The sequence below is a fragment of the Curcuma longa genome, chromosome 6, assembly GCF_044706935.1.
Source record: "Curcuma longa cultivar G26 ecotype Majalengka, Jawa Barat chromosome 6, ITB_CL_G26_1.1, whole genome shotgun sequence".
Taxonomy (NCBI): Eukaryota; Viridiplantae; Streptophyta; class Magnoliopsida; order Zingiberales; family Zingiberaceae; genus Curcuma; species Curcuma longa.
In genome coordinates, this window is record NC_133866.1 from 3,503,403 (window position 1) to 3,564,477 (window position 61,075).

At 35.7% G+C, this 61,075-nt stretch overlaps 2 protein-coding genes and 9 non-coding genes across 11 annotated transcripts; 5 read left to right on the plus strand and 6 right to left on the minus strand.

Annotated features, from left to right (window-relative positions):
* Positions 1-12,796: 12,796 nt before the first annotated feature.
* Positions 12,797-12,870, minus strand: TRNAT-AGU (transfer RNA threonine (anticodon AGU)). The gene has a single exon. It is a non-coding gene; the product is annotated as a tRNA-Thr (tRNA).
* Positions 12,871-12,957: 87 nt separating this feature from the next.
* TRNAT-AGU (transfer RNA threonine (anticodon AGU)) lies at positions 12,958-13,031 on the minus strand. The gene has a single exon. It is a non-coding gene; the product is annotated as a tRNA-Thr (tRNA).
* Positions 13,032-14,346: 1,315 nt separating this feature from the next.
* Positions 14,347-14,420, minus strand: TRNAT-AGU (transfer RNA threonine (anticodon AGU)). Its single transcript has one exon. It is a non-coding gene; the product is annotated as a tRNA-Thr (tRNA).
* A 3,998-nt stretch (positions 14,421-18,418) lies between these two features.
* Positions 18,419-18,491, plus strand: TRNAA-AGC (transfer RNA alanine (anticodon AGC)). The gene has a single exon. It is a non-coding gene; the product is annotated as a tRNA-Ala (tRNA).
* Positions 18,492-21,524: 3,033 nt separating this feature from the next.
* Positions 21,525-21,598, minus strand: TRNAT-AGU (transfer RNA threonine (anticodon AGU)). The gene has a single exon. It is a non-coding gene; the product is annotated as a tRNA-Thr (tRNA).
* Positions 21,599-26,229: 4,631 nt separating this feature from the next.
* Positions 26,230-26,302, plus strand: TRNAA-AGC (transfer RNA alanine (anticodon AGC)). Its single transcript has one exon. It is a non-coding gene; the product is annotated as a tRNA-Ala (tRNA).
* A 3,686-nt stretch (positions 26,303-29,988) lies between these two features.
* TRNAA-AGC (transfer RNA alanine (anticodon AGC)) lies at positions 29,989-30,061 on the plus strand. The gene has a single exon. It is a non-coding gene; the product is annotated as a tRNA-Ala (tRNA).
* A 2,619-nt stretch (positions 30,062-32,680) lies between these two features.
* Positions 32,681-32,753, plus strand: TRNAA-AGC (transfer RNA alanine (anticodon AGC)). Its single transcript has one exon. It is a non-coding gene; the product is annotated as a tRNA-Ala (tRNA).
* Positions 32,754-37,766: 5,013 nt separating this feature from the next.
* Positions 37,767-37,840, minus strand: TRNAT-AGU (transfer RNA threonine (anticodon AGU)). The gene has a single exon. It is a non-coding gene; the product is annotated as a tRNA-Thr (tRNA).
* A 4,072-nt stretch (positions 37,841-41,912) lies between these two features.
* Positions 41,913-49,291, plus strand: LOC141830747 (GPN-loop GTPase QQT1). Its single transcript, XM_074718171.1, has 10 exons — positions 41,913-42,404; positions 42,622-42,666; positions 42,757-42,836; positions 42,944-43,018; positions 45,558-45,661; positions 45,765-45,921; positions 46,011-46,098; positions 47,306-47,378; positions 47,457-47,587; positions 48,887-49,291. Exons 1-10 carry the CDS (start codon positions 42,313-42,315, stop codon positions 48,924-48,926), a joined length of 885 nt encoding a protein of 294 aa, XP_074574272.1. The 5' UTR covers positions 41,913-42,312; the 3' UTR covers positions 48,927-49,291.
* A 1,779-nt stretch (positions 49,292-51,070) lies between these two features.
* Positions 51,071-56,080, minus strand: LOC141830893 (mitogen-activated protein kinase kinase kinase 3-like). Its single transcript, XM_074718340.1, has 11 exons — positions 55,571-56,080; positions 54,786-55,223; positions 54,494-54,581; positions 54,315-54,377; positions 53,976-54,136; positions 53,809-53,884; positions 52,641-52,700; positions 52,411-52,518; positions 52,056-52,292; positions 51,684-51,799; positions 51,071-51,611 (listed from the first exon to the last, which is right to left on the minus strand). The coding sequence occupies exons 1-11, from the start codon at positions 55,981-55,983 to the stop codon at positions 51,437-51,439; spliced, it is 1,935 nt and encodes a 644-aa protein (XP_074574441.1). The 5' UTR covers positions 55,984-56,080; the 3' UTR covers positions 51,071-51,436.
* Between the last annotated feature and the right edge of the window lie 4,995 nt (positions 56,081-61,075).

Genomic DNA, 61,075 nt, shown 5'->3' on the forward strand with positions numbered 1-61,075 from the left:
ACTTGGACTGTACTCTTTGTGCTAAGTATCCGGTCGTCCATGATCAACTTGACTCTTCTTCATCGTCAAGTATCCGATTAACTTTAACATACTCGGCATCTAATTAATATATTGATCAAATATTAAAATTCAACTCGAGTCAAATCAAGTTCGATCAAATTGGTCAATCCTGATCTAAGATCGATTGCACTAACACTAGTCATTTTCTAAGTCTATTCAAAATTTTTTAATTACTTCTAAGTAAATGTGTTTGATGGCCTAGATTTATTGGACTTTTAGTGGTTCTCTAAATCCAATCAGGTGTTTTCCTTACATAACATCACTCAACTATTTAAATTCATTGGGGATGTAGCTCAGATGGTAGAGCGCTCACTTAGCATGCGAGAGGTATGGGGATCGATACCCCGCATCTCCATTTTTATTTATCATGATCTTTTGCCCTCGGGGCATAGTTAAGTTGGTTAGTGCGGAGCAGACTTGTTGAAGTGGACAAAGGTATAATCTCAACCAAGTTGAGGCAGCAGACTTGTTGAAGTGGACAAAGGTATAATCTCAACCAAGTTGAGGCAATGTCCTCTCCCGTATTATGGGGCTAACCTATTTCTCCTTTACCTTGGGTCAGTATCCTTTCTTCCTACACTCAAAGTATATTATATGATCTATATCTTTATGAATTGAATTTGTTATACCTTCTTTAATTATCGGGGTGGCACATGATCCTTCTCATTAGTTTCAGATGTTGATGGTTCTTTTTGTTCTGATGTCAATAAACCCCCCTCTCTCAAGGTAGACGTTTCTTCAATATCTTCTTTGGATATGGAACACCTCTTAACTTCCAAATCCTCTTGTTCCTTGGCTAATGCGTCTCCCTCATGGTACTCATAATCATCTTGTACCAGTAGAATTGGATCTTCATGGAGTTTGACCAATTTGCTCCATAACTCATTTGCATCCTTGTAATTTTCTAGTTCACACAAAATATTAATAGGATCTTCATGCAGCATTGGAGCTTGACCAATGCTCCAGTAGAATTGGATCTTCATGGAGCATTGGAGCTTGACCAATTTACTCCATAACTCATTTGCATCCTTGTAATTTTCTAATTCACACAAAATATTAATAGGAACCAAATTAGTTAAAATTTTAATTACTTTATCGTGAGTCTCAGATCTCTTGATTTCCTTCTCAGTCCATTTGCTACTTCGAAGAGATTTTTACTTTTTATCTTTTGGAGATTTAAATTCTTCCATTAGAACAAATCATTGCTCTATATCCATCATCAAGAAATTCTTCATTCTTGATTTCCAAATATCGAAGCCTTCTAATCCAAATGGTAGTGGAACTTAAATATCGTATCTAAGTCCGTCATTTGACCCCTTCAAACTCTGAGACTTTATCTTCTACCTCTAGCTTGTGCTCCAATAAAGGTTGTTCCGATGAAGAGCAGTCTCGCTCTGATATCACTTGTTAGGACACATGCAAGTTAGAAGGGGAAGATGAATAACTTCAATCGTTTCTCATTGTAATCTTGTGCTTGTCGTTTGAATGTGTAGTAAAAACTTGAATTAAAACTGACGCCACTTGCACAACACCTTGATTTTACTTGGTATCCGCCTTCTTGAAGTGACTAATGTCGTTTGAATGTGCAGTAAAAACTTGAATTAAAACTGACGCCACTTGCACAACACCTTGATTTTACTTGGTATCCGCCTTCTTGAAATGACTAATCTAAGACCCTACCCCTAACGATCTCTCTTCACTATGAACTTCTATTTTTTAGATACCTTCTAAAGGCGAAGAAACCTCTTTACAATAAACACAATAAAAAAAATAATACAAATGTAAATACAATCAAAGTAAACTACTTTATATGAATCTTGCTTTGAGTACTTTTTTGTTTCTTGGAATTGCCTCTTATTGGTTTAGAAATGCACTTGTATTTCATCCTCAAATCTCCAAAAAATGTTGCCTCCCCATTCCCCCGAAACCCCTTTTCTAGGGTTGACATCGGGCTGAAATTCGCTTACTAATTGATTTGTCTTACTCACCAATCGATTGTTATATTAGATCTGACTGTTTAAACATGTAGAATGACTAATTTTCTTAACCAATCAATTGTTTTAGATCAATTGATTGCCCTATTCAATTCCAAGGCATTTTGTTCGCTAGCCATCTTCTGCCAATCGATCGAGCAGATCAAATGATAGCTACAAAATTGATTGGTGAACTTCTTCAATCAATTGGTCACGTAGCAAACTCAGAATTTCATCGATTGTTATGTCTCATCAATCTATTGTTAACCATAATTTTAATATTTTCAAGACTGAATTCGCATCTTGCTTGGTATTCAATTGATCTCAACTTATCTGGAGTTTCTCTGCCCAATATTCAGTCATCCATGATCTGTTGGAACTTCGCGTTGCCCAACATTTGGTCAACCTTGACATGTCAAGACTTTCATCGTCATCAAATGCCCGGTCCTCCATGCTCCACTTGGACTTTTCATCTCTTTCTAAGTGTCAAATCCTCCATAACCCATTTGATCTTCTTTGATCTTCAAATGTCTAGTCAACCGTGACCCATTTAAATTTTTTATCTCATACTAAGTGTTCGGTCCTCTGTGACCCACTTAACTTTCTCTTACCAACTCTCTGTTGGACTTTCGATCATTAATATCCGATCAATCAAGACACACTTAGCTTTTTCTTACCAACTTCCTGTTGAACTTCCGATCACCATGTGTTTGGTAAATTATAATTTACTTGTACTTTACTCTTTGTGCCAAGTATCCGATCATCCATGACCCACTTAACTCTTCTTCACCGTCAAGTATCCGGTCAACCTTAACATACTTGACATTTAACTAATATATTGATCAAATATTAAAATTCAACTCGAGTCCAATCGAGTTCGATCAAATGGGCCAATCCTAATTTAAGGTGGATTGCACTAACACTATTGATTTTCTAAGTCTATTCAAAATTTTTTAATCACTTCTATGTAAAAGTGTTTGATGGCATAGATTTATTGGATTTTTAGTGGTTCTCTAAATCCAATAAGGTGTTTTTCTTATATTACAACACTCAATTATTTAAATATATTAGGGATGTAGCTCACAGATGGTAGAGCGTTTGCTTAGCATGCGAGAGGTATGGGGATCGATACCCTTTATCTCCATTTTTATTTATCATGATCTTTTTACCTTCAGGGCATGGTTAAGTTGGTTAGTGCGGGGCAGACTTGTTGAAGTGGGCAAAGGTCTAATCTAGACGAAGCCGAGACAATGCCCTCCCTCGTATTATGGGGCTAATCTCTTTTGATTTCTCCTTTATCTTGGGTGTCATTTTGACTTCTTCTTGACTAATTTTAGACACTTACTCTTATAATGTTCTTTCTATTGGTGAGGGAGCACCAGATGATCAAACTTTAATTTTGATGATGACACGAGATTCAAGTTAAGTGTATGGTTTGTATTGATGTATTTATCTAAATATGGAGGGAGCATAGAAAATTTCTAGTTGAGGCTAGGCAATGAAAGTTCTAGTGTAGAGTCTCTAGGCAATGAAAGTCCTAGTGTGGAGTCTAGACAAAGAAAAGTCCTAGTGTGGAGTCTAGGCAAAGAAAAGTCCTGGTCTAGAGGAATAGACAAAAGTCTTAGCAGGATCACGTGCACCAGGTGAAACTTCTGCAATGGAGTAGATGCATGGCGGGAAGTCTAGACAGGTCAGGTGAACCAGTTGTTTGGCGGAAAGTCTAGGCAGGTCAAATGGATCAGTTGTCTAACAGCAAATCTTGGGGGCAGAGGATCATGGCTAACGGAAAAGTCCAACAAGTCTGGGTAAATAGGTAAATTCTCCCAAGTGGAGTGTGTAAGGACGCGTTCTCGGTGTGAAATAGTAGGCATCGGTCTAACCCAGGATTTCACTGGAAATCCGAAGTTAAGACCATAAAATAGTTCAAAAACTATTTTTTTTCTTCCTGTTACTTTTCCTTTTTACTAACTTGTAATGCAGGAATAGAGGGGTGGGAACTTTGATTCCGAGCGCCCTTATTTGGAATCCAGACGACCGGAGTCCAGGCACGCAGATTTGATCCAGGTGATCGGACGTCAGCAAAACCAGGCCAGCGGATCAGTGAGGTGGCAATGTCCCAATGGTCGGGACACCTCAGCTTCCAGGTGCTTGGATTGGTTCCAGGTGCCCAGATTCGGATAAACGCAACGATGGTCAAAGTTCATCCGGAACCTTCACATCAGCATACAGGCACCCGGAAAGGGAATACAGGTGCCTGAAAGTGCCGAGTCAGCAGTGCTATGATGGATCGACAGACAACGTGGATGCACTTGGAAAGACTTCTAGGTGCCCTGAAAGCCCAACAAAAGAGCTTCGAGGTCGTCGTAACGCCGAAGTTCTGCACTGAAAAACTACGACTATACAACTTCGATAACTCGATTATAATTCTGTACTTATTTTCAAAGAACGATAATCTTTTTATCATTCCTGTTTTTCTATAATCGATAAAACTCCTCTTCATGAGAAAGGAGTTTCATAGTGGATTATTTAACGTAAACGAGCAAATGATCGTGGGCTTTGGAGTAGTAGCCTATGGCTATGAACCAAGTAAAAAATATTGTCTCTTTGTGTTTGTGTTTTGAGTTTGTGTGTTACAATTTCCGCTGCAACCTTTTCCTCTGTTTAACTCTGATCGATCAGACTTACGAATGAAAATGAACGGACTTTACGAAAATTGAGAAACGCTACATATAGCGCTATTCACCCCCCTCTAGCGCTCTCTTCGATCCTACACTTTCTCCCTACACTCAAAGCATATTATATGATCTTTATCTTTATTAATTGAATTTGTTATACCTACTTTAATTGTAGGGGTGGCACATGATCCTTCTCATTAGTTTCAGATGTTGATAGTTCTTCTTGTTCTGGTGTCAATAAACTCCCCTCCTCTTCAAGGTGAATGTTTCTTCAATATCTTCTTTGGATATAGAACACCTCTTAACTTCCAAAGCCTCTTGTTCCTTGGCTAATGAGTCTCCCTCATTATACTCATAATCATCTTGTACCGGTAGAATTGGATCTTCATGGAGCTTGACCAATTTTCTCCCTAACTCATTTGCATCCTTGTAATTTTCTAATTCATACAAAATATTAATAGGAACCAAATTAGTTGAAATTTTAATTACCTTATTGTGAGCCTCAAATCTCTTGATTTGCTCCTCGGTCCATTTGCTCCTTCGAAGAGATTTTTCCTTTTTATCTTTTAGATATTTAAATTCTTCCGTTAGAACAAACCATTACTCTATATCCATCATCAAGAAATTCTTCATTCTTGATTTCCAAAGATTGAAACCTCCTAATCCAAATGGTAGTGGAACTTAAATATTGTATCTAAGTTCGTCTTTAAACTCCATTTGACCCCTTCAAACTCTGAGACTTTATCTTCTACCTCTAGCTCGTGCTCCAGTAGAGGTTGTTCCGATGAAAAGCAGTATCACTCTTATACCACTTGTTAGGACAGGTGCAAGTTAGAAGGGGAAGGTGAATAGCTCCAATCACTTCTCATTGTAATCTTGTACTTGTTGTTTGAATGTGCAGCAGAAACTTGAATTAAAACTGACGCCACATGCACAACACCTTGATTTTACTTGGTATCCGTCTTCTTGAGGCAACTAATCTAAGACCCTCCCCCTTGCGATCTCTCTTCACTATGAACTTCTCTTTTTTAGATACCTTCTAAAGGATAAAAACCTCTTACAAACAGTTGTTACAACAAACACAATAAAAAAATTAATACAAATGCAAATACAATCAAAGTAAACTTCTTTATATGAATCTTGCTTTGAGTACTTTTTTGTTTCTTGGAATTGCCTCTTATTGATCTAGAAATGCACTTGTACTTCGTCCTGAAATCTCCAAAAAATGGTGCCTCCCCATTCCCACGAAACCCCTTTTCTAGGGTTGACATCGGGCTAAAATTCACTTACCAATTGATTCGTCTTACTCACCAATCGATTGTTATATTAGATCTGATTGTTTCAACCTGCAGAATGACTATTTTGCTTAACCAATCAATTGCTTTAGATTAATTGATTGCCCCAATCAATTCTAAGGCATTCTGTTCGCTATCCACCTTCTGCCAATCGATCGAGCTGATCAAATGATAGCCACAAATTGATTGGTGAATTTTTTCAATTGATTGGTCATGTAGCAAACTCAAAATTTCAGGTTTAGGGTTTGCTAATCGATTGCTATGTCTCGTCAATCTATTGTTAACCCTAATTTCAATATTTTCAAGACTAAATTCGTATCTTGCTCAGTATTCAATTGATCTCAACTTATCCGGAGTTCCTCTGCCCAATATGTTAGTGAGAGCCCTAGAGCCAATCATTTGATGATTGTTGTATGGACTCATTGTATCATATTTCTATTTATAAAGACATTATTTTGTGGTTATTATACTTACTTGTATTAGTGCCAAATAAACTAAGTATAATAGCGTCCTTGTGTAGTAGGTTCATATCTATGTCAATCGATTGGTTGAATCGATAGTGAGATGATATAGAGAACACTACACTAAACTATTCCTAGTCAAGTATTAACATTCAAGGACAATGTTAATGCATAGAGACTAGCATGTAGGTCAACATGATGACTTGATCTCACAAGTCATGGATATGAGATATCAAGTTGACACATGGGTATGCATTGGAGAATGTATATCGAATGACCCACCATGAGAAAGTATCATGGATCGTTATATGAGTGTCATATACTTTCTCATGTGGCTATTAGTATGACTATTAGTCCTTGGACCTGAAGTCACCATGGTTCCCAACATAAGGAGTTATATGCTTTGGTTTCGTCAAACGTCACCCGTAACTGGGTGGACTATAAAGGCGATTACTGGGTGTATAACGAATTATGTAGTGGGATGTGAGTGATGTAGATGGGATCTATCCCTCCTATATGACGGGAGCGATATCTTAGCTCTTGATAGAGTTAGACCACTAGAGTGCATGGCCATGCCCAAATGAGTCAACATGAGATGTTGAGCTCGTTTGATTAGAGTGAGTCTACTTGGTGTTCAAGACATAGATTGATTAGAGGATGACACGGTCTATGCCTCGGATTAATCAATCTAGATATCAAGGATAGAAGGACATGGTCACATATTGTGAGAGTCACAATTAGTAGTCACAAGGTGATGTTGGATCTCAACATTCTTGTAGCTTGGGTAGTAGTGATGTGTTGCTAGATACCGCTCACTACTTATGTACCTAAATGAGTTTAGGGCATTGCCAACGTTACAAGAACCTATAGGGTCACACTCAAAGGATAATTAGGTGGAAATTAGGTTCATATGATGAACCAAGAGGATTAGATTCATGTGATGAATCAAGTTGGGTTAGGTGTAATCCAAACTAGACTAGTGGAGTTGATTTGATCAACTTTGGGAGATTAGAAGTCAAGTTTGACTTGACTTGAGAAGAAGAAGAAATTGTGGTCAAGTTTGACTTGATTTTGTGCCATGTCATCATAAATGTTGACTTGACTTTTTGCCATGTCATCATTATGTTGACTTGACTCATGCCACCTCATGGTCAATTATTGACTTGACCATTTGACCTTTAGGTGAGGTGGCATAAGTGATGACCAATGGTGAGCCTCCACATTATCATGCCACCTCATGGAAGGTTACAAATGAGTTTGTAACTCATGGGTTTTAAAGCATATTAATGTGATTAATTGCATTTTGATGGTGGAGACTTAAAAGGAGAAAAATGTTGATTTTTCATTTCACTTTTTCCCTTAACGTGAAAGTTTTTCTTCCCCTCTCTCTCTTGTTTTTCTCTCCTTCTCCTCTCCTCTCTAGCCTTAGCCAAAACCTCTCTTGGTGCTAGCACACTTTTGGTTTTGGTTCTCCACCTATTGTCCGAGTGGATACGTGTAGAGGAGCGGCACTTGACGCTCTCGAGATCCGGCATCATTTCGGAAGAGCGGGATACGCGAAGGGCACGCATCAAGGGTAAATTTCTTATCTCGTAGATCTAGTGTAGATCTAGTTATTTTAAGCATGTACAAGTTATTTTGTAAATTTCGCACGGATCCGTTCGGAGGGTTTCGTGGTTTCCGCACGCAAAAAGCGGTTTTGCGGCATGAAAAACCCAACACAATATTCAGCCATCCGTGACCTACTGGGACTTCTCGTTGCCTAACATTTGGTCAACCTTGACATGTCATGACACACTTAACTTTTTTTTACCAATTTCCTATTGAACTTTCGATCACCAAGTGTCCGGTCAATTATGAGCTACTTGGGCTTTACTCTTTGTGTCAAGTATCCGATCCTCCATGACTCACTTGACTTTTCTTCACGGTCAAGTATCCGGTCAACCTTAATATACTTGACATCTAATTAATATACTGATCAAATATTAAAATTCAACTCGAGTCAAATCGAGTTCGATCAAATTGGTCAATTCTGATCTAAGGTGGATTGCACTAACACTAGTTATTTTCTAAGTCTATTCAAAATTTTTTAATCACTTCTAAGTAAAAGTGTTTGATGACATAGTTTTATTGGACTTTTAGTGGTTCTCTAAATCCAATCAGGTTTTTTCCTTACATCACATCACTCAATTATATTAATTTATTAGGGATGTAGCTTATATGGTAGAGTGCTCGCTTAGTATGCAAGAGGTATGGGGATTGATATCCTGCATCTCTATTTTTATTTATAATGATCTTTTGCCCTTGAGGCATAGTTAAGTTGGTTGGTACAGGGCAGACTTACTGAAGTGGACAATGGTCTAATCTCGGCGAAATTGAGGTAATGTTCTCCCCCGTATTATGGGGCTAACCTCTTTTGATTTCTCCTTTACCTTGGGTGTCATTTTGACATTTTTCTTGACTAATTTTAGACACTTACTCTTATAGTGTCCTTTCTCCCTACACTTAAAGCATATTATATGATCTTTATCTTTATGAATTGAATTTGCTATACCTTCTTTAATTGTAGGGGTGGCACATGATCCTAAGACCTTACTTGAGAAGAGGAGTGACACATGATCCTTCTTCATTTTTATTTACCATGATCTTTTGCCCTCGAGGCATAGTTAAGTTGGTTAGTATGGAGTAGATTTACTGAAGTGGGCAAGGGTCTAATGTCGGCGAGGCCGAGACAATGCCCTCTCCGTATTATGGGACTAACCTCTTTTGATTTCTCCTTTACCTTGGGTGTCATTTTGACATTTTTCTTAACTAATTTTAGACACTTACTTTTATGGTGTCCTTTCTCCCTACACTCAAAGTATATTATATGATCTTTATCTTTATGAATTGAATTTGCTATACCTTCTTTAATTATAGGGGTGGCACATGATCCTTCTCATTAGTTTTGGATGTTAATGGTTCTTCTTGTTCTGGTGTCAATAAACTCCCCCCCCCCCCCCCCATCCTCAATTTGAGGTGGATGCTTCTTTAATATCTTCTTTGGATATGGAACACCTCTTAACTTCCAAATCCTCTTGTTCCTATGCTAATGAGTCTCCTTTATTGTACTCATAATCATCTTGTACCAGTAGAATTGGATCTTCATGGTGCTTGACCAATTTGCTCCATAACTCATTTGTCCTTGTAAATTTCTAATTCACACAAAATATTAATAAGAACCAAATTAGTTAAAATTTTAATTATCTTATCGTGAGCCTCAGATCTCTTGATTTGCTCCTCGATCCATTTGCTCCTTCGAAGAGATTTTTCCTTTTTATCTTTTGGAGATTTAAATTCTTCCATTAGAACAAACTATTGCTCTATATCCATCATCAAAAAATTCTTTATTTTTTATTTCCAAAGATTGAAGCCTCCTAATCCAAATGGTAGTGGAACTTAAATATCGTATCTAAGTCTGTCTTTAAATTCCATTTGACCCCTTCAAACTCTAAGGTTTTATCTTCTACCTCTAGCTCGTGCTCCAATAGAGGTTGTTCCGATGAAGAACAGTCTCGCTCTTATACCACTTGTTAGGACACATACAAGTTAGAAGGGGAAGGTGAATAGCTCCAATCGCTTCTCATTGTAATCCTGTGCTTGTCGTTTGAATGTGCAGTAGAAACTTGAATTAAAATTAACGCCACATGCACAACACCTTGATTTTGCTAGTTATCCGCCTCCTTGAGACGACTACTCCAAGGCCCTACCCCTAGCGATCTCTCTTCACTATGAACTTCTCTTTTTTAGATACCTTCTAAAGGCTAAAAACCTCTTACAAACAGTTCTTACAACAAATACAAAAAAAATTAATACAAATGCAAATATAATCAAAGTAAACTACTTTACATGAATCTTGCTTTGAGTATTTTTTTTTGTTTTTTGGAATTGCTACTTATTGGTCTAAAAATGTACTTGTACTTCGTCCTCAAATCTCCAAAAAATGGTGCCTCCCCATCCCCATGAAACTCCTTTTCTAGGGTTGACATCGAGTTGAAATTCGCTTACCAATTAATTCGTCTTACTCACCAATCGATTGTCTAACTATTTAAACCTGCAGAATGACTATTTTGCTTAACCAATTGATTACTTTAGATCAATCGATTGCCCCAATCAATTCTAAGGCATTCTGTTCGCTAGCCACCTTCTGCCAATCAATTGAGCTGATCAAATGATAGCCACAAATTGGTTGGTGAACTTCTTCAATCGATTGGTCACGTAGCAAACTCAGAATTTTGAGTTTAGGATTTGTTAATCGATTGCTATGTCTCGTCAATCTATTGTTAACCCTAATTTTAATATTTTCAAAACTGAATTCGCATCTTGCTTGGTATTCAATTGATCTCAACTTATCTAGAGTTCCTCTGCCTAATATTCAGTCATTCGTGACTTGCTGGGTCTTCCCGTTCTCCAACATTCGATCAACCTTGACATGTCAGGACTTTCATCGTCATCAAATGTCCGGTCCTCCATACCCCATTTGAACTTTTCATCTCTTACTAAGTGTCCAATCCTCCATAACCCACTTGAACTTCTCTGATCATCAAATATTCAGTCAACCATGACTCATTTGAATTTTTCATCACATGCCAAGTGTTCGGTCCTCCGTGACCCACTTAACTTTCTCTTGCCAACTCCCTGTTGGACTTTTGGTCATTAAGTATCCGGTCGATCTTGACACACTTAGCTTTTTCTTACCTACTCCTTGTTGAACTTCCGGTCACAAAGTGTCCAATCAATTATGACCTACTTGAACTTTACTCTTTGTGCCAAGTATCTGGTCTTCCATGACCCACTTGACTCTTCTTCATCGTCAAGTATCTGGTCAACTTTAACATACTTGACATCTAATTAATATATTGATCAAATATTAAAATTTAACTCGAGTCAAATCGAGTTCGATCAAATTAGTCAATCCTAATCTAAGGTGAATTGCACTAATACTAGTGATTTTCTAAGTCTATTCAAAGTTTTTTAATCACTGCTAAGTAAAAGTGTTTGATGACATAGATTTATTGGACTTTTAGTGGTTCTCTAAATCCAATCAGGTTTTTTTCTTACATCACATCACTCAAATATATAAAATTATTGGGGATGTAGCTCAGATGGTAGAGCGCTCGCTTAGCATGCGAGAGGTACGGGGATTGATACCCGCATCTCCATTTTTATTTACCATTATCTTTTGTCCTCGGAGCATAGTTAAGTTGGTTGGTGCATGGCAGACTTGTTCAAGTAAGCAGGAGTTGAATCTCGACGAAATCGAGGCAATGCCCTCCCTCGTAGGGTAGTGGTCAACTAATTTGATTTACCTCTTCACAGATGATTGTGGAGCCATTGGGGTGACTGATTCTATATTTTGCTGAAGAGTTTTTAAAGATTATTAAACACTTTAAATAATGTCTCTAAATTTGAGGGTGCGGGGCAGACTTGATAAAGTATATAAGAGTTGAATCTCAACGAAGCTGAGACAATGCCCTCTCCCGTAGTAGTCAACTATAACCTTTCGATTTATCTCCTCACAAATGATCGTGAAGCCGTTGGGGTAGCAGATTCTATATTTTGCTCAAGAGTTTTTAAAGATTATTAAATACTTTAAATAATGACTCTAAATTTAAGGGTGCAGAATAGATGGATTTAGAAAATCAGAAGCACCGCAATGTTAATTTTGGAACAAATTTTTCATTAGGATGATCACAATGTTGATGGTCATAGAAGGCTGAAAATCTAAAAACAAGAATACGAAGAGACTCAAGCGAAGTAAATTCGGCTTCTCGCTTAACAATTAACGTTCTTGATTTTTCATCCTATTAAAGAAAAATATATTATAGTGCATCGTAGTTGAGATTCTATACTGAGTTAACTCTTTGAACACCTTGTCACTGCATATCAATCTATAAGCATTGATGAAGGTTTAGTACATGATGCAAAGGAGTTGACAGTTAAGATGGAGTTTTTGTTGGCCTTTGGCTTTCCCTTGTTTTTGCTTGAATACGAGCTTGCACTTAACTGCACCACCTCAAACTCTCAAAGGTTGTTATTTAAAGTTTGGTCAACCGCATTAGTTTACTTTACTTGATCATTTGCTCGAATTGATAACAACAATCTATAGCTTGAATTGTGACTAGGAGATCATTATATTCCCCCGAAGAAATGTCTAGGAAGCAATCATCAAGCTTGTGTTGTGGTTAATGGTATTATTTAATTAGTTAAGATTACATATTCGTTTAAAAATAAATTATTACAAATTTAATATTTTTTTTTAAAATTAACAATTGCTTCAAATAAAAATTAGATGCTTTCATTGAGAGTTGAACTCAAGACCTCTCGCTTACTAAACGGGTGCTCTAACCAACTGAGCTATGGAAGCATAAGGTTTCATGTTCCTTTAAAAAATAAATTATTACCAATTTAATATTTTTTTAAAATTAATAATTGCTTCAAATAAAAAGATAGATGCTTTCATTGAGAGTTGAACTCAAGACCTCCCGCTTACTAAACGGGTGCTCTAACCAACTGAGCTATGGAAGCTTAGTCCATCATCCATGGTAAGGTCAATCCTATATATATTGAGAATTGACATAATGTAGCAGAAACAATTCGTTTCCCTTTCCATGCCCCTAGGTTTGTTTCATCCGTCCATCATCCATTCATCTAGATAAATAGAGCTTTAGAGAAGAGATCATTTAAGACATGTCCCAAAATATGAGCAATCTTTTATAAAATTGTTAATGTATCCAATCTCCGAAACATCAGTATCCATTTAAGACATGTCCCAAAATATGTGCTACCGTTTATGATATACTCTGATATATGCATTCCAATTGTTCATGTATTCCAAGATATTTTTCTTGCCCGCTGAGAGAAACAATCTGAGAATTTCTTGATCTTTACGGATGAACAAGCTTTATGGGCCCCACATAGAAGTGGATGATAAAAGATCCGAGATCGGGATGAGGTCGGCACATGAATCCGAGGTGAGACCAAGCAGAGATCGAGATCAGGACCATAAGTTGAAATGAGGTCGATATATGAGATCAAAGTTAGGACCCAAGTAGAAATCGAGATCAAGACTCAAGTAGAGATCGGGACTATAAATTGAGATGAAATCAGTAGACCGAGGTTGGAACCCGAGATTGGGGTGAGATAAAGTCGGGACCCAAGATCAGGGAGGTCGATGTAAGAGATTGAGGTTGGGACCCGAGCAGAGATCGAGGTCAGAAGCATAAGTTGAAATAAAGTCGGCACATGAGACTGAGGTCGGGACCTAGCAAAGATCAAGGTCGAGACCATAAGTTGAGATGAGATCGACATATGAAACTGAGATGAGGTTGACGTAGAAGATCAAGATTGGGGCCCACGACCAAGATAAGATTAGTGTATGAGGTCGTGGCTGAGTTCCATGGATCCAAAATTGAGGTTGTCGATTGGCTACCCTGCGAGTTTTGTCTAATCCTCTTTTATCTTGCCTAATGACTCTATATCATTCCAAATCTAAGCCGGGGTCGGGTTCCATGGATCCAGGGTTGAGGTTGCGACTACATTTCAAATTTTATCTAATCCTTTTTTATCTTGTCTAATAACTCTGTATCATTCCAAATTTAGGACTACATTGCAGCTTTGGGCTTTTGCCCGGAGGAACATTATATATCAATTGTAGTAGTGCTGCACCAAGGCGAAGACGACCATCACTATCCCACCTAAACAGTCGTTTATTCTACAAGACGGAATTGATGATCTGTAATGGTATTTGTTAATTAGTTAAGATTACATATTCGTTTAAAAAATAAATTATTACAAGTTTAATATTTTTTAAAAACTAATAATTGCTTCAAATCAAAATAGATGCTTTCATTGAGAGTTGAACTCAAGACCTCCCGCTTACTAAACGGGTGCTCTAACCAACTGAGCTATGAAAGCTTGGATGGATGGAGCAAACCTATCAACATGGAGAATAGGTATGGAGTGGGTGGTAAAGGATTCCTCAATCAAGGTAAGCAAGCACAATAGATGGAACGGTTCATTTCCCTTTCCATGCCCCTAGGTTTGTTTCATTCATGTCCCAAGGACATTGTTGAGTTGGTTATTATGGGGCAAAGTTGTTGAAGTGGATAAGGGCCGTATCTCGATGAAGTCGAGGTAATATCCTCCCCCGTAGTGGCTAACTACAGTTTTCCGATTTACCTACTCACAGATGATTGTGGGAGTGACCGTGTAGAACCACTGGGGTGGCGAATTCCACCTTTACTAAAGTAGGTTTGTTTCATCCATCCATCATCCATTCTTCTAGATAAATAGAGCTTTAGAGAAGAGAAGTAAATTCAAAATGAAAGAATGTTACTAGAGTACTTTAGAATGAGTTGGATGAGATAAGAAGTAAATCTTTAACGCCTTATATTACATGTCTAATCTTTATGATGAACATCAATTGACTTATCTTTGGTGGGTCAACTAGGACAACAAATTTAGGAGCCAAATCTTTGGCTAGGAGATAGGTCGATCAAGACTTAGACTTAGACTTTTTGGTAATCAACTCAATCACTCCAAGTATTTCGATGAATTTTGTTAGGCATGTTCAACTCATTGCCCCATTTAGGGTGGCAACCCAAGTTGTCTCAACGATTGCCCTACCACAAGCAAATTGCCTAGGCCCAACCGACCTACTAATTGCCTAGTTCATCCACCACACCAACCTACTTGTCTCATCAAAATTATTAGGTCCACTCGATTATACTTGACCTAACCATGGTTTGAAACCGATAAGTTCTCGTGGAAGCCGAGCAATATCCTTCTCCGTCGTGACCAACTGTAATTTTTTGATTTACCTACTCATAGATGGTCATGGAGCTAACCGTATGGAACCGCTAGGATGGCAGATTTCAACTTTTTTACAGAAAAAGAAATCTGACAAATTCCTGATAGATCAACAAAAGTAATATAGGAGGAGACAACCAATTTCAATGTTAGGTTGTGCTAACTCAGATAGAAAGTCAAGAAGAGAAGAGGAGAGAAAGACTTGCAAAATCAGCTTTTGTGTCGTCTTCCTCCTCCCCTAATATCTTCCATGCAAATAAATTAACACTTAGCACAATGACTCGGCGACTAGTTGCATTCTCACTTGGCAAAAGGGAACCTGTGAAGAACTTCTCTTGTGTTTACAATTGGCCATTATAGAGAAGATATTGCTTTAGCTTCATCGAGATTCGATCCTTGCCTATTGCAATAAATCTGTCCTGTAATAATCAGCTCAATTATGCCCCAGGGGCCTTTGTCTTTCATCAATGAACATAACAAAGGAGACATTCCTCTTGCAGAGATGCATGATTTGCAAGGATTAAGTAACCTCACAATCAATATCAAAAATAAATAACTACTGAATCACTCACTCATTTACTAATAATGGACACTACCATTACATACAAATTAACCCAATAAATATGATATAGTAATGTAAAATTAACTCATTTTATAAGGTTTGAAGATATGATTTAGTAATACAAAAAAAAATCACTTTACAAAATTGTTTGAAGATATAGTTTAATGATACAAAAATAACTCACTTTCTAGGGATGTAATAGTGTGATTATTGTTTTTATAATGCAAATTTTTGGCATTTAGTTTAATAATAATATTTCAAAAAGTTACTGATAATTTTGTCTATTTGTTAACTTTATTTTACGCATTCAACAAAATTTTAGTTAAAAGTTAACTAAATGGTAAATTATGTTGTGCCTGATGTAGAGGATTTAAATTTTGAGAGATCATTATTTTTTATTTGCATTGAATCATGAGATTTTTAATATGTCAAATCAAAATTTGTTCAAAAATATATATTTTTTACAAAGTGTAATTTGTAACGGTACAAATTTAGATTAAAAAAATATCATTTAAAATATTTTTAGAAGTTTCGAATGATTTTTATCATTATATTAAAATTATTTCTATCTTTTACGTCATTAAAATTTTGAAACTATTTAAATTTTTATTTAGTTGTTATTATGACATTATGGATAAATTTTATTAGGTTAAACTTAGAGACAATTTCTTTGTGTTTTCTTTTATGTATTTGATAATTTTTAATGTCTTTTTAAAAATTTTATTATGAAAATGAGCCTTAAAATAATTACTATTTCGTTCAATGTCAATATGAAAATATAAATATTTGAGAAAATATGAATTTGATTATAATTCTTGAACAGTAGCTATTTGACTTATGCACATATAAAAGATTTCTATTTGTAAAGCAAAATGGAAATATCTAATATACTAAAATTAATCAATAATATTAATTTTTAAAATAATTTCGAGAAGAATAATTTTTTTATTTTTTAAGCTTTAACTGTTCTTTTCAATAAAATTTTAGAATATTATAATCATATTAGATTTTGATGAGTTAAGATTATAAAATAGTATCACTTTTTTTAAAAAATAAAAAAATCAATCAAATAGATAAACATTTATAAAATTTTAAAAATCATATTAGAGGTTTAAATAACTATAAGATAGCATTTATTTTATAAAAAAAAATTTGTTTTTTCTCATCAGTAATTTTTTTTTTTTTACAAAAACTAAGAGTATTTCGTAGATAACACATCATTTCTTTTTTCAATTTACACATTTACCTAAATTTAATATTAAAGTTCATGACTAATTTGTGTTGGCTATTTTCACAAATTGACATACAAGTGCACATACATATTTCTAAGGTTGTAAATTCAAGTTTGATATTTGGTTAGGTAAGAGTTTATTTATATTTGTTCAATATGCATAAGGTCAATTAAATGAATAAATTTAAATAATTTATTAAATTAAATAAATAAACTTAAATATATTTGTGTTTAATTTGTTAATATTCATAAATAAGATTGTGAACTATTTGTGAACAATATTCACAAATAAAATTTATGAATCGTATTCATCAATAAAATTCTTATCAACGTAATAAATAAAAAAAACTTTTAAAATATTCACTACCATGAGCACTTCCGAATTCACCTAAAAGGTGAATCAGAGGAAAGATCATCCACCTCGAGTCTGTAAAGGTTCAGGCACCTAGAATAATACAAAAAATTTAAAATTTCAAACGATCTTAAACTGAGAGCTTGATAATATATAAACAAATCAAATTTATGCCAAACTTAACTAAACTTAAGCCTAAATCAAACTCAAGTTTGTAAACAAGAAATCAAACCAAGTTAATGACTTGGTTCATTATAAACTTGATTTTGATTTGACTCTATTATCTTATCAAATAAATTTAAACACTGAAAAACTTAACTCGATTTAGAGTCTTATACTTTTGTATATGTATTTACCTAAACAAAAGTTTCTAGCCCAAATACTTCCGACTAAAAACAGGTTTAAGAGGTGACAGACTTCCATAAATAAATTACTGGTTTTTTAGTAAAGTTTTAAAAAGCTTCCTTAAACCCTAAAGGAAAAAATCTTAAATGAATTAACTATAAGTAAAAAAATAATAAATAAAAAGAATTATAAAATGCTATTATTCCTATTTCAGGCGTCTAGAAGTGATGAGCACCCAAAAACTTTTGTCGCGAACGTTGTACGCACAAATATTCGATCAATTATGACCTATTTGGATCTCTGTGCCAAGTGTTTGGTCCTCCATGACCTACTTACTCTTCTTCACCGTCAAATATCTGGTTAACCTAACATAGTTGACATCTAATTAATATATTGATCAAATATTAAAATTCAAATCAAGTTCGATCAAACTGATCAACCCTAATTTAAGGTGGATTGTACTAATACTAGTGATTTTCTAAGTCTATTTAAAAATTTTTAATCACTTCTAAGTAAAAGTGTTTGATGACATAGATTTATTGGACTTTTAGTGGTTCTCTAAATCCAATCAGGTTTTTTCCTTATATAACATCACTCAATTATTTTAAATTATTGGGGATGTAGCTCAGATGGTAGAGCGCTCGCTTAGCATGCGAGAGGTACGGGGATCGATGCCCTGCATCTCCATTTTTATTTACCATAATTTTTTACCCTCGGAGCATAGTTAAGTTGGTTAGTATAGGGCTTGCTGAAGTGGGCATGAGTCGAATCTCAGCGAAATCGAGGCAATGTCCTCTCTCGTAGTGGCCAACTAATTCGATTTACCTCTTCACAAATGATCGTGGAGCCGTTGGGGTGACAGATTCTATATTTTGCTGAAGAGTTTTTAAAGATGATCAAACACTTTAAATAATGACTCTAAATTTGAGGGTGCGGGACAAACTTGCTATAGTAGGCAAGGATTGAATTTCGACGAAGCTGAGACAATATCCTCCCCTGTAGTAGTCAACTATAACCTTTCGATTTATCTCCTCACAAATGATCGTGAAACCGTTGGGGTAGCAGCTTCTATATTTTGTTAAAGAGTTTTTAAAAATTATTAAATACTTTAAATAATGACTCTAAATTTAAAGGTGCGAGAATAGATGGATTTAGAGAACCAGAAGCGCCGCAATGTTAATTTTGGAACAAATTTTTCATTAGGATGATCACAATGTTGATGGTCATAAAAGGCTAAAAATCTAAAAACAAGAATATGAAGAGACTCAAGCGAAGTAAATTCGCCTTCTCGCTTAACAATTAATGTTCTTTATTTTTCATCCTATTAAAGAAAAATATATTATAATGCATCATACTTTGAGATTCTATAATGAGTTAACTCATTGAACACCTTGTCACTGCATCATCAATCTATAAGCATTGATGATGGTTTAGTACGTGATGCAAAGGAGTTGACAATTAAGATGGAGTTTTTGTTGCCCTTTGGCTTTCCCTTGTTTAAGGTTTGGTCAACCACTTTACTTTACTTGATCATTTGCTCAAATTGATAACAACAATCTATAGCTCGAATTGTTATCGATCTTCTGCAGGTGGAATCCGCCATCTTAGCGGCCCCACACGGTCGACTGGGAGATCATTATATTCCCCTGAAGAAACGTCCAGGAAGCAATCGTCAAATTATCCGTATCGCTCGAACTTAAGCTTGTGTTGCGGTTAATGTTTTCTCTTCCGCATTTTATCGAATCGCACTTGTAAATTTTGAGAATTTTCAAATCATGTATGATACTTTAATTTTTATTAAAATACATATTTATTTTCAAAAATACCTTTATGTCCAAACGTATGTTACTTAACTATTAATCTTCCGCTTCACTAAAAAAAATGATAATCCCAGTAGCCACATCTCTGGGGGTGGTCGGCCCGGTCCCACGGAAATTTCCCACCGACCACCAGGGTAAATCGGGAATCGCATACAGTGGCTAATCCAGATGCCCAGCATCCTTTGATTGCGTTCCCCATTTGGAGGAAAATTCCTGCAAATACGCCGTAGTTAGGGATACCGCGGGTCCCTGAGTTACAATCCGGATGTCCTACCATTGCACCATTGCCCCGGGGACATCTTCCGCTTCACTAAGAATAAGTGTGTGATTATTGTTTTTTTTCAATAGTATAGGCATTCATATCTTGCGACCGGACTTGATTAATTTGAAAGTAAGTAACCTTCACTTTAATTCATCCATCGGCATAAACAGCCCAATGGTCCAGTAGCCCAGCTAGCTGTCTATGGTTCGAATATGAATATTTCAGTTAAATATCATGGATGATCAAGCTACCAATTAACGAATGGACTGACATGTACACTCCCCAAAGATAGTCGTGCGAGAGAATGAAATGACATGAAAAGCACTTTAAAAAGTTAGAATAACGCTCAAGTTAGGATTTTACGAGAAGAATGAGTTTAAAGACTTGGAGAAATATGCATACCTGTGCATATTGGGATGAAAAATCTTTTATAGAGTTGTCAATGTATCTAATCTTCGAAACATCAGTATCTATTTAAATATGTCCCGAAATATGTGCTACTATTTATGATATACTCGGATATATATGTTTCAATTGTCCATATTTTTCGAGAATATTCCTTATCCTCTGAGAGAAACAGTTTGAGAATTTTCTGATCTTTACGGATGAACAAGCTTCACAAGCCCTACTTAGAAATAGATGGCGAAAGATTCAAGATCGGGATGAGGTCGGCGCATGAATCCAAGATCAAGTCGAGCAGAGTAAACGAAAATGAGATCGACATATGAGATCGAGGTCAAGACCCGAGTAGAGATCGAGGTCAAGACCCGAGCAATGATCAAGGTCGAGATCATAAGCTGAGATGAGGTCAGCACATAAGACCGACGAGATCGAGGTGAGGCAAAGTCGAGAACCAAGATCAAGATGAAGTCGGCGCAGGAGATCGAGGTTGGGACCCAGCAGGAATAGAGATCGGGACCATAAGTTGAAATAAAGTCGACACATGAGATCAAGGTCAGGACACAAGTAGAGATCGAGACTATAAGCTAAGATAAGATCGGCATATAAGACTGAGATTGGGACCTGAGACCAAGGTGAGGTTAGTGCAGGAGATCGAAATTGGGACTTGAGACCAGGATAGGATTAGCGTATGAGGTTGAGGCCAGAGTCAGGTTTCATGAATCCAGGGTTGAGGTTGTCAACTCTGACTATTCTTTGAATTTTTGTCTAATCCTCTTTTATCTTGCCTAATGATTCCACGTCATTCCAAAATCTAGAACTATATTGCAATTTTGGACTTCCGTCGTATCAATGACAAATTTATTATTGATCAACTCAAGGTGCGTCGGAGCTTTGCCGCTACATGGTCGTGCCCGAGGAGCATTTATATATCAATTGTAGTGCTGCACCAAGACGAAGACAACCTTTGTCACCGATGCTCCTTGTTTTTTTTTTGGTTACTATCCCGCCGGAAAAATCGTTTATTCTACGAAATTGATGATATGTAATGGTATTATTTAATTAGTTAATATTACATATTCGTTTAAAAAATAAATTATTACAAATTTAATATTTTTTTCAAATTAATAATTGCTTCAAATAAAAACCACATGCTTTCATTATGCATTCCTTTAAAATGTAAATTATTACAAATTTAATTTTTTTAAAAAATTAATAATTGCTTTAAATAAAAACAGATGCTTTCATTGAGAGTTGAACTCAAGACCTCCCGCTTACTAAACGGGTGCTCTAACCAACTGAGCTATGAAAGCTTGGATGGTTAGGTGAAATCTATAAATATTGAGAATTGACATAATGTAGCAGAAACAATTCCTTTCCCTTTCCATGCCCCTAGGTTTGTTTCATCCGTCCATCATCCATTCCTCTAGATAAATAGAGCTTTAGAGAAGGGAAGTAAATTCAAAATGAAAGAATGTTACTTGAGTACTTTAGAACGAGTTGGATGAGATAAGAAGTAAGCCTTTAACGCCTTATATTACATGTCTAATCTTTATGATGAACATCAATTGACTTATCTTTGGTGAGTCAAGTAGGACAACAAATTTTAGGAGCCAAATCTTTGGCTAGGAGATAGGTCGATCAAGACTTAGATTTACACTTTTTGGTAGTCAACTCAATCACTCCAAGTGTCTCAATGAATTTTGTTAGGCATGTTCAACTTGATTGCCCCCATTTAGGGTGGCAACCCAAGTTGTCTCAACAATTGCCCTACCACAAGCAAACTGCCTAGGCCCAACCGACCTACTAATTGCCTAGTTCATTCATCACACCAACCTACTTGTCTCATCAAAATCATTAGGCCCACTCAATTCTACTTGACCTGACCATGGTATGAAACTGACAGTTCCTGACAGATCGACAAAAGTAATATAGGAGGAGGTCTCCAATTTCAGTGTTAGGTTGTGCTAACTCGGATAGAAAGTCAAGAAGAGAAGAGGAGAGAAAGGCTCATAAAATCAACTTTTGTGTCATCTTCCTCCTCTCCTAATATCTTCCATGCATGTAAACTAACCCTTAGCGATGACTCAGCGACTAATTGCATTCTCGCCAGGTAAAAGGGAAAGGAAGAACCTGTGTCTCAAGAACTTCTCTTGTCTTTCATCATCAAAGGAGACATTCCTCTTGGAGAGATGAGTGATATGCAAGGATAAAGTAACCTCCCAATCAATATCAAAAATGAATAACTACTGAATCACTCACTCATTTACTAATAACGGACACTACCATTACAGACAAATTAACCCAGTAAATATGATATAGTAATGCAAAAATAACTCATTTTATAAGGTTGTTTGAAGATATGATTTAGTAATACAAAAAAAATCACTTTACAAAATTGTTTGAAGATATAGTTTAATGATACAAAAATAACTCACTTTATAGGGATGTAATAGTGTGATTATTGTCTTTATAATGCAAATTTTTGGCATTTATTTTAATAATAATATTTCAAAAAGTTACTAATAATTTTGTCTATTTGTTAAATTTATTTTACTCATTCAACTAAATTTTAGTTCAAAGGTAACTAAATGGTAAATTATGTTGCATGCTCGATGCGGATTCTAATTTTGAGAGATCATAATTTTTTATTTTCATTAAACCATGAGACATTTAAGAGAGCTGTTTTCCCCTCTCTCGTCTTACAGCCACCCCCCTCCCACCTCCTCTCTGTCCCTTTTAAATGACATTTCAAATAACACTATTTTATAATTATTTATTTATTTATTTATAATTAAGTCATTTATAATTTTATTTATCAATTTCTTGTTGGACTTACGATCATTAAGTATCCAATCAATCATGACACACTTAGCTTTTTCTTAGCAACTCCCTGTTGAACTTTCGGTCACCAAGTGTCCGGTTAATTATGATATACTTGGACTTTACTCATTATGCCAAGTATCCGGTTCTCCATGATCCACTTTACTCTTCTTCATCGTCAAGTATCCGGTCAACTTTAACATACTTGACATCTAATTAATATATTGATCAAATATTAAAATTTAACTCAAGTTAAATCGAGTTCGATTAAATTAGTCAATCCTGATCTAAGGTGGATTGCACTAGCACTAGTCATTTTCTAAGTCTATTCAAAATTTTTTAATTACTTCTAAGTAAAAGTGTTTGACGACATAGATTTATTGGACTTTTAGTGGTTCTCTAAATCCAATCCAATTTTTCAGATTTTCCTTACATAATATCACTCAACTATATATACTCATTGGGGATGTAACTTAGATGGTAGAATGCTCGCTAAGTATGCGAGAGGTATGGGGATGGATACCTTGCATCTCCATTTTTATTTACATCTTTTGCCTTCGGGGCATAGTTAAGTTGGTTAGTACGGGTTAGACTTGGTTCGGGGATCGATACCTCACATCTCCATTTTTATTTAATCATGATCTTTTGCCCTTGGGGCATAGTTAAGTTGGTTAGTATGAGGCAGGCTTGCTGAAGTGGACAAGGATCTAATCTCGACCAAGCCGAGGCAATGTCCTCTTCCGTATTATGGGACTAACCCATTTTGATTTTTCCTTTACCTTGGATGTCATTTTGACCTTCTTCTTGGCTAATTTTAGACACTTACTCTTATGGTATCCTTTCTTCCTACACTCAAAGCATATTATATGATCATTTCTTTATGAATTGAATTTGTTATACCTTCTTTAATTGTAGGAGTGACACATGATCCTTCTCATTAGTTTCAGATGTTGATGGTTCTCCTTGTTCTGGTGTCAATAAACCCCCCCCCCCCCTCTGAAAGTGGATGTTTCTTCAATATCTTCTTTGGATATGGAACACCTCTTAACTTCTAAATCCTTTTGTTCTTTGGCTAATGAGTCTCCCTCATGGTACTCATAATCATCTTGTACCAGTAGAATTGGATCTTCATGGAGCATTGGAGCTTGACCAATTTACTCCATAATTCATTTGCATCCTTGTAATTTTCTAATTCACACAAAATATTAATAGGAACCAAATTAGTTAAAATTTTAATTACCTTATCGTGAGTCTCAGATCTCTTGATTTGCTCCTCGGTCCATTTGCTACTTCGAAGAGATTTTTACTTTTTATCTTTTGGAGATTTAAATTCTTCCATTATAACAAACCATTGCTCTATATCCATCATCAAGAAATTCTTCATTCTTGATTTCCAAATATCGAAGCCTCCTAATCCAAATAATAGTGGAACTTAAATATCGTATCTAAATCTGTCTTTAAATTCCATTTGACCCCTTCAAACTCTGAGACTTTATCTTCTATCTCTAGCTCGTGCTCCAATAGAGGTTGTTCCGATGAAGAGCAATCTCACTCTAATACCACTTGTTAGGACACGTGCAAGTTAGAAGGAGAAGGCGAATAACTCCAATCGCTTCTCATTGTAATCTTATGCTTTTCATTCGAATGTGCAGCAGAAACTTAAATTAAAACTGATGTCATATGCACAACACCTTGATTTTACTTGGTATCCGCTTCCTTGTGGCGACTAATCCAAGGTCCTACCCTTAGCGATCTCTCTTCACTATGAACTTTTCGTTTTTAGATACCTTTTAAAGGTGAAGAAACCTCTTACAAGCAGTTCTTACAACAAACACAATAAAAATAATTAATACAAATGCAAATACAATCAAAGTAAACTACTTTACATGAATCTTGCTTTGAGTACTTTTTTGTTTCTTCGAATTGCCTCTTATTGGTCTAGAAATGCACTTGTACTTCGTCCTCAAATCTCCAAAAAATGGTGCGTCCCCATCCCCACGAAACCCCTTTTCTATGGTTGGCATCGGGTTGAAATTCGCTTACCAATTAATTTGTCTTACTCACCAATCGATTGTTATATTAGATTCTATTGTTTAAACTTGCAGAACAACAATTTTGCTTAACCAATCGATTGCCCCAATCAATTCCCAAGCGTTTTGTTCGCAAGCCACCTTCTACCAATCGATCGAGTTGATCAAATGATTGCCACAAATTGATTGGTGAACGAACTTCTTCAATAGATTGGTCACATAGCAAACTTAAAATTTCCAATTTATGGTTTGACAATCGATTGCTATGTCTCGTCAATCTATTGTTAACCCCAATTTCAATATTTTCAATACTAAATTCATATCTTGGCTGGTATGCAATTGATCTTATCTTATTTGGAGTTTTTCTGCCCAATATTAAGTCATCTGTGACCTGCTAGGACTTTTCATTGCCCAGCATTCGGTCAACCTTGACATGTCAAGACTTTCATCGTCATTAAATGTCCGGTCCTCCATACACCACTTGGACTTTTCATCTCTTACTAAGTATCCAATCCTCCATAACCCACTTGAACTTCTCTGATCATCAAATGTCCAGTAAACCGTGACCCCTTTAAATTTTTTATCTCATAACGAGTGTTCGGTCCTCCGTGACCCACTTAACTTTCTCTTACCAACTCCCTGTTGGGCTTTTAGTCATTAAGTATCCGGTCAATCATGACACACTTAGCTTTTTCTTACCAACTCACTATTGAACTTTCGATCACCAAGTGTCCGGTCCATTATGACATACTTGAACTTTACTCTTTGTGCTAAGTATCCGGTCCTCCATAACCCACTTTACTCTTCTTCATCGTCAAGTATCCCGTCAACTTTAACATACTTGACATCTAATTAATATATTGATCAAGTATTAAAATATAACTCGAGTCAAATCAAGTTCGATCAAATTGGTCAATCCTGATCTAAGGTGGATTGCACTAATATTAGTAATTTTCTAAGTCTATTCAAAATTTTTTAATCACTTTTAAGTAAAAGTGTTTGATGACATAGATTAATTGGACTTTTAGTGGTTCTCTAAATCCAATCAGATTTTTTTGTTACATGAGAACACTCAACTAAACAAATTTATTGGGGATGTAGCTCAGATGGTAGAGCGCTCGCTTAGCATGCGAGAGGTACGGGGATCGATACCCCGCATCTCCATTTTTATTTATCATGATCTTTTGCCCTTGGGGCATAGTTAAATTGATTAGGCGGGGCAGACTTGTTGAAGTGGGCAAGGATTTAATTTCGACCAAGTTGAAGCTATGCCCTCTCCCGTATTATGGGGCTAACCTCATTTGATTTCTCCTTTACCTTGAGTGTCATTTTGACCTTTTTCTTGATTAATTTTAGGCACTTACTCTTATAGTATCCTTACTTCCTACAATCAAAGCCGAGGCAATGCCCTCTCCCGTATTATGGGGCTAACCTCATTTGATTTCTCCTTTACCTTGGGTGTCATTTTGACCTTCTTCTTGACAAATTTTTGACACTTACTCTTATAGTATCTTTTCTTCCTACACTCAAAGCATATTATAAGATTTATATTTTTATAAATTGAATTTGTTATACCTTCTTTATTTGTAGGGGTGACACATAATCCTTCTCATTAGTTTCAGATGTTGATGGTTCTCCTTGTTCTGGTGTCAATAAACCCCCCCCCCCCCCCTCTGAAGGTGGATGTTTCTTCAATATCTTTTTTGGATATGAAACACCTCTTAACTTCCAAATCCCCTTGTTCCTTGGCTAATGAGTCTACCTCATGGTACTCATAATCATCTTGTACCAGTAGAATTGGATCTTCATGGAGCATTGGAGCTTGACCAATTTACTACATAACTCATTTGCATCCTTGTAATTTTCTAATCCACACAAAATATTAATAGGAACCAAATTAGTTAAAATTTTAATTACCTTATCGTGAGTCTCATATCTCTTGATTTGCTCCTCGATCCATTTGCTACTTTGAAGAGATTTTTACTTTTTATCTTTTGGAGATTTAAATTCTTCCGTTATAACAAACTATTGCTCTATATCCATCATCAAGAAATTCTTCATTCTTGATTTCCAAATATCGAAGCCTCCTAATCCAAATGGTAGTGGAACTTAAATATCGTATCTAAGCCTGTCTTTAAATTCCATTTGACCCCTTCAAACTCTGAGACTTTATCTTCTACCTCTAGCTCGTGCTCCAATAGAGGTCACTCTGATACCACTTGTTAGGGCATGTGCAAGTTAGAAGGAGAAGGTGAATAACTCCAATCGTTTCTCATTGTAATCTTGTGCTTTTCGGTCGAATGTGCAACAGAAACTTAAATTAAAACTGACGTCATATGCATAACACCTTGATTTTACTTGGTATCCGCTTCCTTGTGGCGACTAATCCAAGGTCCTACCCTTAGCGATCTCTCTTCACTATGAACTTTTCTTTTTTAGATACCTTTTAAAGGTGAAAAAACCTCTTATAAGCAGTTCTTACAACAAACACAATAAAAATAAATAATACAAATGCATATACAATCAAAGTAAATTACTTTACATGAATCTTGCTTTGAGTACTTTTTTGTTTCTTGGAATTGCCTCTTATTGGTCTAGAAATGCACTTGTACTTCGTCCTCAAATCTCCAAAAAATGGTGCGTCCCCATCCCCACAAAATCCCTTTTCTATGGTTGACATCGGGTTGAAATTCGCTTACCAATTGATTTGTCTTACTCACCAATCGATTGTTATATTAGATCCTACTGTTTAAACTTACATAACAACAATTTTGTTTAACCAATCGATTGCCCCAATCAATTCCTAGGCGTTCTGTTCGCTAGCCATGTTGGTGCAATAGTTGCCCCAAGTGCATTGAGTTTCAATGTTTGGCTAAACCATGTTTAAAGTTAGGCAATTCTTATTGATCTAACATGTGTGATGCAAGTTTGCAGGAAAGTCCAAGCGTAGTCTTGGCAAAAGAAAAGTCCAAGTGGGTAGTCTTGGCAAAGAAAAGTCCAAGTGGGAAGTCTTGGCAAGCAAAAGTCCAAGTGTGTAGTCTTGGCAAAGAAAAGTCCAAGTGGGTAGTCTTGGCAAAGAAAAGTCCAAGTGGGTAGTCTTGGCAAAGAGAAGTCCAAGTGGGAAGTCTTGGCAAGCAAAAGTCCAAGTGGGTAGTCTTGGCAAAAGAAAAGTCCAAGTGGGAAGTCTTGGCAAGCAAAAGTCCAAGTGGGTAGTCTTGGCAAGCAAAAGTCCAAGTGGGTAGTCTTGGCAAGGAGAAGTCCAAGGGTGGTCTTGGCAAGGACTTGACATGACGAAGCTGATGGAAGCATCTCAGGCTAGTGCAGGGAGGCATGAGGCTATGGGAGGTGTTTGAAGGCCGAGGTCTAGGTCAAGAGAAGCTGAAATGTGATTTTTCAGCTTCACCAGTCGACTGGCCCTGCCAGCAGTCGACTGCTCATAAATCAGACGCACACAGAAAGATCAGTCGAGCCAGAGGAAGACAGGAGTCGACTGGACAGTCGACTGGGATTATGGATAGTCGACTGTTGCCAGTCGACTGGTCTTGGACAGTCGACTGTGATTTGAACGTTGCAGAAAATTGGCAAGCATTTAATGCGCTTTAATGCGAGATTTTGTTGCCGATTGAAGGCATCAGTCGACTGGCCCTGCCAGCAGTCGACTGATGTTGCAGAGATTATAAAAGAAGCCTGCACGAGAACAACTTATCTTCTTCGCTATTCTTTCATTCTTTTGTGCTTCTTTTGTGAGCGTTTTTGTGCTCAGATCTCTGCTTTATTTCTCTCCTCCTAGACAATATTTCATATCATTTTGAGGAGATCTAAAAAGGTGTAAAGGTTTCTCCGCCTTCGAGTTTTCGAGAAGAAGAAGATTCATAGTGCATCGGGTGTGTGCGTGCGTGTGGATCCTTGGATTAGTCACCTCTGCGGAGGTGGATACCAAGTAAAATAAACCGGGTTAGCATTGATCTCTGTCTTTCTCTTTTATATTTTTGCTTCCGCTAATCTCTGTGCAGAGAAAGATCAAGAAAAATCGAGAAACGCTATTCACCCCCCCTCTAGCTATTCAACCGATCCTAACAATATCTTGGCTGGTATGCAATTGAGCTTATCTTATTTGGAGTTTCTCTGCCCAATATTCAGTCATCCGTGACCTACTAGGACTTCTCATTGCCCAGCATTCGGTCAACCTTGACATGTCAAGACTTTCATCGTCATTAAATGTCCAGTCCTCGATACCCCACTTGGACTGTTCATCTCTTGCTAAGTATCCAATCCTCCATAACCCACTTGAACTTCTCTGATCATCAAATATCCAGTCAACCGTAACCCCTTTAAATTTTTTATCTCATAACAAGTGTTCGGTCCTCCGTGACCCACTTAACTTTCTCTTACCAACTCCCTGTTGGACTTATGATCATTAAGTATCCGATCAATCATTACACACTTAGCTTTTTCTTAACAACTCTCTATTGAACTTTCGATCACCAAGTGTCCGGTCAATTATGACATACTTGGACTTTACTCTTTATGCCAAGTATCTGGTTCTCCATAACCCACTTTACTATTCTTCATCGTCAAGTATCCAGTTAACTTTAACATACTTGACATCTAATTAATATATTGATCAAATATTAAAATTCAACTCAAGTTAAATCGAGTTCGATTAAATTGGCCAATCCTGATTAAGATGGATTGCACTAGCACTAGTCATTTTCTAAGTCTATTCAAAATTTTTTAATTACTTCTAAGTAAAAGTGTTTGATGACATAGATTAATTGGACTTTTAGTGGTTCTCTAAATCCAATCAGATTTTTTCGTTACATGAGATCACTCAAGTAATAAAATTTATTGGGGATGTAGCTCAGATGGTAGAGCGCTCGCTTAGCATGCGAGAGGTACGGGGATCGATACCCCGCATCTCCATTTTTATTTATCATGATCTTTTGCCCTCGGGGCATAGTTAAATTGATTAGGCGGGGCAGACTTGTTGAAGTGGACAAGGATTTAATTTCGACCAAGCCGAGGCTATGCCCTCTCCCGTATTATGGGGCTAACCTCATTTGATTTCTCCTTTACCTTGGGTGTCATTTTGACCTTCTTCTTGATTAATTTTAGGCACTTACTCTTATAGTATCCTTTACTTCCTACAATCAAAGCCGAGGCAATGTCCTCTCCCGTATTATGGGGCTAACCTCATTTGATTTCTCCTTTACCTTGGGTGTCATTTTGACCTTCTCAAATTTTTGACACTTACTCTTATAGTATCTTTTCTTCCTACACTCAAAGCATATTATAAGATCTATATTTTTTATAAATTGAATTTGTTATACCTTCTTTATTGTAGGGGTGACACATAATCCTTCTCATTAGTTTCAGATGTTGATGGTTCTCCTTGTTCTGGTGTCAATAAACCCCCCCCCCCCCTCTGAAGGTGGATGTTTCTTCAATATCTTCTTTGGATATGAAACACCTCTTAACTTCCAAATCCTCATGTTCCTTGGCTAATGAGTCTACCTCATGGTACTCATAATCATCTTGTACCAGTAGAATTGGATCTTCATGGAGCATTGGAGCTTGACCAATTTACTCCATAACTCATTTGCATCCTTGTAATTTTCTAATTCACACAAAATATTAATAGGAACCAAATTAGTTAAAATTTTAATTACCTTATCGTGAGTCTCAGATCTCTTGATTTGCTCCTCGGTCCATTTGCTACTTCGAAGAGATTTTTACTTTTTATCTTTTGGAGATTTAAATTCTTCCGTTATAACAAACTATTGCTCTATATCCATCATCAAGAAATTCTTCATTCTTGATTTCCAAATATCGAAGCCTCCTAATCCAAATGGTAGTGGAACTTAAATATCGTATCTAAGTCTGTCTTTAAATTCCATTTGACCCCTTCAAACTCTGAGACTTTATCTTCTACCTCTAGCTCGTGCTCCAATAGAGGTTGTTCCGATGAAGAGCAATCTCACTCTGATACCACTTGTTAGGACACGTGCAAGTTAGAAGGAGAAGGTGAATAACTCCAATCGCTTCTCATTGTAATCTTGTGCTTTTCGTTCGAATGTGCAGCAGAAACTTAAATTAAAACTGACGCCATATGCATAACACCTTGATTTTACTTGGTATCCGCTTCCTTGAGGCGACTAATCCAAGGTCCTACCCTTAGCGATCTCTCTTCACTATGAACTTTTCTTTTTTAGATACCTTTTAAAGGTGAAAAAACCTCTTATAAGCAGTTCTTACAACAAAACAATAAAAATAAATAATACAAATGCAAATACAATCAAAGTAAATTACTTTACATGAATCTTGCTTTGAGTACTTTTTTGTTTCTTGGAATTGCCTCTTATTGGTCTAGAAATGCACTTGTACTTCGTCCTCAAATCTCCAAAAAATGGTGCATCCCCATCCCCACGAAACCCCTTTTCTATGGTTGACATCGAGTTGAAATTCGCTTACCAATTGATTTGTCTTACTCACCAATCGATTGTTATATTAGATCCTACTGTTTAAACTTTGCATAACAACAATTTTGCTTAACCAATCGATTGCCCCAATCAATTCCCAGGCGTTCTGTTCGCTAGCCACCTTCTGCCAATCGATCGAGTTGATCAAATGATAGCCACAAATTGATTGGTGAACTTCTTTAATAGATTGGTCACATAGCAAACTCAAAATTTCGGTTTAGGGTTTGCCAATCGATTGCTATGTCTCATCAATCTATTGTTAACCCTAATTTCAATATTTTCAAGATTGAATTCATATCTTGGTCGGTATGCAATTGATCTTATCTTATTTGGAGTTTCTCTGCCCAATATTCAGTCATCCGTGACCTGCTAGGAATTCTCATTGCCCAGCATTCGGTCAACCTTGACATGTCAAGACTTTCATCGTCATTAAATGTCCGGTCCTCCATACCCCACTTGGACTTTTCATCTCTTGCTAAGTATCCAATCCTCCATAACCCACTTGAACTTCTCTAATCATCAAATGTCCAGTCAACCGTGACCCCTTTAAATTTTTTATCTCATAACAAGTGTTCGGTCCTCTGTGACCCACTTAACTTTCTCTTACCAACTCCCTGTTGGCTTTCGGTCATTAAGTATCTGGTCAATCATGACACACTTAGCTTTTTCTTACCAACTCCCTATTGAACTTTCGATCACTAAGTGTCCGGTCCATTATGACATACTTGGACTTTACTCTTTGTGCCAAGTATCCGGTCCTCCATAACCCACTTTACTCTTCTTCATCGTCAAATATCCGTCAACTTTAACATACTTGATATCTAATTAATATATTGATCAAATATTAAAATTCAACTCGAGTCAAATCGAGTTCGATTAAATTGGTCAATCCTGATCTAAGGTGGATTGCACTAACACTAGTAATTTTCTAAGTCTATTCAAAATTTTTTAATCACTTCTAAGTAAAAGTGTTTGATGACATAGATTTATTGGACTTTTAGTGGTTCTCTAAATCCAATCAGGTTTTTTTGTTACATAAGATCACTCAACTAAAAAATTTATTGGGGATGTAGCTCAGATGGTAGAGCGCTCGCTTAGCATGTGAGAGGTACGGGGATCGATACCCTGCATCTCCATTTTTATTTACCATGATCTTTTGCCCTCGGGGCATAGTTAAATTGGTTAGGCGCAGGGCAGACTTACTGAAGTGGGCAAGGATTTAATTTCGACCAAGCCGAGGCTATGCCCTCTCCCGTATTATGGGGCTAACCTCATTTGATTTCTCCTTTACCTTGGGTGTCGTTTTGACCTTCTTCTTGATTAATTTTAGGCACTTATTCTTATAGTATCCTTTCTTCCTACAATCAAAGCCGAGGCAATGCCCTCTCCCGTATTATGGGGCTAACCTCATTTGATTTCTCCTTTACCTTGGTGTCATTTTGACCTTCTTCTTGACTAATTTTTGACACTTACTCTTATAGTATCTTTTCTTCCTACACTCAAAGCATATTATATGATCTATATTTTTATAAATTGAATTTGTTATACCTTCTTTAATTGTAGGGGTGACACATGACCCTTCTCATTAGTTTCAGATGTTGATGGTTCTCCTTGTTCTAGTGTCAATAAACCCCCCCCCCCCCCCCCCTCTGAAGGTGGATGTTTCTTCAATATCTTCTTTGGATATGGAACACCTCTTAACTTCCAAATCCTCTTGTTCCTTGGCTAATGAGTCTCCCTCATGGTACTCATAATCATCTTGTACCAGTAGAATTGGATCTTCATGGAGCATTGGAGCTTGACCAATTTACTCCATAACTCATTTGCATCCTTGTAATTTTCTAATTCACACAAAATATTAATAGGAACCAAATTAGTTAAAATTTTAATTACCTTATCGTGAGTCTCAGATCTCTTGATTTGCTCCTCGGTCCATTTGCTACTTCGAAGAGATTTTTACTTTTTATCTTTTGGAGATTTAAATTCTTCCGTTATAACAAACCATTGCTCTATATCCATCATCAAGAAATTCTTCATTCTTGATTTCCAAATATCGAAGCCTCCTAATTCAAATGGTAGTGGAACTTAAATATCGTATCTAAGTCTGTCTTTAAATTCCATTTGACCCCTTCAAACTCTGAGACTTTATCTTCTACCTCTAGCTCGTGCTCCAATAGAGGTTGTTCCGATGAAGAGCAATCTCACTCTGATACCACTTGTTAGGACACGTGCAAGTTAGAAGGAGAATGTGAATAGCTCCAATCGCTTCTCATTGTAATCTTGTGCTTGTCGTTCGAATGTGCAGCAGAAACTTGAATTAAAATTGACGCCACATGCATAACACCTTGATTTTACTTGGTATCCACCTCCTTGAGATGACTAATCCAAGGTCCTACCCCTAGCGATCTCTCTTCACTATGAACTTTTCTTTTTTAGATACCTTTTAAAGGCGAAGAAACCTCTTACAAGCAGTTCTTACAACAAACACAATAAAAAAATATTAATACAAATGCAAATATAATTAAAGTAAACTACTTTACATGAATCTTGCTTTGAGTACTTTTTTATTTCTTGGAATTGCCTTTTATTGGTCTAGAAATGCACTTGTACTTCGTCCTCAAATCTCCAAAAAATGGTGCCTCCCCGTCCCCACGAAACCCCTTTTCTAGAGTTGACATCGGGCTGAAATTTGCTTACCAATTGATTCGTCTTACTCACCAATCGATTGTTATATTAGATCTGATTGTTTAAACTTGCAGAACAATAATTTTGCTTAACCAATTGATTGCCCCAATCAATTCCAAGGCATTCTGTTCACTAGCCACCTTCTGCCAATCGATCGAGTTGATCAAATGATAGCCACAAATTGATTGGTGAACTTCTTCAATCGATTGGTCATGTAGCAAACTCAAAATTTCGGGTTTAGGGTTTGTCAATCAATTGCTATGTCTTGTCAATCTATTGTTAACCCTAATTTCAATATTTTCAAGACTGAATTTGTATCTTTCTCGGTATTCAATTAATCTCAACTTATCTGGAGTTCCTCTGTCCAATATTCAGTCATCCGTGACCTGCTAGGACTTTTCGTTGCCCAACATTCGATCAACCTTGACATGTCAAGACTTTCATCATCATCAAATGTCCGGTCCTCCATGCCCCCACTTGGACTTTTCATCTCTTGCTAAGTGTCCAATCCTCCATAACCCACTTGAACTTCTCTAATCATCAAATGTCCAATCAACCATGACCCATTTGAATTTTTCATCTCATGCCAAGTGTTCAGTCCTGCGTGACCCACTTAACTTTCTCTTACCAACTCCTTGTTGGACTTTCAGTCATTAAGTATCCAGTCAATCATGACACACTTAGCTTTTTCTTACCAACTCCCTGTTGAACTTTCGGTCATCAAGTGTCTAGTCAATTATGACCTACTTGGACTTTACTCTTTGTGCCAAGTATCCGGTCCTCCATGACCCACTTTACTCTTCTTCATCGTCAAGTATCCGATCAACTTTAACATACTTGATATCTAATTAATATATTGATCAAATATTAAAATTCAACTCGAGTCAAATCGAGTTCGATCAAATTGGTCAATCCTGATCTAAGGTGGATTGCACTAACACTAGTCATTTTCTAAGTCTATTCAAAATTTTTTTAATCACTTCTAAGTAAAAGTGTTTGATGACATAGATTTATTGGACTTTTAGTGGTTCTCTAAATCCAATCAGGTTTTTTCCTTACATCACATCACTCAACTTTATAAATTTTTTGGGGGTGTAGCTTAGATGGTAGAGTGCTCATTTAACATGCGAGAAGTATAGAGATCGATATCCCGCATCTCCATTTTTATTTACCATGATTTTTTGCCCTCGGGGCATAGTTAAGTTGGTTAGTGCAGGCAGACTTGTTGAAGTAGGCAAGAGTCGAATCTCGGCAAAGCCGAGGCAATGATCCCCTCCCCCATAGTAGCCAACTATAACTTTTCGATTTACCTCCTCCCAGATGATCGTGGAGCCGTTGAGGTGGCAGATTCTATCTTTGCTGAAGAGTTTTTAAAGATTATCAAATACTTTAAATAATGACTCTAAATTTGAGGGTGATGGAATAGACTGATTTAGGGAAACAAAAGTGCGGTTAATTTTGGAACAAATTTTTCATTAGGATGATCACAATGTTGATGGCGCGCCATAAAAGGCTGAAAATCTAAAAACAAGAATACGAAGAGACTCAAGTGAAGTAAATTCGAAAACATGCACGGCTTCTCGCTCAATTATTAACATTCTAAATTTTTCATCCTATTAAAAGAAAATATATTACAGTGCATCATAGTTGAGATTCGAACCGATGCTCGAATAATTCATTGAACACCTTATCACTGCATCATCAATCTATAAGCATTGATGAAGGTTTAGTACATGACGCAAAGGAGTTGACAATTAAGATGGAGTTTTTGTTGGCCTTTGGCTTTCCCTTTTTTTGCTTGAATACGAGCTCACACTTAACCGCACCACCTCAAACTCTCAAAGGTTGTTGTTTAAGGTTTGGTCAATCTTCCGCTTCACTAAGAATAAGTGTGTGATTATTGTTTTTTTAATAGTATAGGCATTCGTATCTTACGATCCGACTTGACTAATTTGAAAGTAAGTAGCCTTCTCTTTAATTCATCCATCCGATAAATTTGAAAGCGTAAACAACCCAATGGTCCAATAGCCCAATTGTCTATGGTTCGAACATGAAGACAGTTTCGATCAAATACAATGGATGATTAAGCTATTAGTCAATGAACGGACTGACATGTACACTTTTCGAAGATAATCGCGAGAGAGAATGAAATGACTTTAAAACACTTCAAAAAAAGAGTTAGAATGATGCTGAGTGGATCCTGACAAACCACTATGACACTCAAATTAGGATTCTACAAGAAGGAGTTTAAGGATTTAGAGAAATATACATACCTGTGCATATGAATATGGGTAATCTTTTATAGAGTTGTTAATGTATCCAATCTCTGAAACATCAGTATCCATTGAAGACATGTCTTGAAATATGTGATACCATTTATGATATATTCCGATATATGCGTTCCAATTGTCTATATCTTTCGGGATATTTTTCTTGACCTTCGGGAGAAACAGTCTAAGGATTGCTAGATCTTTATGGATGAACAAGCTTCATAGGCCCCACTTAGAAGTAGATGACGAAAGATCCAAGATCAGGATGAGGTCAGTGCATGAATTCAAGGCCATGCCGAGTAAAGATCAAGGTTGGGAGCATAAGCGAAAATGAAATTGACATATAAGACCAAGGTCAGGACCCGAGTAGAGATCGAGATCAAGATCCAAGTAGCGATCAAGGTCGGGACCATAAGCTGAGATGAGGTCAGCATATGAGATCAAAATTGGAACCCGAGATCGGAGTGAGGCAAGGTTGAGATCCGAAATCCAGATGAGGTTGGCATAAGAGATTGAGGTTGGGACTCGAGTAGAGATCGAGATCGGGACCATAAGGTAAGATAAAGTCGACACATGAAATCGAAGTCAGGACCCGAGCAGAGATCGAGTTCAAGATCATAAATTGAGATGAGGTTGGTATATAAGACCGAGACAAAGTTGGCACAGGAGACCGAAGTTGGGACCTGAGGCTAGGATAGGATTAGCATATGAGGTCAAGGTTGAGGTCAGGTTCTATGGGTCCAGAGTTGAAGTTGTTGACTGACTACGTTTCAAATTTTATCTAATCCTGTTTTATCTTGTCTAATAATTTTACATCATGTCAAATTTAAAATTACATTATAACTTTGGACTCCATATCAATGACAAATTTATTTATCTTGTCTAATAATTTTACATCATGTCAAATTTAAAATTACATTATAACTTTGGACTCCATATCACTGACAAATTTATTATTGGTCTTGAGATTCAAACTCAAGGTGCGAATTTATTATTGGTCTTGAGATTCAAACTCAAGGTGAGCCTTGCCGCTGCACGGTCGTGTCTGAGGAGCATTTATTCTACAAGACGGAATTGATGATCTGTAATGATATTAGTTAATTAGTTAAGGTTACTAATTCGTTTAAAAAATAAATTATTGCCAATTTAATATTTTTTTAAAATTAATAATTGCTTCAAATAAATAAAAACAAATGCTTTCATTGAGAGTTGAACTCAAGACCTCCCGCTTACTAAACGGGTGCTCTAACCAACTGAGCTATGAAAGCTTAGACAAGTAGTTCAAACCTATGAACATGGAGAATGGACATATAGTGGTTCCTTTCCTTTTCCATGCCCCTAGGTTTGTTTCATCCATCCATCATCCAATCCTCTAGATAAATAAAGCTTTAGAGAAGAGTAAATTCAAAATGAAAGAATGTTACTTGAGTACTTTAGAACGAGTTGGATGAGATAAGAAGTAAACCTTTAACACCTTATATTACATGTCTAATCTTTATGATGAACATCGATTGACTTATCTTTGGTGGGTCAACTAGGACAACAAATTTTAGGAGCCAAATCTTTGGCTAGGAGATAGGTCGATCAAGACTTAGATTTACACTTTTTGATAGTCAACTCAATCACTCCAAGTGTCTTGATGAATTTTGTTAGGCATGTTCAACTCGATTGCGCCCATTTAGGGTGGCAACCCAAGTTGTCTCAACAATTGCCTAGTTCATCCATCACACCAACCTACTTGTCTCATCAAAATTATTAGGCCCACTTGATTCTACTTGACCTGACCATGGTATGAAACTGGCTGTTCCTGACAGGACAAAAGTAATATAGAAGGAGGTCACCAATTTCAGTGTTAGGTTGTGCTAGCTCGGATAGAAAGTCAAGAAGAGAAGAGAAAGGCTCACAAAATCAACTTTTGTGTCATCTTCCTCCTCTTCTAATATCTTCCATGCATGTAAACTAACACTTAGCGATGACTCGGCGACTAATTGCATTCTCACTCGGCAAAAGGGAAAGGAAAAACAATATTATAAATTAAATTAGTATCAATTTTTTTTAAAAAAAAATCAATCAGATAGTTATAAAATTTTAAAAATCATATTAGAGGTTTAAATAACTATAAGATAGCATTTACTTTTTCAAAAAAAAAAATTCTCATCAGTTATTTTTTTTATACAAAAACTAAAGAGTATTTCGTAGATAACACATCATTTCTTTTTTCAATTTACACATTTACCTAAATTTAATATTAAAGTTCATGAGTAATTTGTGTTGGCTATTTTCATATATTGACATACAAGTGCACATACATATTTCTAAGGTTGTAAATTCAAGTTTGGTATTTGGTTTTGGTTAGGTAAGAATTTATTTATGTTTATTCAATATATATAAGATTAATTAAATAAATAAATTTAAATAATTTATTAAATTAAATGAATAAATTTGAACAATATTTATGTTCAATTTATTAATATTTATGAATAGAGATGATGAATTATTCATAAATAATATTCATAAATAAAATTTATGAATCATGCTCATCAATAAACTCTTATCAATGTAGTAAATAAATAAAAAAAAATTTAAAATATTCACTACCACGAGTACTTTCAGATTCACCTAAAGGGTGAACCAAGAAGAGAGTAGTTCACCTTTAAAATTAGTCAAGTTTGTAAAAATTTAGACACTTAAAATAATTTTAAAAATTTAAAATATCAAATGAGCTTAAATTAAGAGCTTGATAATATATAAACAAATCAAATTTATGCCAAACTTAACTAAACTTAAGTCTGAATCAAACTTAAGTTTATAAAAAAAAAAATCAAACCAAACCAAGTTAATGGCATGGATTATTTTAAATTTGATTTGATTTGATTCTATTACCCTATTAAATAAATTTAAATACTAAAAAACTTAACTCCATTTAGAGTCCTATACTTTGTATGTGTATTTACCTAAACAAACGTTTATATTTCCGACTAAAAACAGGCTTAAGAGGTGACCGACTTCCATAAACAAATTACTTATTTTTTTAATAATATATATATATATAGTCTGTTTGTGTGCGCAGCCACGACAGAAGATTTGAAGCGCTCGAATCATTTTTGAGTGTTCGAAGCAGAAATTGTGCTATTTTATAATTATTATTTATTTAGTATTAAGTTATTTAAAATTTAAGGATTGAATTATAATATTAAGTATGAAAAAAATTAAAATAAAAAAAATAATTATTTACAGGTGCGGGCTAAGGAATACGGGATAATAATTCGACACACTTCATAAGCACCTAAAATTTTTTTATATTTAATACTATAATCCAACCTTTAAATTCAAAAGATAAAATTTTAAATGAATTAATCGTAAATAAAAATAATTATAAAATACTATTATTTCTATTTTGAGCACCCTAAAGCTAAAGCGGTTGTCGCGAACGTTGTGTGCATAAATAGGCGTGCAATATATATATAATTTTATTATACTGGGCATTATTCGTGAGTACCAACGTGAGTGCAAAGCGTAAAAAAATTATTTTTTTTTGGATTTAAGGTTTAGCATTTAGTGTTTAATGTTTAGTTTAAAGGAAGTAAAAATAAAAATAAATTTTGTTTTTTTACACTTGGAGCTTACGGTGGTGCTCACGGATAGTGTCCTATATAACATTCCTCTGTATATATATAGAAAAAAAGTTATGTTGCATGCCTTTTGTGCACAAATGCATGCACGATTGAATGTGCGGTGTGCCCGAAAGTAATCCAGCCACCCGAAAGTGATTCGAACGTCTGAAATTGCACTCAGTTGCGCATGCAGGCATGAACCGGGTGGTGCACAAAGTATCATTACCCTATACACACATATATAATGCATGTCTTCCCGTGCGTGCAATGTTCACGACTAAGTGCGCATCCGGGCGAGTCAGGGGGCTCGGAAGTGATCTGAGCAAGTTGGGAGCTTGAAAATGATTCAGGCGTCCCGCGCACTCAGTTACCATATATATGTATATATATATATAGAAATGATATGTTGCGCGCCTTCTTGTGCACCCAGCGTCCGCGACACTCAGTCACGAGCGTATATCACACATGGCAAGGTGTGTGTATATATATATATATACAGTTTTGCTATCCTGCAGTACTCCTCGTACGCTCCTGTGAGCTCCCACTCGATCCAGCCCTGCTCCAGCCGTTGTCGCATCGCCGTCCGGCCACCGTCGGCCACCGCATCACACCCGATGGACGCGCAGCTCGCCGGCGTACAGCTCGGCACCGGATTCCGACCGGAAAGTGGCTGAAATCCGACGAATTCGGCCGGAATTGGCCACTCGGCACTAGCAGCCGATTCTGCCCAAATCGCGATCGATTTCCGGTCGGAGACCGACCGAGGAAGGACCGGTGGCCGCCGGCGGTCCTTCCTCAGCCGGTCTCCTACCGGAATTTGGCCGGAAACCGGCCGCGATTTGGCCGGAAACCGGCCGCGATTTGGCCGGAATCGGCCGCTCGGCACTGGCAGTCGATTTCAGACCAAATCACGGTCGAATTCATCGGATTCTGACCACTATCCGGCCGGAATCCGGTGTGGGGATGTGCGCCGACGAGTTGCGCGTTCATCGGGTGTGACGCGGCAGCCGACGGTGGCCGGACGGCGAAGCGGCAGTGGCGATAGCAGCGAGGGGTCAAGTTGTCGCGGACGAAGAGCGCAGGGTAAGGAGCGCAGCATAGAAAAATTATATATATATATAGTCCTGATATGCTATATACCCATTTGTGCACGTAGTGTTCGTGATAGAAGATTCCAAGGGCTCGAAATACGAACGGTGTCCTTTTATAATTATTTTTTTATTTATTTTTATTTTATTTATGATTAAACTATTTATGATATTACCTTTAAGATTTAAGGGTTGAATTATACTATTAAATATAAAAAAATTTTAAAATAAAAAAATTTAATTGCACATGAAATGAGCAGAATAAGGAACATGGAATAACAACTCCGCACACTCATCCGAGTTTCTATTTTTTTTTTATTTTGAAATTTTTTTTGGTGCAACCCAACTTCTAACCCTTAATTGTGTATAAATAATAAAATAATAAAATAGTTATTATTTTAGACGCCCGAAATGTTAATTTAATACCTTAATTTCGATTCCCATCTACCAAGTATTAGATATGGAAATGAAACTAATTTCATTCTCATTCCAACCTTTTAAACCCGTCTATCAAACAGCCCCTTATATCTAAAAAAATTATATGAATAATTTTTTTAAAAAAGTTATTATATAATTAAATATAAGATATTTTCTAATAAATATAGTAGAATAGGGGCAGGGTAACTTCGCATTCCTTCAAGCCAGCGGCGCCGCCAGCGAGCACTCCTCACCCGTCGAGCGGAGCCGTGATTGTTCTCTTCGCGTGTAGCCCCAGAGCTGCTCCGCCTGGAGAGTCTCGCAGCGCCTGGCCGGCTTCCGCTTCCTTTGACGGATCTCCGGCGGCGAGCTACCGCCCCTTCGCCGGATCTCCTGGTCGAGTCCGCACCCTCGTCGCGATTCGCCAATACGCCGTCGTCAGCATCACAGACATAGTTGAGTTACATACGCACCCGAGTCATCATCCCAATTCGACCTGCAAACCTCGTGGGATCGCGGCCAGTTCCCCTTTTTGTCGGTCGGATCGTCTTTGCCAATTAGTCTTCGTTCACTGGTTGGGATTAGATCGAAACAAAAGCGGGGAAGAAGAGGGGATAGCAGATGGGTTTTGGGCAAGTTGTGATCGGACCTCCAGGGTCCGGAAAGACCACCTACTGCAATGGCATGTCTCAATTTCTCAAACTTATTGGGAGGTATGCATGAATCATTTTCTTTTGTGTGGTAAAATCATGATTTTATGATTTTAGATGGTGTTTGTGGACGACAAGTCTGCAACACTTAGCTTCCTCTATGAAAGGTTTCTTGCCTACATCTTCAGGCTGCACACGGTTTATGTTCTTCATTCCTTTACAAGATTGTAGTTACTCTACCTTTTGTGGTATTAAGATGAGCAAAACCTTTGGCTTGCAGAAAAGTGGCTGTTGTCAATTTGGATCCTGCCAATGATTCATTGCCGTATCCTTTGAATTCAATCTTATTCTACTTATTTACGTCAGTGTCACAAGTTCTGCAGCTTGAATGTTTTCTTTTGACTAGTTAAAACAGATATGAGTGTGCCGTGAATATTGAAGATCTAATAAAACTTAGTGATGTTATGTCAGAGCATTCTCTTGGTCCAAATGGAGGTAAGATCAGTGAAACAACTCCTTTACACACTTTTGCAACAATTGTATGTAGATACTGTTTTTTTTTTTTTTAAAACAAATATAATCTATTTTTTATGTGCCTTTAGGTCTTGTCTACTGCATGGATTACTTGGAGAAGAACATTGATTGGTTAGAGTCCAAGCTGAAACCTTTTCTTGAGGGTGAGCACAAAATTTCCCAACTTTGTCTATGAAGTTATCAATTATTCTATCCATGCTCATTCCATATAATGAACTTGGGTATCCATACCCGATTAAATGGGTCATGTATCATAGGTACCACCTAACATCCAATTTGTTTGTGCATGAAAGAAGAAAAATATGAAATTAGTGATTCTAATAGCATATATTTTTATATATTATTAATAAATTTTTTCGAGTACCAACTACCCATAGCCATAAAATTCCAATCCATCCGATGCCTGTCATAGTGTCCAAGAATACCTGTTCAAGAAATCATTAAAATGGATATCCAAATCTGATTAAATAGGCCAGATAGTCATGGATATCCAAAAATAGCTGTTCCTTTTAGCCTAGCATATTGCCTGTTGGCGTAATTGATGAACCATACTATGTAAGTGAAACACCACAATGGTATTACAAGCAAGTATGTAAAAGGGTCAAGATGGACTGAACTTTGCCATAGGCTTAGTTTGGTGTATAATTATGGAGATTGATTTCAAACTCAAACTTGGTTCTGCTAGAGGATTCAAGCTTGAGAATTCTAAAGTTTGCATTCAACTCCTTTATGTAGCTAAATAATTTCAGTTCAGGCTGATATCATTTGCATTGCAACATGCTTATGCTTGAGTTTAAAAAGGTGGTCTCAAGCAGTCAAACTTGATTCCAACTGGAAGACTCATTGAAAGTATACTGCTCCACATCTAAGCTATGTAAAGCAAAATCCTCTTATAGGAGGTAGGAGTTAGATTACATGAAATATAAAAATATAAAATGAGTGACCCCTCTTCTATTGTTTATTTTTAAAGGGGGGTGAGGGAGATTTCAACCTGACTAGATACAAATTTTATGGATTCACACGAGTGTAGTTGTGTACAAGTCATAAAGCATTTCTACCCCTTTATAATCCACAAATGTTTTGGTTTTTCATGTTCGACCTACATGATCTGCTGATAATTCCTTTTGTCTTATTATTGTGGTTGTTATATTTAGCTAAGAAAAATTAGTATAGAAACAAAGCTGACTGTAAGATTATAAATCCTTTCTTTGCTTCTCACACCACTATTTAATATGTACTTATTAAGATGAATTGGTTGATGGTACTTATATAATACTTTGGTCTAGATGGCAGATATCAGGTATTAAATGCATTCAACAGGTTATCTTTTCACCGATAAATGTGGCGAGTTTGTGTTATCTAAATGATTTATGAATCACAAATAACATGACTTTTATGATATCTTGAGTCAATTGTCATCTCTATAATTGATATATAGAAACATGGTTTAGGGAAATGATATCTCCTTTTTGTCTGTCTTTAGGTTTGGAAATTGTAGTCAGTTGAGGAGCGTGATTCTATGAAAATTAGGGTTGATTTATTGGACTGGTAGCTATTAGTGTCTATGTTTCAAACAAGATAGATCAAGGCAGATACTTAGCTGTTATGGACACTGATAATGGCTTGTTGACTGTATACAGAAACTAGAATAAGAATATTGCCGTCTTTTAAGCTGGCATACTGAAATGCCAGACTATCTTGGATTTTCTTAGGAAGGAACTTTGGTATACTTTTTCTGTTTCTCTTCTTGATTATTTAAGTAAACTTTATGAGTCTGTTGTGTTCTAAATAGTTTAGAGTGCAATGATATCAGACTAGACTTTCTTTAACAATGTCTCCTTTTGGGCTCGTTTGGTTTTAGTCATCTCCTGATGTTCTTTTTTTTAATGTCCAACCTTGTTCAACCATCTACAATTTCTATCTACCCAAATCTTTCACTTTATTAAAATAAAACAGAATTGTTTTAACAACTTTTCTCTTGGGGAAATGAAGCGATCATATAAGTCAATGCTATAAAAGGGCAGCCCGGTGCATGAAATTTCCGTCAATGCGGGATCCCGGAGAAAGGTCGGATCACATTAGGTCTATTGTGTATTGCAAGAGGTTGTTTCTGCGACTCGAACCCATGATCACAAAGTCACATGACAACAATTTTACTGTTGCGCCAAGGGTTCCCTGCAAAAAAATGTTGGGCTGCATGTTACTAAAGCAATGATTGACTATCATGAGCTATGATATTCTTTCACCTTGCTAGAGGTACAGAGGATCCCTTGGGTGTATTAAGATGTATCCAAGCATTTGTTTATTCTTTTAGTTGCTTCGTGTTTAAGCATGTTCAGTGACATCAATAAATATTTTGTCTCTAGTCAATTTAATTCAATCTAAAGGATGTTTGAAAGTGGAAATATCTAGTTATTGCTTCATCAATAATCAGTTTTTCCAGCATTTAGACTAAACTGTCTTTTCTTAATTTCAAGTCACTACTTTCTGTTCGATGAATCCAAGCATTTGTTTATTCTTTTAGTCAGTTTGTGTTTAAGCATGCTCATTGACTGATAAATATTTTGCTTCTAGTCAATTTAATTAAATATAAAGGATATTTGAAAGTGGACAGATCTTGGTATTGCTTCATCGAATATCAGTTTTTCCAATATAGACTAAACTGTCTTTTCTTAATTGCAGACCACTACTTTCTATTTGATTTTCCTGGCCAGGTTGAGCTTTTCTTTCTTCATTCAAACACAAAGAATGTCATCACTAAACTTGTACAGAAATTGGATCTTCGGGTATATTATTTGCACACATGATGATCAATTGCATCCATCTCTTGTTTAAAATTGTTTTATGTCGCAGTGCATTTATAACACATTGTTTTTTCATCCCATGCAGTTGACTGCAGTCCATCTAGTTGATGCTCATCTATGCTGTGACCCTGGGAAATATGTCAGCGCGTTGGTGCTCTCATTAACAACCATGTTGCATCTTGGATTGCCACACATAAATGTCCTTTCCAAAATTGATCTCATTGAGAACTATGGAAGACTTGGTGTGTACAAAAATATGTCTTGTGCATTTATAGTGAAATACATAAGCCTTTATAATGATTAAATTAGAGTTATCTAACTTCTTCCGCAGCTTATAACCTGGAATTTTATATGGACGTTGAAGATTTATCTTACTTGCAGTACCATCTTGATCAAGACCCTCGTTCGTCCAAATACAGGTATCTACATTTAGTAATTTTGTTAACTTCAGTGTCCTTGTTCTTTTTTTCTGAAATATTTAAAAAAGCATTTGCATATCTAGACACTTGTTAGTCTAGTATGCTTTATAACTTATTAGGCAAGAATATAGTCCCTTTGCTCCCCTAAATGTCTCCCCCTATTGCAAGCTAGTTTGTTACTACGAGATTCAGCTTTCATTACTAGCACCCTTTTAAGTTTGTGGAGGTGAAAATTTATGCTTTATTGGGTTTCATATCCTCCCTTTACTCAAAGTATCATCTCTGATCATAAACTATTTTGGTGGTGTAAAGTTTAAAATTTCTCTTTCTGTATCAAGTTTGGTATGAACCCTGAACTGGTACCACCTTGGTGTATGTGAATCTAGTTTTTTTGGTCACATTGAGTGGTTTTAGAGTTAAATTTAGATCAATTGGCTTCAATTAAGGCTTAACTAAATCCTAATGGTTGGAATTAGGATTGCATGGTTGTAGGTTCTATCTGGATCAGTTTGGTCGATCCAAAAGTCAACTTGAAGTTGAGATTGCCTTCGACCCTTCATTACGTACTCTCATCTTAGGTTCTTCTCATCTCTGTGCTTGCTATGCCTAAACTCCTCTACTCTCGTCTTTCAATTTTCAAATCTCAATCATTTTCAACCTCAATTCAAATGGAAGAATCAAGTTCATCTCGCAAGGGCAAGGAGAAGGTTAAGATTCGATATTTTTCGAATCGTTGAACCATTGATGAACCATAACCTGAATCATAACCAGTGGTTTCAAACCATGAATTGTAACCGGCTTCGATGATGAATGTTAAGAGTTGAAATTTTCCAAACATTAATCCGAACCGTGGCCAGGTTTAGGATGCACATATATATATCCTAATACCAAGAGATACATGGTTGGTATTGAATGATAATATTGACAAGGAATTTCCATCATGCCGACTTAGTTTCAGTTTCTCCATAACTAGAATGATATGGTACATTTGGCTCATGCTGATTGACATTCAACAAGATTTGAAACTGTGTGAATCCTCATGCCACTTGAATTTCTCTACCTGAAAATATTTGTAACTTTGAGACGTTCGCTGCCCTCAATTTTGAACAAATTTCCTGTTGGTCGAAACAATATTTATCAAGCATACAAATGCAAGTGGGGTTCGATTTTCACATTTTTGTGCTTTTTTTTTTTATCTACACTCCAGGAAGCTCACCAAGGAGCTATGTGATGTCATTGAAGATTTTGGCCTTGTCAACTTCTCAACATTAGACATTCAAGCAAGTTACCTATTCTTCAGTTTTTTCCCCTTGTACTCATTCCTCAACTCTTAGACATTACATAACTCTCAATTTCAGGACAAAGAAAGTGTTGGTAATCTTGTGAAGCGGATAGACAAAAGCAATGGATATATATTTGACAACATACAGGGTAGCGTTGTGGAGTTTAGCAAAATTGCAGCTGCGCCACTAGATTGGGACTATTACAGATATCCTTTTTGATCGATGATAATTTCCATATCATTTTGTTATATAGTTAAATGTTCAGTTTTTCTACCGTGCGTTTAGTTTATAAAATAACTATTCTATTTCTTATGAATTTTTATGGAATAACTGTTCGTATATTTGGTAGTAAAAATCACCATGGCATACTATTCGTATGGAATATTTATTCCAAACTGACAAGGAATAATCATTTCTTGCCCTATTTTAAGAATAATTCTTCCTTGCCTATTCCATATTTCCCATAGCACATTCAAATGCTCAAACCAGACCAACTAGGTTGGTCAGTCTGGTCTTTCCAGGCACACATTGATGGTTCAAAACAATTTTAGATCATAAACCAAGATTAAATTTGTACTCTTCAATACTTTTAGGAATACAAATTCAGTCTTAATTTGTTATTCGAACGAAAATATCTTGGCTATTCAATAGGTAATATGTGTTAGTTGGAGTTTGGAGAGATCAAATTTGAACTTAGTTTGTGATTTGGAGCTCTTGGTTCATCAAGGTGTTTTGAGTCAAAATATCTTGGTGAATCAAAATAGTTTAAAATCAGGAATTTAGATTGGAGAATTTAAATATGCTTTGAGTTCATGATTTAGAATGGTCTTAGTTCATGAATGTGTTTTTGATTTAAATTGTTAGAACCAATGGAATCAACATATCTCTATAATTGTATGATATTATCCACTTTGAGCCTAAACCTTCGTAGTATTGTTTTTGAATTTTCCTCAAAAGTCTCATTCTAATAGAGATATCTTCCATCTGATAAACTCATAATCTTTTTCATATATTTCTAATGTGGGATTTTTATTGTATCCCAACAATCCTTAAGTCAAAAAAAGGATTATTGGGAGCTCCCTACCATTATCTTCATGGTCCAAGCCTCTCTTACCTCTTTTATTTTTCTGAGAGTTCCCATAGGGTTTCACATAGACCACTCTAATACTTACTCTGATACTAATTGTTAGAATTGATGAAGTCAATATATCTCCATAATAGTATGATATTGTCTACTTTGGATCCAAGTCTTCATAATTTTATTTTTAGGCTTTCTCTAAAAGATTTCATTCCAATAGAGATATATTCCATCTTATAAATTTATGATTATATATATATATTTTCAATATGAGACTTTGATTGGGCTAGGAAAATTGGGTGAGACAAACATGCTCCTTTGGGAGGACATTTGCAAATCGAGGTTCATCCTTTTGGGCAAAATTAAAGTCGGCGAGTTGTATTTCTGAATGGTTTTAAGTTAATGTTGTACCTTAACTGCTGGTCACAACTGCTGCAGTCCAGGAGAAGCACATGAAGGATGAATAGTTATGCAGGTGCATAAATGGCTATCAGGCAGGGAGCTGGTGATGAGGCGACTTCTTCCTTTGTATCGAGTTTTCGACCATGCTCTATCATCTGGAAATAGGAAAAATCAAGCTCCATCAAGAAAAAAAAAACGAAGAAAGAAGAAAAACTGTGAGTAAAAAATTATATATGCTTTATCAATCTATGAATTTAGTGAAGTAATTTGACCTTCTTTAGACATTTCCTCACAACAAAGCTATCAGCAAATCAGATATTTTAATGTCTTCTGTACCAGTTTTCGAGCAAGTTGTTTACATCCTAATACATGTTAGCAAGTTAAAATAAGACCAACAGTAGTCGAAACTAAGTATATGACTTTACTTTTCTGTAGATACTTGTCTTTTTGATGGATTTATTTTGGTTAGAATTTTGTTGGGTTGTCAACCTCGTCCGAGTTGGACGTCAATGGTTATCGAAATAGAATATACCGGGCAGCAAAATCTCCTACTGCCATCCATCTAAAGCATTCACTTTGCGAGAGTTTACCAGTTCTTCAGGTCGAAGAGCTTTGCGATATGGTCATTGGCTTATGGAGCAATGCACAAATTGTCGATGTGTCTCCTCGATGCTCAGTATCCTCCTTCCACCATTTCCGAGTATCTCCTAGCGTCGCGCTTGTGGTTCTATTTTTCAACTTCTTCGGCCACCTTTCTACTCACCGTCGGCTCCACGATCAATCTGATAGTAGGATTATAGGATCTCAAATATCTCCTAGCTTCGCTCTTGTGTTTGAAGGCGAGGCGAGGAGGTGGGTTTTTATAGTATCGATGGAAACCTACCGTGAAGGAATGAATGGACAGCTACGATCGGTCCGTGCTCTTCTGGTCTAATCACGTCCGTTGACGCATGTGGAGCCCATGACGAGCAGTCAAATTTGTTGTTATTCATATAATCATAATACAAAAGTAAAAGAGTAGTTTTTTAAAACCCTAAATAAGTTATTTTTATTTAAATCATTTTTTTACTAACCTTAAATTCATTATATTAACATTTTAATTCATTTTTTTGTTCCTATATATTTTTATTATTTTACTATATTAATGAATTATTAAGATAGCAATTAACGAGTGATGCTTTAAATAACTTCGAGTTTTTTTTTAAAGAACTAAGAGGTTGATAGAAATATTTTGTATTTTATATAGAAGTAGGAGGATCAAAATGAACAAAAAAATGATAAATATTTTTTATGATTGTAAGATATCTTTAAATTTTAAAAGAAAATTTCATAGAATATAATTAGACCTTGCTATGTGCAGATAAATAAAATATGAGTTATTATATAGGATGATGTTAAGATGAATATATAAACATAAAAAAAATTGAATATGATAAAAAATAAAAATATTTTTTTAAAAAATAAAATTATATTTATTGAAAGAGAATTTCAAAAAAAAATACATTTAAGATGATATAGATACATACATAAGTGCCCAATAAATTTCTCAATTATGCAATGTGAGACTAGAAGTGTCAAAAATGGATCTGATCTGTCAAATCGATTCGATCCAACTCGAAAAAAAATCAAGTTATGATTGAGGGTTTTTGAATTTGTATCGGGTTTGAGATTTTTTATTGGATTAAATTCGGATCGGATTTGAAAGGACCCAAATTTAAGATTTTTTTTACTGTTAAATTAAATTTTATTTTAAAAATTAGGATGTTTTATATAATATTGGTATGATAATAATTAAATATTAAATTAAAAATAAATAATTATCAAAAATAATAATAATAAATTTTGAAATATTCAGATTAGTCAGATTCGAGTTTAAAATTTTAAATTTGAATTAAATTTTTTTAATAATATTTATTTCAAATCCGAATCCATCAGAATTGATATCGCTATAACTATAATAAATACAATACGCACATTAATAAAGAAAGAGATAGATAAAATAATTTGATTAGAAATAATAAAATAAAATAAAATATATTTAATTATAAATAATAATATAATAAAAAATAAAATTTAATGGCATACGAGGATTCGTAGAACAAATCACTTGGTGTGGAATAAAATAGTGGTACAAGACTTAATTATTGTTGTATTATTATATTTATGAAAACAATATGAACGCAAGTTTGTTTCTATTCTATTGTTTTATTTTTTTCTACAACAACATTTGTTACAAGCTATGAACACAACTTTGCTCTATACAATGTGGTGAACTCTTAATTGTGTGACTGCTACATGTGCTATGAACACAATCGAAGACTAGGCACAAAACTTAGCACTCCAGTTACTCCAGTTACAAGACTACAATGGAAGATCTCCAATGGCACTGCCTGATCAGCAATCTGATCATGGATAGAGTGGATGAACAGGGAATAAAACAAGTTTCTAATCCATCCAAAAGCTGAAAGTCCTCATTAAACTTAGCAGCTTCACTATTTACAAACCCATGCTCGATTGTCTGGGCGAACCGTGGGGGCGTTGGGGTCTCGAACAGGGTAATGTCGAGCCAAGGATCTTAAGGGTTATAGCTTGGCTTGGTTCGATAGAGCGAGGGGTTCGCTGGGCTGTAGTTGGTTGCTGGATGGGGAGGAGAAGGTAAGCAACTTCTATTAGACTGTTTGAATTGCCTTAATGGACTGGAGCAAGGGGAGACAGGTAACGACATGTTTGTTCTCATGTTAGGCAAGTCCCTGCAAGAAGAAAACATTAAATACCAGTCGCGGAACAAATAGGATCTCAACTTCAACATCGAACCTCAATACCTCAAGTTCTTGGACGGTTGAGGAAACGTCGAGTGCAACCCAAATTGGTATCTTGTACTATAATGTCTGTCCTGTATTGGAGAAGTACTTCTTTTTGAATAAAAATCCATGGTGCCCTGTTGGTGTATCAAGGAAGCAATGTCAATATTGCCTATGTGAAAAAATTGTCAAGAAGCTTGTGCGGGGAATTAGTTCCGACACACGGTTTTTAACATTTGCATATCAATGGAAATACGAGGGTGGTACTGATCAAGTTCACCAAGTTAACTCAATCTAAGAGCTAATTCCAAAAATAGAGGATATTTGTGCATAGCATGAAGTGTATATAATGAGATGGGTTTAAGCATGATGAACAAGTTTCTCCAAGATTACCGTGAGTTGACTTGCATTAGGCACAGAATGGGGCACATCGTTGACCATGTTCGTCTTCATGATCTTGGTTGTTGCTTGGTCTCTAACAAACGGGTGAAGTATCAACTGAGAAGCCGAGGGACGTGCAGATGGTTCACGCTGCAAGCATAGCTTTAAAAAATCCTTTCCTTCAGAAGAAAAGTGGTCTGGGATTTCTGGTAAATCTTTGCTATTACCAATTTTAAATATCGCAGCAACCTGTTGATCGGAAAGTAAACACAATTAGGAAAATTTATCTAATAAGTGGCGAATGGTTGGAACAACATCCAAGTTGGATATTTATTTCAAAATAATGTATGGAATAAATATAACATACCCCTTCAAACTGGCTCCATGGAGGCTTAGAAGTTGCCATTTCAATAATTGTACAACCCAGGCTCCATATATCCACGGTGAGGTCATAGCCGCTACCATTCATGACAACCTGCAATTAGTAAGAAGTTTATAAGGATTTGATCGTTTAGTGGTTAACATAAATTCCGAGAGATACGTGCATAACTATGTACAAACTTTATGGCTTCAAAGAAGATTAATGTATAAGTTTACCTCAGGAGCCATCCAGTAAGGGCTTCCTTTGAATGACTGTATTGAAGTATATGCACTCATCTGTTTCCAGATAAACAACGTCAAAAATATAATAAAAAAGAGAGAGAGAAAAAACAGATAATTGAGAAGAGCATAGAGAACTTTAGTATAAGCACCGCAAATAAAATGCTAAGTACATGACTAATACAATAAAAGATAGCCAAGACTACTTGAAGTTAATACGTTGCATCCTTGTTAAACATAGTTTCAGGAATAAGTATTTGTAGTCCATGCATTAGCTATCTTTGTGTTTGACCTCACATAGTCTTAGTTCCTTTAATCCTATGTAACTGGCTCCTCTGAGATTGAACTTAAATAATATGACATGTTTGTGTTCACTATTCCAATATTGAAGTTATCAATTGCAGAACATCATTATGGTTTATTTAGCTGTTAATTAACCACTTGGGCTCCACCATCTTCACTGAGGTTTAGAATTGATTTTTGTCTTTTCAAAGTCAAGCACATAAATGGAATACTGCTCAAACTCTATAGTAGCTGCATTTTGCGGGACAAAATCAAAATGGTCATTGATTTGTTCCTCCCATAGAAAGGCAGGTTTGCTTCTCAATTGGTAATTTCTTAGCAGTCTCCATGTTCAATGATTCAATCCCTATGTCTCCCTCATGCAAAATTCCTCGTTTCTTCTTATCATCCTTAAGTCTCCCTCATTTCTTCTCTTCTGAAAACAGGGAAACAGCAACATACAAATCTCATACTGTTGATATTACATCAGCATTGTAGTCATCTGTATGGCCCCAATTGACCGATTTGTACTTCCTAAGTCGACAAAAATACAAATATACAATTGAGCCTTTTTAAACCATGAGAGAAGCTATGAAAGTTCAAGTGATTCAGTTCTTGACTAACAGATTGGAAATCCAATGAAACACATTACACAAGTGAGACTCAGACAGTAACATGCCTAAAGATTGTCATTTTATAGATTGAATACATGCTTTCTCATAAAGTAAAAGTTTAATGTCCCAATGGAGTGAGTAATATTCTAAGTAATAGATAAGTTTGTACTTCGTGAATGATTGATCATGTTAGCTTACAAGAATCACATTAGTTATCTTCTCGAAACTTTATAAGAAACCAACAAGCAAAATAGCAGCAAGAACCTTACATGTTTGGCCATGCCAAAATCAGCCAGTTTGACTACACCATTAGGATCTACCAGTATGTTTGCTCCTTTGATATCTCTGCCAGATCAGATTGCATCTTGAGCCAATATACAAGGGGAACAAACACACAAGGGGGTCATTGCAACTAGAAATACAAATTGCCAAATACCTGTGTACAGTGTTCCTTCCATGTAAGTAAGCAAGTCCAGAAAGTATTTGAGCAGTGTAGCTACGTATTAATGCTTCCCCAAAAGCACCATATTCTTGAAGTATCTTGTGGATAGAACCCCCAGAAACATACTCAAGAAAAACAGATAAGGAGTCTTCCATCTGTGCGACACATGTTAAACAAAAATTCATGATTTGTTTAAGCAATTTTTCGAAGGAAAACTAGCCAAACTGAGCAAACAGTCATAAATCTAATTTGTTTCCAGAAAATATTCATTATCACAGTGAAGAATAACAAAATTCATACAGGTAAGGGATGATTTCCAGATAGTCAACTTACCAACTCACTGCCATAGTACTCCACTATGTTGGGATGTGAGAGTTGACTAAGCAAAGTTATTTCCTGAAATAGTGATTTTCAAGTAAATTTCTTAAATATCATGACTAGCAGTTGTATGCAAATTACAATTGGTGAACACTTCAATCACGAAAGGACAAAACAAGAGATGAGAAGATTGCCTGGTTTAGCTGTTTGAGAGATTCTCTGGAATTTGCATCATCAGAAATGTTTTTGACCTCTTTAATGGCACACATCTGTCCACTTTCACTGAAGCATGGACACAGAAGGTAAATGTAATGTCAAATCATAATCTAATAATGCTCGACTTTACAACAAGAGAATTAAACTAGTAAGTAAATACTCCAAATGGGCATAATATGTAAGTTCATCCATCACAACAGGATTTAATTTCTTTTGATGAGTAGAAAGTTTATAAAGGCTAGGAGATGCACATAAATTTACACACAGTACCTGTTGAATCCAAGATATACATGGCCAAAGGTACCCCTGCCAAGTAATTTTCCTTTCTTCCACTGTGTCTTAGGAGAGCGTGAAGAAGAAGAAGATGGAGAATGAGAAGAGCAGCTTGGAGAATTTGGAGGAAGAGGTAGCGGTAGCGGATGAGGTGGGCTGCGCAAATGATCTTGCCAGCGGGTCGGGGATGTACCAAATGAACTGGGATGTATAGGTGAAGTTGAAAAATGGTTTCCTTTCAAACCAGGGGAAGGATTTGCAGTTCTTCTACTAAATATGGTCTCTGGAGAAGTTTGGGCATGAGAATAAGCATTTTCACCATTTGGATGCTCCATAACTGGCGTGAATAAGAAGAGTTCCCTGCCTTCAGCGACATGCTCGTGCCTTTGCAAATCATATACTCCACGTTTGCCTCCAATGATCGGGTCAGAATACCTACAATAAGCAGACTGACTGAATTTCAAGGGCACAAATTGGTGACAAACCTCGATCTATGCATTAAAAGAAGAGATTTGTTCAGAAACGGAAAACTCGATTTTGACAGAAGCATTCCCTTGTACTAATTCACTCGCGTTAAACTTAAATCAAGAGCAAAACCGACAAATTCTTGGTTCATGAAAAAAAAGCTCTGAGTTTGGATAGAACACTGGAAATCGGAAGAAGAAAAAACGTCCTTAACGAAAAACACTCAAAGATAGAAGAGATCTCAAATACAATTAAATCCTTTTCACATAGACAACGAGTAAAACTCTACCTCCAATAAGCCACAACGAACAGCATACCTGTAGGACGCAAGATCCGGCGTCTCATCCGACGACCCGGAGGAGCTAACACTGGAAATCGAAGCAGACGCCGATGCCGACGCTGGGGCCGACGCCGACGCCGACGGCGATCCCATCGGCATGCCCTGTGAAGAGATCCTGGATGGAAGCGGTAGCGGGTGACCAAACATGAATTCCGTCCCCACTCCACCTCCTCTCCTGCCACCGCCGCCGCCGACAATCGGATGCTCCGAGCTCCTCCTAGAGACGACACACTCGTCAAAGCTATTAGATTTCTCCTTATCCTCGCGCCTCGCATCCAAAAACGAATCTTCGAGCATCCCCGGCGGCGTCCGCGGCGTCTCCGGCTCCGTTCGAGGGCTCGCGACGGACTTCGACTTGGATCTGTGCTTCCCCTTCCACCACGAAGGCATCTTCGCAAGGCGAGGAGCTTCGATCGGAGACAGAATTCGAAGTGATCGCGAGAAGAAGCAGAGGAATTGGGAAGAAGAAAGGGAAAGGAAGGAAGGAAGGAAGGGAAGGAAAGAAAGAGGAAAAGAGAGAGAAGCTTCGATTTGGAATTTTAGAGAGTGAGAGGGATAAAACGACAAAATGGACAGAATGGTCTAGGAAACTTACCCAAACCTTTGGAGGGGAATCAGGTGGGACCCGCGGATTCCTCTCCAATCATCAAGAAGGTACGTTTTGAGAGTAGGAAACCACTCGCTTTTAACTGTTATGGGTGACAGCTCACCGGAACGCCGTCCCACGAACGCAATGACGTACCCTTTGTTTCCGACCTACAATCGGAACTCATTTTCTCACCATCTTGTGGTTGGTTCCCTGGATGAGAGTGGGGGCCACAGTCGGGGCCCGGGAGCTGCATTGCGGGTGACCGAACGGGTAGAAATAAGAAAAAAAAAAGGTGCTCCTGCTGCGTAGAGTAGAATCTTCGCTCGTACTAAAAGATGCGTGCATTTATTCACGGAAGCCCCTCAAATTCACTAAATAGAAAGTAAGGGGAATAAAATAATTGAACACATTTTTCACGAGCGATAGATGGAAATCGATGGTGTTGTGATTGAAGCCTCGTTTTAAATTATCTTGGGAGATTTTGGTCTTGTCTTCTTCTTTTCGTATATTGTGCACCAAATAATTGGACAAACCACTTTAAAAAAGTTTCCATCATTAATATTTTCGAACATTTTATTTTTAATTAAAATTAAATGGATGTTTCATTTAACTTGAACTCCCTTAAATATTCTTACTTTATATTTTGACTCAAAAATTTATATTTTTGTACATGGGTTAAGATCTGAATCAGGGTTTAAAAGTGTAAGGATTTATGGAGAAGCTAACAACCATATTATAAAAGGAGCAATGATATACTATATGAAAATATAACATGAAAATGCAACATGACACACTATAGATATGGGTCTCATATCCATGCAGTGGATCCTATATCCATACAGTGTAATGTGTCATGTTACATTTTCATATTGTGTTTTCATGTAGTGTATCATTTTTCTTATAAAAATTATGTATTAACTTCTATATAGTTCTTCGTGATTAAATAATGTTCACATCAATAATAGATGTTATAAAATCTTTTTCATTTATTTTATTTTTTAAAATATTATTTTAATTAGATTATTATTCTTAAAAAAGAAAGATTAAAATGATATAAAATTAAATATAACAACTAACTTTTAATTATTATAGAAGTTACATGTTAATTTTTATAAAATCGATCATAATCAGATAATATTCATTTGAAATATAATTAATATTATAGAATCCTCTTTATTTATTCTATTCATAGAAATAAAATTAAAATGATATAAAATTATTATTATATAAATTAATAATTAATTTTTACATATTGTAGAAAGTACTATTAACTCTTACATTTTTCTTTTGTAAAATGTGAAATTTGTCATCCCAATAACTTTTTACATGATCAGTCTAACAAATATATATAAAGAGGTAAATTAAAAAGTTATAATTGACCATGATGAAAGAGAATATTATCTCAATTTCATCAAAATTCGAACTCTTACCTTCTTTTACAATTTTACTTCATCATAATCAACTCAATTATATCCTAAAGACACTAACTTATACACTTAGCTCATATTCAAATACATATATTTGTTAGAAAATATCATCATAAAAAATATGATACGAATTTGACTCGTCTATTAACACACTTCTAATAAAACATAATTAATTTTTAAAATTGAACTCATAAGAGATTATAATTTAAAAAATCTGTCTATGAAATAGGATAATGATGATTCGTTTGCAGCCCTACGTCATCAGAAACATCAACAGAAATAAAAATAATAATAATATCCTGATAACTGACGATCGAAGTTAAAGAATGTGTAATTAATTATATATTACAATAGTTATCCAAATAAAAAAAAGCCTTGATGTGACCTAACTTTGTGGGGAAATTATTCGCACGACAAAATTATTAAACTAATACATTAATTGCACGCCAAATTTTAATGCCGCCGCCCCCTAAAATATTTTATTTATTTATTTATTATTTATTTATCTTGTTGTCTCAAAAATTAATGAAAAGCATATCTAGATACAGTGTGGGGCCCACAATTAAATGACTCACCACTCGCAATTAATTCCATCTTGTGTTTTGAGAGACGTCACGCTTTCGTATAGACACGTCAGCAAAAGGGCCATCTTTAAAAAAATAAGACAATAATACTCAATCAAAGCGATATATACAACTATATGTGTAAAGATAAATTGAAAATCCAAAATTAACTCTTAAATCTGCTCATAACCATAACTTACTCCATCAAATTACAATATTCATAAGTTACAATTTCATAAATACTATCCTACATATTTAATTTATTTAAAAATATTTATATTATAACAATTATAATTTTATAATTATTACAATATAAATTTAATTTATTCATCTATATCATATTATACAAAATTATAAACTTAATTCAAAAGTATAACCGTTATAATTCAGATTTTACCTCTAACATTTACATAATAGTAATTACAAATCATAACGGTTACAATTCAAACTTATCATGTTCAATAATATTCACATGTAACAACTACAATTTCATATTGGCTACAATACAGATGTCATATTCATACAATTGATTGATGAGATCGGATAACTAGAGATAGTAATATCAAACAATATACTAGAGTATAACTATATCATTTTACAAAGACTAATAAGATGGGATTGTCCTTTTGATTAAAAATAATACTTTAGATAAAATGAGGCATCCTTTGATTTTTATATATATATATATTTGAAAAAGAAAAAAAAGATAAAAATTAAAAAGCAATCCTCACGGTTAATCTATTCATTTATTATTATTTTAATAAATAAATAAATAGAAGAACATAATTATATTCGGCCTCTATATATAGTGGAATATTATTTTGCACGTGTATCTGTGACTATTTAAATTTTTTTTAAAATTTTAATTTTAATATTTAAATTCAAAAAGAAATTTAAAAATTGAAAAAAATAACACTAAACACTTACAAATTATTTATGAATGGATATGTAGAATAATAAAATTCTCTCTATATAAAAAAATAAAATATTTAAATTGAAAAGAGAAAAGCATAGTTGGATTGCTAAAGCATTAAATAAATTTAGATGCCACATCACTATTTTAATAATTGTATTTAGAACCTAAGTGAGTGAGAAGGATTGTGATCTTATCTTCCTAAATTAATTATTACTCTATTTGTCACTTAATAATATCAACTAACTCATCTATCCTAACAAGGTAGAGATGTCAAATAAATCGACTAAGTCAGACACAATATAGCTCAATTAGTTCGTCTTTAGAGTTAACCATCTAGTACGAGCTCGAGCCCGATTATGCTGTATGTAATAATATTATAAATAATAAAATATTTTTATAAAATTATATATATATAATAATTTTTTATTTTAAAAAATATATTTTAAGGATTTTACCCAACTTAGCACATGGTTCATGTCAAACCTAAATTTGTATTAGGTTCGATATAATTAGTGATCGGGTTGTGTCCGACTCGACCCAACTTGCAGACTAAGTCAAACTCAACTCAACACGACTTATATCTTATCAAGTTATAGGGGTAAAACAATAATTTAGCATCCCATAGAAGGATTTGAGAAAAAATAAATAGGTTGAAATAAAGCAATTTATGAGAATATATGGAGTAAATTGTCTTTTGTCCAATTTATTCGACAACTAGTTGTGCAAATAAAAAAATTGGAAGGTGCAAAAGATAATATTACCATCGAATCTATGTTAGTTAGCAACGACTTCATCCCTAATTATATTATTAAAAATTTTATAATAATGTATGGGCCAAGGTTGGTGAAGCATCATATGTGTGAAAGATGTGTTTATTCGGCACGGTTAATTTAGTTGATCGACTCGTTATGCTTAGCTTGATATTTTGCTCTGATATTATTTCAGTTCATTCATGTCGAACAAAATTGAGCTTTCAATAGACCTAACTTAGGCGGGTGCGATAAATACTTTGAGCAAGCATCAAGGAAGGTGATATATGATAGGAAGTGAGATGCAAGTAGCAATGAAAAAACATGTTTCCTTGATTACACGACTCTCTCACTTTGTTTGAAAGAGCCACTCGACTATTCAATTTGAAGAAGCAATGATAATGATAAAATTAAAAATAACTATAGTTGAATAGGGAATTAATCAATCATGACAATAAATAGAAAATTGTTGTTGAACAAACAACTTAGTTGAGCATAATAGATATAGGGCTGAATGGAGTGGATTTTATCGGAGCAATCGACTTCTGATCAAAGTTGACCAAGCTTTAATTGAGTTTTAATATTTGATCAATACATTTTATGTGAAAGTGAAATTTTAAGTGGATCCTAAAGCTCCAGATACTTGATTATGGAGATTGATCAAACATTTGATAGTGGTAAATCATGACATCAAAATTGATCTGATGTTAAATAAGAGACGAAAAGTCTTGACAAGTAAAGATTGATTAGATGCTAGATAGTCCCCGAGATATAGCTGAGTTGGTTATGACACAGCAGACTTGCAGAAAAAGGCAAGGGTTCAAATCTTAACGAAGTCAACTGCAAATACCATAAAGGTGGCAGATTTCACCTTTTTGCAGAACAAGAAAAAGATTAGATGCTAGATAATAATGAAATTCTAATAGATCAAAATTGACCATATTTGTTTACATTATAACAATTATGAAATTATAACTATAACAATTCAAATTTATTCTATTTAACAACATTTATATTATAGTAGTTACAAACCGTAAGTGCTATAACATTTGCAATAATTAAAATTTCGTAATTGCTACTACAAATCACCCAACTAGTTCAGGAATTAATACATGACGACTACAATTTCATAACTATTATAATACACCCAACCGATTCAGAAATAAATGTGTTGTAGAAGATAATAATACCTACCAATGTACTTGAGAATAACTGTGTCATTTTACAAGAAAGGCAGA

Excerpts from the sequence above, each read along its gene's own strand:
- LOC141830893 (XM_074718340.1), bottom strand. The coding sequence starts at position 55,983 with ATGCCTTCGTGGTGGAAGGGGAAGCACAGATCCAAGTCGAAGTCCGTC. Across the intron at positions 55,224-55,570 it reads CCGGATCTTGCGTCCTACAG|GTATTCTGACCCGATCATTG; the intron begins GTATGCTGTTCG and ends TGCTTATTGTAG. Across the intron at positions 52,701-53,808 it reads ATTTTGGCATGGCCAAACAT|ATGAGTGCATATACTTCAAT; the intron begins GTAAGGTTCTTG and ends ATCTGGAAACAG.
- LOC141830747 (XM_074718171.1), top strand. The coding sequence starts at position 42,313 with ATGGGTTTTGGGCAAGTTGTGATCGGACCTCCAGGGTCCGGAAAGACC. Across the intron at positions 42,837-42,943 it reads TTCTCTTGGTCCAAATGGAG|GTCTTGTCTACTGCATGGAT; the intron begins GTAAGATCAGTG and ends ATGTGCCTTTAG. Across the intron at positions 47,379-47,456 it reads TCTCAACATTAGACATTCAA|GACAAAGAAAGTGTTGGTAA; the intron begins GCAAGTTACCTA and ends TCTCAATTTCAG.